Here is a 62,350-nt window from a genome sequence, read left to right on the forward strand (position 1 = left end):
CACCTACCTTAACCTCTTCAACTTACACACCTGATGTTCACCACGTAACTATATAGAGCTGGCCTGCACTTCCTGGCCTTATCTACTTGGCCTTAACCACTTGGCGTTATTCACCTTCCGGCCCAACCCACTAGGCCTTACCCATGTGGCCTTATTAAACATATGACCGTACTCACCCACCTGGCCTCACCTAGCATGACTTAATCCTCTGGCCTTGTACCCATCTGGTGTTAACCAACTACCTTGACTCAGTGAGACTTCACCTCCAAACAGTACCCTCTGTGTCCCACTCATGTATAATTAGCCTTCTGTCAATTAGCTGGCTTACCCACTTGGCCTTGATCCTCCCAGAATTTTCCCCATTGATTTGCCAGCCTGGTGTGTGTTAACCAAGTAATTTTTCATTCAGCTGGATTTAAACACTGGTTTTAACAACCTGGACTTACTCACCAGATGTTATTAACTTGATGGCCTTAATCACCTGATCTTGTCCTCATAGTATTACTAATCTGACTTTACCTGGCCTTATGAAACTCCTGGCCTTACCCAGTCTTAATTTTGTGGCCTAAAAGAACTGAGCTTACCAACCTGGCCATAACATCCTTCCATTAACAACCTGTTTATAAGCAGTTATTTAATTTGCTGGCCTCATTCTCTGGTCAGTATCCCACTGATCTTACCCATGAGGCCTTACACCCTGGCCTTACCCGCCTGATTTCACTGCACGGGGCAGACCCCATTAGCCTTCCTCACCTGGCCTTCCCCTATGAGCCTTAACCTCGTGGTCCTAACAACCTGGATTAGCCACCTAGTTTTCCTACTTAGTCTTCCCATACATGACCCACATGGCCTTTATACTTGGTTACCCAAATGTCCTTAACCTTCTGGTTTTATCTACAGGCCTTAATCCCCACACCTTACCCCACTGGATTTATCTCCCAAGGTTGATTCCTCTGGACTTATCCCCCTTCCATTATTCTCTAGATTTCCCCTCCCCAGACAGACACCTTTCTTAACCCATCTGGAGTTGCCCAACTGGCCTTAAACTCATGACTTTACCAACCTGGATTACCAGTTGATTTTACCAACCTGGCCTTCCCACCTGGCCTTATCCTTCCATTCTTACACACGTGGACATCCTCCTGGCCTCAACTGCTTAGTTTTAACCTCTTAGCACTACCCAGTTGGAGTTATCAACTCACCTTTAATCCGTAGGCTTCAACCCACTGGCCTGCTGATTAAAAGTGGGTTGATAACTCCAATTGGGTAGTGCTAATCACCTGGCCTTTTAAATTCCTTGGCTTCCTGATGTGGTCTTACATTACCTTGGTCCTAACCTAGATCTACCCACCTGCCTCATTAACCTCCTGGCCTTATTCATCCAGTATTACTCCTATGACCTTATGCACCTGACTTATACAACTGACCCTATTGGTATTAACCTCATGGTTTTACCAACCAGAATTACTGAGCTGATCTTGCTTACCCACCATTACTCTGTTGGCCTTCACAATTTGTCTCAACCTTCTGGTTTTAGTCACCTGTCCTGGCTCTACTGGCCTTAATCTAGTGGCATTATCTTCTGTCCTTGCCCCACGTCATACTTTCCTGACCTTCACCTTTTGGCCTGACCACATGACCTTATCCAACTGACTTTATGCACTTGGCCATTTAAACCTCCTGGATTTACCTGCTAGGTGTTAGCCACCTGGCCTTACTAGACTTATACCCATATTCACCTGCCTGGCCTCACCAAGCATGACTTAATTTGCTCGTGTTATACTCATCTTGTGTTAACTACCTAGCTTTATCCAGCTGGCTTTCAGCTCCTCACCTTACCCTCAGTGTCCTGCCCGTGTGGTATTAGCCTCCTGTCATAATTGAGGTAGCTTGCAGACTTGGCCTTAATCCTCCTAGGGGTTTCCTTATTGATTTACCAGCCTAGTGTTAACTTAATAAGTTTTTTTGTTCATCTGGATTTAAACAACGTGTTTTCAAAACCTGCCCTTCCTCACCAGACCATATTAACCTTACTGTCTCAATCATCCTCATGGTATTACCAATCTGGCTTAATCCATCTGGACTTATTAAAGAAACGCCTAGCCTTACTCACTCAATCTTAATTTTCTGGCCTGACATACCTGGCCTTACTCACATCATTTTACCTCCCTGGCCAGAACCTATTAGCCTTCCTCACCTGGCCTAACCCTATTTGCATTAACCGCATGGCCTTAAAAACCTGGAGTAGCCACCTAGTGTTGCCATCTGATCTTACCGACCATATGTAACCCACATGGCCTTCACAATTGGATTACACAGTGGTCCTTAACTTTCTGGTTTTATATACCTGGTCTCACCCCCTTGGCATAAGGCCCCTGGATTTACCTTTCCAGGTGTATTCCCTTTTAAACTTAGCCCTGCCCTTATTCCCTAGATTTCCCCTGCTATCCTCCTATGACTGAGACACCTTGCATTACCCATTTGGACTTACCCAACTAGTCCTAATCTCACAGCCTTACCAACCTGGATTACCAACTTAGATTTTCTACCTGGACTTGCCACCTAGTGTTAAACTTCCGTTCTTAGTCACACGGCCTTCATCCCCTTGCCTGAACTACCTAGCTTCAACTTCTTAGCATTACATAATTGGAGTTACCACCTAGCTTTATCCAGTAGGCCTTAAACTGCTGGCCTAATCCACCTGGACTTTTAAATTCCTTGGCTTCTGGACTTGGTCTTAACCTAGATTTACCCACCTGCCTTGTTAACCTCCTGGTCTTACTGACTCAGTGTTAATCCCCAGGCCTCATGCACTTGGCTTACCCATCTGGCCTTACCCTACTGGAGTTAATGTCATGGCTTTGCCTACCAGAATTAGCCAACTGGACTTACCAACCCAGCCTGACACAGTTGGTCTTCATAATTAGTCTCAACCTTCTGATATTACTCACCTGTCCTAGCCCTACGTGGTTTAACATCGTGTCATTATCTATTATCCTCTGGCTACCCCTGGCTGTACTTTCCTAGCTTTCACCTATTGGCCTTACCACATGGCCTTAACCACTTGGTCTCATTGACCTCCTTGCTTTACTCACTAGGCCTTAACCACCTGGGCTAATTAAACTTATGGCCATGCTCACCTGCCTTAGTCACCTGCCTGGCCTCACCAAGCATGACTTAATCTGCTGGCCTTGTATCCATAAGGTGTTAACAAGATAGCTGTATTAAGCTGGCCATCACTTCTTCCCTTCTCCTCACTGTGTTCTCCAACCAGAAATTAGCCTCCTGTCGTTATTTACCTGGCTTACCAACTCGGGCTTCTTCCTAAGGCCTGGGTGTTTCCCTGTTGATTTACGGGCCTAGTGTTAACCAAATGGTTTGTTATTCAGCTGGGTTTTAACACCTGGTTTTAATAACCTGGTTGTACTCACCAGACCTTATTAATCTCATTGTCTTAATCACCTTATCTTATCCTCATGGTATTATGAATCTGGCTTTATCCGTCTGGCCTTACTAAATACTCATGAACGTGCTCACCCAGTCTTAATTTCCTGACCTAAGAAACCCATCCTTACCCACCTGGCCATAACTTCCCACCCTTATCCACCTGTTCTTAACTACCTGGCTGTCCTCAATTTAATTTGCTGTCCTCAATCGCCCGTCAGTACCCACCTGATCTTACTGATGAGGCCTTACTCCCCTGTCGATATTCCCTGGCCTCACCCACCTCATTTTTCTGGAATGGCCAGACCCCAGTATTCTTAGCCTCCTGGGCTAATCCTGTTGGCCTTTTCCTTATGTACTTAACAACCTGGAGTAAGGAACTAGTTTTCCCACCTGGTCTTACTGAGCATACATGACCCACGTGGACTTCATACTTGGTTTACACAACTGTTCTTAACCTTCTGGTTATATATACCAGGACTTAACCCCCTGGATTTATCTCCCTAGGTTCACTCCCCTAGATTTATCCCCCTTTACTTACTCCTCAGATATCCCCCCCTGTGTGTAGACACCTTGCATTACCCATCTGGATTTGCCCATTTGGCCTTAACCTCATGGCCTTACCATCCAGGATTACCAACTTAGCTTACCTCCCTGGCCTTCCTACCTGGCCTTAATGTTCCATTCTCACTCACATGGCCTTAACCTTATGGTGTAAGGTGTCTAGCTTTAAACTCAGCTTTACCCACTTAAATTCAGCCACCTGGTTGTATTCAGGGAGGCCTTAACTTACTGGCCTTACCCATCTGGCCTTTTAAATAGCTTGGCTTCCTGACCCAGCCTTAACCTTACGGTTTTGCCAACTTAGATTTACCCACCTGCCTTATGAACCTCCTGGCCTCACTCACTCAGTATTAATCCCCTGGCCTTATGCACCAGGCTTACCCACCTGGCCTTACCCTTCTGGCTTTAACTCTGGTCCTTACCAACCAGAGTTACCCCAACTGATTTTACCTACTTGGCCTTAAGCAATTGGCCTTCACAATTAGTCTCAACCTTCTAGTCTTACTTAGCTGTCCCAGCCCTACTGGTCTTAACCTAGTGTCATTATCTGCTGTCCCAGCCCCTGGCTTTACTTTCCTGGTCTTCACCTATTGGTCTTCCCACATGGCTGTATTTTCTTGGCCTTACCCACTTGGTCTTGTTCAACTACTGGCCTCACCCAGTAGGCCTTCTGCAACCGACATTATCAACCTGACAGCCAGACTCACCTGCCATATTCACCTGCCTGGCCTAAGCCAGCATAACGTGACATAATCTGCTGGCCTCGTACCCATCTGGTGTTGACTACATGGTTTGATTCAGCTGGCCTTCACCTCCTCGCCTTCCCCGCACTGTCTTGCCCACCTAGTATTAGTTTCCTGTCATTATTTAGCTGGCTTGGCAACTTAGCATTAATCCTACTGGGAATTTTCCCATTGGATTTACTGGCCTGATGTTACCCGAATAATCTTTTCTTTGGCTAAATTTAAGTGCCTGGTTTTAACGATCTGGCCTTACTCACCAGACTCTATTAACCTCATTGCCTTAATTACCTTACCCTCATGGCATTATTAAACAACCTTCATCCATGCGGCCCTATGAAACTCCTGGCCTTACTGACCCAGGCTTAATTTCCTGGCCTAACTAACGGTCTTGGCCTTATCTACCCGGCCATAACTTCTCGCCATTATCCACCTGTTCTTACCCACCTGGTTTTAATTTGGTGGCTTCAGTCTGCTGTCAAGACCTACCTGGTCTTGCCCATGGTGCCTTACTACCCTTTCTTTACTCCCTGGCCTTACCCACTTCATTTTATCACCCTTGCCAGAACCCATTAGCTTTCCACACCTGGCCTAAACCTATGGGCCTTAACCTCATAGTCTCAGCAACCTGGATTACCTGCGTAGTTTTCCCACCTAGTCTTACTCATCATGGGTTTCATGCTTAGTTTACACAACTGTCCTTAACCTTCTAGTTTGATTTACCAGGGCTTAGCCCCCGGTCGTATTTTTCTAAACGTACCTCCCTAGGTTTCCTCCCCTGGACTTATTTCCCTGCCCTTATTACCAAGATTTTCCCCCAAACCCAGACTTGATACACCTTACATTTCCCATTTGGACTTCCCCATCTGGCCTTAACCTCATGGTCTCAATAGCTTACCAACCTGGCCTTCTCACCTGGCGTTAGCCTTTCATTCTTAGTCACATGGCCTCAACTTCCTCACCTAATCTGCCCAGCGTTAACTTCTCAGCCTTACCCAGTTGGAGTTATCCACCTAGCTGTACTCAATGGCCTTAATTTTACTGGCTTTACCCACCTGGCTTTTTCAATCACTTGGCTTCCTGACTCGGTGTTAACATCATGGTTTTGCCAAAATAAGTTTACCCACCTGCCTTATTAACCTCCTGAGCTTACTCATTCAGCATTAATCTGCTGGCCTTATGCACCTGGTTTCCCCACCTGGCCGTACCCTACTGGCCTTAACCTCATGTCCTTAGCAACCCGATTCACCCAACTGATTTTATCTACCCAACCTTACCCATTTGGCCTTCACAATTAGTCCCAACTTCTGGTCTTACTGACATCTCCCAGCCCTACTGGCCTTAACCTGGTGGCATTATGCCTAGTCCTGACCCTTGGCCTTACTTTTCCAGACTTCACCTATTGACCTTCCCATGTGGCCTTATTTATCTGGCCTTACCCACTAGGCCTTCCCCACCTGACCTTATTAACCTTAGGGCCATACTCACCTGCCCTCTTTTCCCTCTTGGCCTCAGCCAGTATGACTTGATCTGTTGGCCTCCTACCCTTCTGGTGTTGACCACCTGGTTTTATTCAGCTGGCCTTCACCTCCTTGCCTTCCCCGCACTGTCTTACCTACCTAGTGTTAGCCTTGGGTCATCATTTGTCTGGCTAGGAGAATTGCCCTTAATCCTACTGGGTATTTCCCTCATTGATTTCCCAGCCCAAGAAAAGTGTTTTTATTTGGCTGGTTTTAAACACCTGGTTTTAACAACCTGACTGCGCTCAGCAGAACTTATTAAGTTCATTGCCTTCATCATTTTATCTTATCCTCATGGTCTTACGAACCTGGCATTATCTGTCTTTATTAACCTCCTGGCCATACTCACCAAGTCTTAATTTCCTAGCCAAAAAGTCCTTCCCTTACCCACCTGGCCACAACTTCCCGCTCACCATCATCCACCTGTTCTTACCCACCTGGCTTTAATTTCCTGTCCTCAATCTCTGGTCAAGATCTTGCGATCTTGTGATCTTGCCCATGAGGCCATACTCAGCTGCCTTACTTACTCCCTGGCTTTATCCACCACATTTTACATCCCTGGCCAGATCCCATTAGCCTTCCTCACCTGGCCTAACCCTATGGGTCTTAATCTCATGGCCCTAATAACTTGGACTAGCCACATAGTTTTCTCACCTAGTCTTACCAACCATACGTGACCTACATGGGCTCCACACTTGGTTAACACAACTGTCCTTAGCCTTCTGGTTTTACCTACCAGGACTTAACTCCCTGGATTTACCTCCCTAGGTTTACTTCCCTGGTCTTATCATCCCCCTGCTTTGACTCCCTAGATTTACCCCCAACTGCATGACCCCATCCCCAGATTTTGACAGCTTGCATTACCCACCTGGCCTTAACCTCATGGCCTTACCAACCTGGCCTTCGTACCTTGCTTTAAGCTTTTGGTTTTACTCACATGGCCTTAACTTCCTGGCCTAATCTGCCTAGCTTCAACTTCTTAGCATTATCCAGGTGGAGTTAGCCACCTAGCTCTATTCAGGGAGGCCTTAACTTACTGGCTTTAGCCACCCAGCCTTTTCAATTGCTTAGCTTCCTAACCAATCTTAACCTCATGGTTTTGCTAACTTAGATTTTCCCACCTGCCTTATGAACCTCCTGGCCTTATGCACCTAGCATACCCACCTGACCTTACCCTACTGGCGTTAATGTCCTGTCCTGACCAACCCGAATCACCCAACTGATCTTATCTCCTCAGCCTTACCCACTTACCTAAGCCTTACCTTACCCATTAATTTGCCTTAACAATTAACCTCAATGTTCAATTCTTCCTTCTTCAACTGTCCCAGCTCTACCGGCCTTAACCTGGTGTCATATCCTCTGTCCCAACCCCTGGCTTTCCTTTCCTGGCCTTCACCCAGTGGCATTCCCACATGGCCTTATTTACCTGGCCTTACCCAGTAGGCCTTCCCCACCTGACCTTATTAACCTGAGGGCCATACTCACCTGCGCTCTTCACCTGCTTGGCCTCGGCCAGCTTGGGTTAATCTGCTGGCCTTATAACCTTCTAGTATTGACCAACTGGTTTCATTCAGCTGGCCTTCACCTCCTCACCTTCCCTGCACTGTCTTACCTACCTAGCATTAGCCTTGACTCGTCATTTGTCTGATTTGGTGACTTGCCCTTAATCCTATAGGGTGTTTCTTCTGTTGATTTCCCAGTGTGGGAATAGTCTCTTATTCAGCTGGATTTAAACACTTGGTTTTTTTTTTGTTGTTGTTGTTGTTGTTGTTGTTTGTTTTGAGATGGAGTTTCGCTCTTGTTGCCTAGGCTGGAGTGCAATGGCACGATCTCGGCTCACCACAACCTCCGCCTCCCCACAACCTCTGCCTCCCAGGTTCAAGCGATTCTCCTGCATCAGCCTCCTGAGTAGCTGGGATTTACAGGCATGTGCCACCACGCCCGGCTAACTTTGTATTTTTAGTAGAGACAGGGTTTCTTCATGTTGGTCAGGCTTGTCTCGAACTCCTGACCTCACATGATCCACCCACCTCAGCCTCCCAAAGTGCTGGGATTACAGGCGTGAGCCACCACATCTGGCCTAAACACTTGGTTTTAACAACCTGACTGCACTCAGCAGAACTTATTAAGCTCACTGGCTTCATCACGTCATCTTATCCTTATGGTATTACGAACCCTGGCATTATCTATCTGGCTTTATTAACCATCCGGCCATACTCACTGAGTCTTAATTTCATGGCCTAAAAGTTCTGCCCCTACACACCTGGCCAGAATTTCCCGCCCACCATTATCCACCTGTTCTTACCCATCTAGCTTCAATTTGCTGGCCTCAATCGCTGGTCAAGACCCACATGATCTTGCCCATGAGGCCTTACTCCACTGCCGTTACGCCCTGGCCTTGCCCACGTTATTTTACAGCCCTGGCCATGCCCCATTAGCTTTTCTCACCTGGCCTAAACCTATGGGCCTTAACCTCATGACCTTAACAACCTGGATTAGCCACCCAGCTTTCCCACCTAGTCTTACTAACCATACATGACCCACATGGCCTTCACACTTGGTTTACACAACTGTCCTTAGCCTTCTGGTTTTATTGACCAGGACTTAAACCACTGGATTTGCCTCCCTAGGTTTACTTCCCTGGACTTATCCCTCTTGCCCTTATTCCCCGGATTTACCACTGCTCCCTTACCCTCCCCCAGACTTAGACACCCCCCCATTAGCCACCTGGACTTACTCTCCTGGCATTAACTTTATGGCCTTACCCACCTAGATGACCGATATAGTTTACTAACCTGGCATTCCCACCTGGCCTTAACCTTTTGTTCTAACTCACATGGCCTTAACCTCCTGAACTAATCTGCCTAACTTTAGCCTCTTACTATTACCCAGGTGGAGCTATCTACCTACCTACATTTAGGGAGGCCTTCACTTACTGGCATTACACACCCAGGCTTTTCAATCACTTGGCTTCCTGACCCAGTCTTTACCTCATGGTTTTGCCAACTTATAGTTAACCACCTGCCTTAAAAACCTCCTGGCCTTTTGCATTCAGTATGAATCCCCTGGTCTTATGCACCTGCCTTACCCACCTGTCCATACCCCACTGGTGGTTAAGGTCATCTCTTAACCAACCAGTAGTACCCAACTGATCTTACCTTCAAAACCTTCCAGTTACCATTCATAATTCATCTCACTTTCTGGTCTTTTCTATTTTAGTGCTACTGGCCTCAAGCTGGTCTCATTATCCTCTAGATTTACCCCTGGCCTTAGTTTACTGGCTTTTACCAATTGTTCTTACCACATGGCCTTATCTACATGGCCTTAGCTACTAGTCCTTAGCCCCCTGGCCTTACTTCCTTGGCCTTACCCATCTATTCTTATACTCCTGTCTTTATGCACCTGTCCCTACTTACCTGGATTTATGAAACTGGCCTTTCCATCTTTCCGTTAATGTCCTGGATGGGACTTCCTAGCCTTCCCCAGGAAGATGTACACACCTAGTGCTAGCTACCTAGCATCACATAGCTAGCATTAGGGAACCGGGCTTGCTTCCTGCATTAACCTTTTGATGTTAATATCCTTGCATTGAACTCTGGCTTTAGCACTGGGTCTTTATGTTTCTGCCTTGACAATCTCCAGGCCTTACTCATCAGATACTGTCTTCATGGTTTTTACCACCTGGCCTTCAATATTGGTTTCATCAACCTGGCCTCACACATTACTAATGTCCTGGCCTAACCTGGTTTTATCCATCTGTCCTTAATGTAATGGTCTATCCCTGTGACTTTATTCTGCGCTAAACCCCAGGGACTCAGCTTCATGGCTGTACCTTTTTTGTTTCACCTACGTGGATATGTCCACCTGGATTTACCAACCTGGACTTACCGCCTGGACTTTACCTCCTGAGTTAGCCAACTTGCCCTTATTGATTTTATGGCCTTATCCACCTTGGTCTCAACTTCCTGGCCTTAAGTAAATGGGCTTAGCCATCTGCCCATAACCTCTTGTTCTCATGTATCAGGCCTTATGCCCCTGCCCTTGACTACATCCCTGGATCCCCTACCACCATCTTCTGCCTTACTTTCCTACTCTCTCTTTTTTTTTTTTTCTCGTGAGATGGAGTTTCACTCTTGTTGCCCAGGCTAGAGTGCAATGGCACAATCTCAGCTCACCACAACTTCCACCTCCTGGTTTCAAGTGATTCTCCTCCCTCAGCCTCCCTAGTAGCTGGGATTACAGGCATGCGCCACCACGCCCAGCTAATTTTGTATTTTTAGTAGAGATGGAGTGCGTCAGGCTGGTCCCCAACTCCCAACCTCAGGTGATCTGCCCGCCTCGGCCTGCCAAAGTGCTGGGATTACAGGCGTGAGCCACCGCACTCGGCTGACTTTCCTACTCTTTACCCCAACCCCGTACCCACCTAGCCCTAAGCTTCTGGCTTTACCCACTGAGTTCTCTATGCCTGGACTTATGAGCTCCCTCATTTTACCCGGTCTTAACCTAAAGGCCCTCCCCACCTGACATATCCACCTGAGTTAGTCACTACTTTTTATTCACCTGACCTTAATCTGCTGGCCTTAACCACCCAATCTTACCCACCTGGCCTTACCTACCTGGCCTTATCCACCTGGGCTCAGTCTTGTTGACATACGTACTGGTATTTTGTCACTGGCCTTACACTTCTAGCCTTAACCCACAGGTCTTCCCCCCTGACCTTATTTGTTTGGACCTATCCAACTGGCCTTATTAATCTTCTGGCCTCACCCACTTTGTTTACATACCTAGCTAACACACCTGGCCTCACCCACCTAGGCTTAATTTTCTGTCACTACCCACCCGTCCTTATGTCCCTGGCCTTCCCATGTGGCAGTAACCTCATGGCCTGAACCTCTGGCCATGTCTTCCTGGCCTTACCCTCATGGCCTCACCCTGACAGCATTTCTCCCTATACCTACCCTCTGCCTTATTTAACTGAACGTATGCACCTTGCCTTATTAACCTCCTGGCCATACTGACCTATTTTTAATCTACCAGCCTTCCACACATTGCTTATACCTCTGGCCTGCCCACTTGGCTTACCCACTTGAGCTCAATCTCCTAGCCTTGTGGTCCCGTCCTGACCCTTTAGCATTAGCCCCTAGGGTTACCCCTTGGACATTATTATCTGGACATGGGCTACTGGACTTAGCTTGACATTTTAACCTCCGTACCTTAACTGTCTCACCCACCTGGTATTAGCCTATTGGCTGTTGTCAGTTGACTTACCCACCTCGTCTTAATTTTCTGGCCTTATCCTGCTGGCCTTAGCCAGCTGGTGTTAATTTGTTACCTTTATGCACCTGAATTTAAATTCTGGTTTTACACACCTGGCTTACCCACATGGCCTTACATATGTGGCTTGACTACCTAATGTTACCAACCAGGCCTTATCTATGAGCCCATACTCACCTTGCTTTAATCTCATGTTCATACTCTGTAGCCTTACCCATCTTACCCATCTTGGCCTTACCCATCTTGTATTACCCAACTTACTTTACGCCCCTGGCCTTCCCTAACCCCACCAGCCCTACCTACTTGACCGGTTGCTACTGGCCTTGATATCATGTCTGTACAAATGAGGATCACCCTCCTAGATTTCCCAAGTAGTCTAACCCATCATGCCTTAGCCACCTGCCTTCATGCCTGGCCATAACATTCTAGTCTTACCCACCTGGATTCATCTCCCTGCCCATAACTACATGGCTGTAATGTCATTCGCTGCCACCCTGGCCATCCCCCGTAGCCCTTAACCCACGGTGTTTATCATTCTTGGTGTAGGCCTCTGGCATTCCCCTATCCTTACCCACCCAGCAGCCTTACTCTCCTGGCCTTAACTAACTGGCCTTACCCACCTGCCCATACCCGCTTGGTCGTACCCACTTGGCCTTAGCTCCTTTGCCTTCTCTTCTTACCCTTAACCCAACTGGCCTACCTCCAGACCTTTACAGCCTGGCCTTGGACGCCCAGCATTAATCTCATGACCTGTGCCCTTTGCCTTGGCCTCCTGGATTTGCACACCTGACCCTAACCTCTTGTCCTTACTCACCAGATGTGAATTACCTAGTGTTACTCAGCTGGTCTTAACCTCACAGCCTTAACCATCTTGTCTACCAATCTGGCTATAACTCTTTGGCCTTGTCCCCTTTCCCTACGCCCCTAGCCTCTCCCTGGCCTTACTTTCCTGGGCTAAGCCACCTGGTCTTATTGATCTCCTGGCATTACTCACCTGGTCATAATCTTATGGCCTTACCCAGTTGCCCTTAATTTTCTACCCTTATCCCTGTGGCCTCAGCCATCTAATTTTAACCCCATGGCCTTACGCCAGCCTCAGTCTAGTTGGCTTAATCCCCATGGCTTTACTCTCCCTGCATCATCTCCCTGGTTTTATCCACCTAGCCTTGTCTGTCTACTACTGCGTGCTTGCTTTTACCCAGCTGGCTTATCAGCCTTATGGCCGGGAGCAGAGACTTACACCTGTAATTCCAGCACTCTGGGAGGCCAAGGCAGGAGGATCACTTGAGGCCAGCAGTTAAAGAGCAGCCTGGGCAACATAGTGAGACCCAGTGTCTACAAAGGGTCAAATTATACAAATTAGGCAGCCATGATAGTCTTTTTTTTTTTTTTTTTTAAATCTCGGCTCACTGCAACCTCCTTCTCCTGGGCTCAGCCTCCCGAGTAGCTGGGATTACAGGCATCTGCCACTACACCCGGCTAATTTTTGTATTTTTAGTAGAGATGGGGTTTCACCATGTTGGCTAGGTGGGTCTTGAACTCCTGACCTCAGGTAATCCACCCGCCTCGGCCTCCCAAAATGCTGGGATTACAGGTGTGAGCCACCGCGCCCAGCTGCCATGGTAGTCTTAACTACTCAGAAGGCTGAGGCAGGAGAATTTCTTGAGCCCAAGAGTTTGAGGCAGCAGTGACCTGATCAGGCCACCGCACTCCAGCCTGGGGAACAGAGAGATACCTTGCCTTGAAAAACAAACAAAAGTGGCTTTCTACAGCTTAGGTTAACTTCCTGCCCATCTAATTGTACCCTGTGTCTATCCGGGTTCTCCAGAGAAACAGATCCAGTGAGAGATATGTAACATGAACGAAAGATCCATTTCAAAGAATTAGTCTGTGTGATTGGGTGGGGCTGGCAGGTCTCAAAACTTGATGCCGATGTCTTAAAGCAGAATTCCTTGTTCCGGAAACCTCAGTTTTTGTTCTTAAAACCTTCAACTGGTTAGGTGAGCCAAACTGACATTATTGAGATAATGTGACGTGTGTGTATCTATACATCTATATACACACATACAAATACATGTGAAGTTACTTATATGTAAACCAGTAAATATATGTAAAAGGATAAATATATAATCAGTGCCTAGCACATAGTGGGCAATCCAAAAAAAATCTGCTATACCCTTATGGAGCGGTTTCTGCCAATATTCCCAGTTACTTGGGATGCTGAGGAGGGAGGATTGCTTGAGCTCAGGTGTTGAAGTCCAGCCTGAGCAACATAGAGAGACCCTATCTCTCTCTTTTTTCTTTTCTTGTTTTTTTTTTTTTTTTTTTTTTTGAGATGGAGTTTCACGCTGTCTCCCACGCTGGAGTGCAGTGGTGCAGTCTTGGCTTATTGCAGCCTCTACCTTCAAGCGATTCTCTGCCTCAGCCTCCCAAGTGGCTGGGATTACAGTCATGCACCACCACGCCCAGCTAATTTTTGTATTTTTAGTAGAGACGGGGTTTCACCATGTTGATCAGGCTGGTCTTGAGCTCCTGATGTCAGGTGATCTGCCCACCTCGGCCTCCCAAAGTGCTGGGATTACAGGCGTGAGCCACTGTGCCCAGCCCTCCCATCTCTTTTTTAAAAGCCACTATTAGCTGCAAGTATTCTTGTTCTCAACATTATTCGCAAATCTTTTTTTCTTCCATGTATCTTCTGCCGAGCTTGGTTCTGGTTGTCTATAGTTATGTGGAGGGAGGGAAAGATTTGAGAATAGTGCTAATATCTTCCTTATATTTCCTCACTTAATCCTGAGCCTGAGTTGAGAATGAGGTCATATCAGCGAAACTGGGAGGTGTGGGAGTGAGGCCATGAACTTGTGCTGGGCAGCAGGATACCAGGGGTGCATCTGTGAAGTTGGCTAGGAGAAATCCCGGGTGCTTCTGGAGGTGGAGATCCTACTTACAGATTGGGGAGTAGGTTAGAGGCCCTCTCTGGGCTCTCAGGGTGGAAAGGAGGCTGGGAGTGGACCATAGGTCCTGGGGTGGTTGGGGACGGGGTAATAGAAAGGAGGAAGTAGTGCAATGGAGAAATGGCATTCCCGCTGCAGCTCTCTGCACAGTTGTTCATTGAACTTATGCATGTGAACCTTCTAGATGGGCAGGCACAGGGCTAAGACTGGTGGAGCAGAGCCAAGTCAAGGCTGGGGAGGACTCGGGTGGCACCAAATGAAATCAGTATTAAAGGCTAGGCATGGTGGCTCACGCCTGTAATCCCAGCACTTTGGGAGGCCGAGGCGGGCAGATCATCTGAGGTCAAGAGTCTGAGACCAGCCTGGCCAACATGGTGAAACCTTGTCTCTACTAAAAATACAAAAAAAATTAGCTGGGCGTGGTGGCACCTATCTGTAGTCCCAGCTACTCAGGGAGGCTGAGGCAAGAGAATCTCTTGAACCCAGGAGGTGGAGGTTGCAGTGAGCCAAGATCGGGTCACTGCACTCCAGCCTGGGTGACAGAGGGAGACTCTGTCTCATACATACATAGATACATACATACATAAATATTAAGGCCAGACTTGATTTGAGCTCAAATTCAAACAATTTAAGTCTCTTACACATTTCCAAAGAAGAACAGACTCTTTTGATGTGAAATAGGCTAGTTGTGGACTCTAGGAAAATTGATGAGGTAAAGAAATCTGGAGAGTGTGGATCTGTTTTACAAAAAACGTCTAATTTGTAAATGATCCTTTTATCCTTTTTTTCAGTGTGTGCATTTCCTGTCCTATGTTTTCATTTAGGACAGGACAGTAATTCTGAGAGCAATTCTCAAGGGGAATCTGGTCAGACACGTATGAATTTTATCGATTACAAAAATAAGAAAGGATTCTTTGCTTTTATTTTAAAGTAATACACATGTGACTGATTGTTTCAGGATATAGTAACCTGCATCAGTTTAGACAGTAGAGAAAAAGTACTTACATGGCAAATCATTTCTAGTTGGTAAAGAAAGTGGAAACAGGATGAGTTAAAGCAAGACAACAAATCTTGAGTCATTATTTCAGAACCTTCGGATCTAGTCTAGAATCTTCTGAGACAAGGGTTCTGAAGACTTTAGTCGTTACTTGCTATTTTATCGTCAATGCTGTTTTTAAAAGCTGGTTCTCCTGCAACTCCTGGTGCCCCAGACACTGCCCTGACAGGTCAGTCATCTAGACACCATATGTGGCAACGGCTGGAACTGCCTGCACCTTCTGGGCGCTAGCACTGGCATAAGGACCTTGCCAATCATGTCGAGCCGGAGTGCCTAGCTTCCCCTCAGGGGACCCTCCCAAAGGCGGCTCAGATCCGGAAGATCCAAAGCCCATCTTGTGACACATTAGGTGTGACCCCCCAAGGGACAGGGTTGTTGTCTACTTCTGAAGCTTTGCGTTTTACATGGTCCCCACCCATCTCCATAGCAAAATAATAGTTAATATCAGAGAGCTAATACCAAGTGTTTGCTGCCTGCCAGGCACAATCCCCACCTGTGATTTAATTTCCGTAACTTTGTGGAGATGATACTATTGTAATTCCCATCTACCAGAGGAGGAAAGTGAGGCACAGAGAGACTCAGTTACACACGTATTGGCACATGCTCATGCAGCCCGTGGCCAGTGCAGATTACAGGAAAAGTCACTGCTGTTCCCTTTCAGAATACATTTTAATATTATGGAAATATTATTAAATTTGTTAAATAAATAAATAAAAATATTATTAAATATTATTATATTATTACATAAATATTATTAATATTATTAAATCAGTGACCACTTGAAAAAGTGGTCACTGAGCACTTACCAGGCGCTAGGGATTCCCCTGCAGCTTGCATTCTAGTGAGGAGAGACAGGAAACAAATGCTAAAATGTGCAGGATGCCAGGAGGGGCCTCTGCTCTGAAAGCAAAGGAAGGGGGAGAGTGGCTGTGTCAGGTGAGTCTCTCTGATAGGGCAGCATCGGAGCAGAGACCAGAGGATATGAGGGAGTGAGCAACAGGGCTATTTGTGGGGCAAGACAGAAAGAGCAAAGGCCCTGAGGCAGGAGCTTGCCTTCGAGGAGAAATGGCAAGGAGTGGCTGGAGGACAGCAAGTGCAGAGAGGCTGGGAGGAGATGGAGGAAAGGACAGTGAGCGCCTAGAGGGCCCTGGCCACACTGAAAGAAGCTCCTGTGAGATGGAGATTCTCAGAATAGCTCCCTTTTAAATTCACCTGAAACCAGGTGCCTTTCTAACCTCCAAACACCTGTCTCTGAACTGCATAAGGAGCCTGGAGGGCTGATGGTAGCCGGGACTACAGGCGCGCGCAACCACACCTGGCTACTTTTTGTATTTTTTGGCAGAGACAGGGTTTCACCATGTTACCCAGGCTGGTTTGAGCTCTAGAGGCAATCCATCAGCCCCAGCTTCTGAAAGCCCTGGAATTATGAGTGTATGCCACCGCGCCCTGCCCGCTCGGGTTTAATCGGTGGGCGTGCACCTGTGCATGAGCACATGCACCCGCACAGTCCAATAAAAGCCTGTAACACTTAATTACCTTCTTTTTTTTTTTTTCTTTTTTGAGAGGGAGTCTCACTCGGTCACCCAGGCTGGAGTGCAGTGGCACGATCTTGGCTCACTGCAACCTCTGCCTCCTGGGTTCAAGCAATTCTCATGCCTGAGCCTCCTGAGTAGCTGGGCCCACAGGCGCCCAACACCACGCCCTGCTAATATTTGTATTTTCAGTACAGACAGGGTTTCACCATGTTGCCCAGGCCGGTCTTGAACTCCTGACCTCAAGCAATCCCTCCCGCTTCAGCCTCCCAAAGTGCTGGGATTGCAGGTGTGAGCCACCACGCCCAGCCAGTTATCATCTAACAGACCATGTCTGTATTCTAACAGACCATGTTGCCAACGTGATGTTCAATGTCTTCCATTTTGAAAAGTTAAAGATACCGTGGTTCACTCTGCAACCCGTCTCAACTGGGACATGAGCTTTCTCTTCTTTCTCCTCTGGGACTGGATAGTCCAGGTGAAGAAGCACTGCGCCTCCAAGCGCTCTTGATTCTCTACAACATTGTCTACCTTGAGCCATTTTTGACTCTTCACGTGTATGTAACAACCAATAACGAGTCCCTGAATGAGGTAACAGCAGTGGAAATGAATAACAAATGCTGAAGACTTTGTTGTCAAACATACCTGTTCATTGAGGTGAGTCTTGTCCTGTAAATGTTCCCCTCGTAGTAGCTAAGACTGCAAGTGGGTGCCACCACTGCAGGGGTCTAACTCGGAGCTTGCTACAGAAAGTCCCATGTGCCAAACCCTCAGATCCATGGAGCAGGGTTTTTTCTACCTGTGAAAAGAAAATAACAGATGGGGAAGAGCTATCCAGAGGTGGGGTGAATCCCGGCAAGCTGGCTTGGCCGTGGAACAGCGTGCCCCGCATTCAGCCGAGGCCACCTATTTTCTGCAGCCTTGCTACTCAGAATGCAGGGTCTGCAAACTAGGAGACCGTAACAATCAGCATCGACTGGGAGCTTGTCAAAAAGCAAAATCATAGCCCTACCCCAGACCTGCAGCATCAGAACCTACACTAGGCAGGAATCCCAAGTGACTCCTTTGCTTGTTGAAGATTTGAGAAGCAAGTGCCCTAGAATACACTGGGAAGCCATTTGAGGTGTTTGGGTCAAATACAGAGTGATTTGAGGTTTCTCCTTAGTTTAGCGCTCCTCAGGAAGACAGCCCTCCCAGGTTAACCCATTTTACACATTTAAGATGAAAGTTGTCTAGGGCTCATGGGTTCAACATTTTGGGTCTTGTCACTGTAAATATTTATGAAGCACTTCTTTTGTGCAAGGCAGTGTGGCCCAAGTGGAGATGATTTGGCTATTCCAAAATGGAACCCGTTTTCCAGAATACGGAAGAAAGTTTCACTGTTGAGCACATTTTCTAAACTTTTGTGTAAATCAGCCTAGGGGTTTTTGAAACTCCTTTTATACCTGTACCAAACATCAGTATAATCGTAATGTTTGCAGCAGTGGATGGTGAACTGAAAGAAGCAAAGCAGACAGATTCAATAGTCACTGAAAATCACACGTTCAAATTCGAAATGAATGTTTGGTTTTTAAAAAGCATTAGCTCTATAATAATTATTCTTAATTGATTATAGCTTGGTGTCAATTCTGTAACTCAAAGTACTAATGTTTCTAGCTTGTAGCATTTCTAGTGCTTTCAGATAAGTTATCATCCTTATAATTAGCAATATATGTGAAAGTTTAACAATTTTTTAAATAGTTTTTCGTTTGTTCCTAAGAAGGTAAAGCATGATTCCTGTAATCTTATTCACATAATACTTTCAGTTGGAAAATCATCTTCAACATGGTATAACAATAATCCCATTGAAGTATAATTAGCACAAATTCAGAAGAAGTGCTATTGTTTAATGCATTTTATATTTTTAAAAGTAAATTAATGAGGCCTCATACATACTTCCTGGGAACCTGAAAGAGCTGATCATATTAGCTACTGTCGAGGGAGGTTTTCCTCACCCTGCCCACGAACTGCAGGGACCGTGACATGGCAAAGGCTGGCCATCCTTCTTGGCTGATACTTTACTTTTACAACTTTCTTCTTTGATTGATTTTTTTTTTCCTATATAGGAAAATATTTCCATGGGCCTTGACTTCAGGAAACCTAAATCTCAAGTTCACCTTTACGAAGGGAGCCTGGATCAGTGGTTACATCAACTTCTTTGTAGCACTTGCACACAAGAGACAGGGTCTCCCTCTATCACCCAGGCTGGAGTGTAGTGACACAATCATAGCTCACTGCAACCTTGAAGTCTTGGGTTCAGGCGATCCTCCCACCTTAGTCTCTTTTTACCTTGATGTGACTCCATTTGTCCATTTTTTTGCTTTGACTGCATGTGCTTACTTAAGAATTCTTTGCCCAGATCAATGTCCTAGATGGGTTCCCCAGTGTTTTCTTGTGGTTGTTTCATAGTTTGATGTCTTAGATTTAAGTCTGTAATACATTTAGAAAATTATCTTAGTTGATCACTTATTTGGAATTAAGCTGTGTCTTTGGGAATAGCAAATGTATAGTATAGAATGTGTTGCTTGGTTATTTATAAGCTTGGGTTCAGAGAGTTACGCAAATAAAACAACAAGCAAAGTGCTGCCATCCTCTTCGTAATGACCATGTGTGCAGCTGGGTCAGAGGAAGGGTTGGAAGCCCCACTCCAGTGCTGGCTAGCTTTCTGACTGTAAGCGAACTCTTATCACAACTTGAAGCCTCTGTGTTCCTATCTGCCAAATGAATGCAAAACTCCCTGTGTCTTGGGCTGTAATGAGAATGAAAGGAGACAGGGTAGGTGGTCAGTAAGGGGTCCATCATGTCACTCTGGTACTTGAGACGGGGCTGGTAGCATTGAGCCTTCTGGGCCTTCCGTGGCACTGAAGCAGGGGTCATGGGGGCCACTGGGTGGCGCCAGCAATGCTCCACCGGCAAAGAAGGGAAAGGAGAAAGCAGAGCCCAGGGAGGGCTGGAGGGAGTGGTTCTGATCTGGAGCCAGAAAACCACAGGGGGATGGGCCACCGATGGGCCACCGATGGGCCCAGGAAATAGAGGTGGCTACCAAGAGCAAAAACAGACTGGGCGCAGGCGCAGGTGCTCAACCTGTAATCCCAGCACTTTGAGAGACTAAGGCTGGAGGATCCTTTGAACCCAGGAGTTTGGGACCAGCCTGGGCAACAGAGTGAGACCCATCTCTACAAAAAAAAAAAAAAAAAAAAAAAAAAGAGCAACAGCCCCTATCAAAGGGTCACGTGAGCTGCCCTGCGACATACTAGGAAGGGAACAGCCCTGGGGTACGGTTCTGAGGCTGCTAGGGTTCAAGCTGGGACTACACATTTTTGTTGGTTTTGTTTTGTTTTTTGAGACGGAGTCTCACTCTGTCGCCAGGCTGGAGTGCAGTGGCGTGATCTTGGCTCACTGCAACCTCCGTCCCCCGGGTTCAAGCGATTCTCCTGTCTCGGTCTCCCGAGTAGCTGGGACTATAGGCACATACCACCATGCCCGGCTAATTTTTATATTTTTAGTAGAGACAGGGTTTCACCATGTTGGCCAGGATGGTCTCGATCTCTTGACCTGGTGATCCACCCGCCTCGACCTCCCAAAGTGCTGGTATTACAGGCGTGAGCCACCGCGCCCGGCCATTTTTGTTTGTTGTTTACTGAGGCCCATTGTCTATCTTCTCTCTTACACATATTTTTCTCTCTCCTTGTTTTTCTGTCTGTTTCTTTATTTAAAATCCTGGTGAGGCCTATTATACACAATTGACCATCGAGCAACATAGGTTTGAACTGCTTGGGTCCACTTATACTCAAACTCTTTTCAGTAAGTCTCTCTTGCCTCCCTTTTCATCCCCTCCATCTCTTCCACCTCCACCACCCCGAGACAGCAAGACCAACTCCTCCTCCTCCACCTCCTCCTCCTCGTCCTCTTCCCCCTTCTCCTCAGCTACTCAATGTGAGGACGAGGAGGATGAAGATCTTTAGGATGATCCACTTCCACTTAAATAATAGGAAATGCATTTTCTTCTTACGATGTTCTTAGTAACATTTTCTCTAATTTACTGTAAGAATACAGGATGCGATACATATAACATACAAAATATGTGACAATTGGCTGTTTATGTTATTGGTAAGGCTTCCAGTCAACAGCAGGCTATCATCCATAGGGAAATTTTGGGGGAGTTGAAAGTCACATGTGGATTTTCAAGTGCATGAGGGGAGGATGCCCGCAACCCCGGCATTGTTCCAGAGTCAACTGTGTACCTATGTGTAGATGAATAGTATTATCTGATGTTTATGTTATTTTTCTCCTTACGTTTTTCTTTATCTTTTTTCACAGTTCAAACAAATAATTAAGCTTTGTTTTTCTGTCTCAAGAAAAGTCGGCAGCGGGGCGGCAAGCCAGAAATTGCCGGCAAAGTGTTTCCTTCTCAGGTTTTTGTTTTCAATGATTTAAACCCAAGGAACAGTAGGATTCGCAGGATGAGGCAGAGGGAGCAGGAGGGCATGAAACCTCCCCAATCCAGTAAGGAAGTTCTTCGGGGCAGGGAGAGAGCAAAACCCCGGGGGGTGCAATCTTGCAAATAGTCACTGAGTCACAAACATAGCACAGAAGCTATAGCCTCCATAGCTTGGCACGGAGAACCCTGGAATCCGAAGGTGCTGCTGGGGATGGGCAAGAAGGACAGCTCCGCGGCCTCTCACCTGTCCTTGTGACTAATGACCGGGGGAAGCCCCTGGCCTCCATACTGGTCCTGGGGCAGTGTCCCCAACCATGACAGAAGCTAAGGCTGGGGTTGATGATATTTCACCAGGCCATGCTCCTTCCTTACATTTGGAACTGATTAGGAAATAGACATAAGAGGCAGGTGGATGGAAATACAAGTAACTTTATTCCCAATAAACTTGGGCTTCAGGCTGTGCCTGGCCGGGCGGGCTTGTCTCTCCTTCTCATGCCAGTTCTAGATGTTGGCAGGAGCAACAGAAAAGCCTGCATATCCCACAGGCATTGAGCCTGGAAGTGGGATTACTTTTTAGTCTAAGTTTGGGATATTTATATTTGTCCCAAGTACAGTCACATATTGATTACTAATGGGGATATATTCTGAGAAATGCATTGCTAGGTGATTTCGTGGTAGTGGGAACATCAGAGCATACTTACACACACCTAGATGCTGTGGCCTGTTGCACACCCCAGCTACATGGTACAGCCCATTGTTCGTAGGCTACAATCCTGCACAGTCCCTACAATCCTAGGGACTGTCCTGAGGACTGTAGGCAACTGTAACACAAAAGTAACTGTGTATCTAAACATAACTCAACATAGAAAAGGTACAGTGAAAATACGGTATAAAGGATGAAAAATGGTCTCCTATATAGAGCATTTAGCATGAATGGAGCTTGCAGGACTGGAAGTTGCTCTGGGTGTCAGTGAGTGAATGGTGAGTGACTGTGAAGGCCTAGGACGCTACTGTGCACTATAGGAGACTTTATAGACACTGTACGCTTAGACTATGCTAAATTTATTTAAAAATTTTTTCTTCAAAAATAAATTCATCTTAGCTTACTGTAACTGTTTTACTTTATAAACCTTTTAATATTTCAAAAGTTTCTGAAGGTTGGGCACAGTGGCACATGCCTGTAATCCTAGCACTTTGGCAGGCTGAGGTGGGAGGATTGCTTGAGCCCAGGAATTCGAGACCAGCCTGGGCAACACGGTAAGACCCCATCTCTACAAAAATTTTTTAAAAATTAGCTGGGCATGGTGGGTTGTACAGCACAATTCTATATCCCTAATCATATTTTGACTGCTTGTTCTAACAATTACTGAAAAGGAGTATTAAAAAGTCCCATTATTCTTATGAATTCATCTGTTTCTTTTAGAGTTCTGTAAATTTTTAGTTAACATATATTTTGTTTGTTTTACAGATGGGGATCTCACTGTGTTGCCCAGGCTGGCCTCAAACTCCTGGGCTCAAGCAATCCTCACACTTAAGCCTCCCAAGTCGCTGGGACTACAGGTGTGTGCTGCCATGCCAGCTGATTTGCATATTTCCAAGTTACGCTTTTTGCCTTAACTTCCATCTTTATTGGATATCATTATGGCTATACTAGCTTTCTTTTTTTTTTTTTTTTTTTTTTTTTGAGACGGAGTCTCGCTCTGTCGCCCAAGCTGGAGTGCAGTGGCCGGATCTCAGCTCACTGCAAGCTCCGCCGCCCGAGTTTACGCTATTCTCCTGCCTCAGCCTCCCGAGTAGCTGGGACTACAGGCGCCTGCCACCTCGCCCGGCTAGTTTTTTTTTTTTGTATTTTTTTAGTAGAGACGGGGTTTCACCGTGTAAGCCAGGATGGTCTTGATCTCCTGACCTCGTGATCCGCCCGTCTCGGCCTCCCTAAGTGCTGGGATTACAGGCTTGAGCCACCGTGCCCGGCCTTATACTAGCTTTCTTTTGATTGGTGTTTGCATAGTATATCTTTTCCCATTTGTAAACTTTTATTATTTATATAGCTTTATGTTCAAGATGTTATGCTCATAAGCAACATATGACTGTTATTTTTGTCGTTATCCAGTTCAAAAACCTGTATATTTCATTTAGGGATCTTGATCCATTTATATTTAACATAATTAATGATATGTTCAGGTTTAAATTTTCCATCTTATTATTTACTTTCATTTGTTCTACCCCTTCTATGTTTAGTTTTGTCTCATTTCTTTTTCTTTTTCTTTTTTTTTTTGACACGGAGTTTCTCTCTTTCGCCCAGGCTGGAGTGCAGTGGTGCAATCTTGGCTCACTGCGATCTCCACCTTCCAGTTTCAAGCGATTCTCCTGCCTCAGCCTCCTGAGTAGCTGGGATTACAGGCGTGCCACCAAGCCTGGTTAATTTTTGTATTTTTTAGTAGAGACAGGGTTTCAACATGTTGGCCAGGCTAGTCTGGAACTCCTGACCTTGTGATCCACCCGCCTCGGCCTCCCAAAGTGTTGGGATTACAGGCGTCAGCCACCACGCCCAGCCTGTCTCATTTCATTTTTACTTTGGGATTGACTGGATAATTTTTACTGTTTCATTTTCCCCATCTATTAACTGATTAAACATTTTTAACAGTTTTATTAAGATATAATTTATATACTTACAATTACCTGTATTTTATTTTTTTATTTTTTGTCTTTTTAATAATTTCAACTTTTATTTTAGATTAATGGGGTCCATGTGCAGGTTTGTTACCTGAGTATATTGCATGATGCTGAGGTCTGGGGTATGGTTGATCTCGTCACCCAGATAGTAAGTGTAGCACCCAATAGCTAGTTTTTCAATGCTTGGCTCCTTCCATCCTTCCCCTTCTAGTAGTCCCTGGTGTCTATTGCTGCCATCTTTCTGTCCATGAGTACCCAGTGTTTAGCTCCCACTTATAAGTGAGAACATACAGTATTTGATTTTCTCTTCCTACATTAATTTGCTTAGGATAATGGCTTACAGCTGCATCCATGTTGCTGCAAATAACATGATTTCATCCTTTTTTAATGGCTGCAACCTGTTTAAAGTATATAATCAACAGGTTTTGTTATTTTACCCTATTAATACTGTTTGTTTGTTTGTTTGTTTTTTTGAGATGGAGTCTCGCTCAGTCGCCCAGGCTGGAGTGCAGTGGCACCATCTCGGCTCACTGCAAGGTCTGCCTCCCGGGTTCACGCCATTCTCCTGCCTCAGCCTCCCAAGTAGCTGGGACTACAGGCGCCCGCCAACATGTCCGGCTAATTTTTGGTATTTTTAGTAGAGACGGGGTTTCACCGTGTTAGCCAGGATGGTCTCGATCTCCTGACCTCGTGATCCGCCCGCCTCGGCCTCCCAAAGTGCTAGGATTACGGGTATGAGCCACCGTGCTCAGCCCAATTTTTTTAGATTGTGGTAAAATATACTTAACAAAATTTTCCATTTTACACATTTTTAAATTGAGTGACATTAATTACATTCACAATGTTGTACAACCATCACCATTATCTGCTTCCAAAACTTTTTCATCATCCCAATAGAAACTGTAACAATTAAACAATAACTTCCCATCCAACTAACTTCCCCCATTGCCTGCTAACTTTTTTTTTTTTTTTTTTTTTTAATTGAGACAGAGTCTCACTCTGTTGCCCTGGCTGGAGTGCAGTAGCGAAATCTCGGCTCACTGCAAGCTCTGCCTCCTGGGTTCATGCCATTCTCCTGCCTCAGCCTCCAGAGTAGCTAGGACTACAGGTGCCCGCCACCACGCCTGGCTAATTTTTTTTTGTATTTTTAGTAGACACATGGTTTCACCATGTTAGCCAGGATGATCTCGATCTCCTGACCTCGTGATCCGCCCGCCTTGGCCTCCCAAAGTGCTGGGATTACAGGTGTGAGCCACTGCGCCCTGCCATCCCCTGCTAACTTTTAATCTACTTTCAGTCTATATGGATTTGCCTATTCTAGAAATTTCATGTAAGTGGAATCATACAATATTTGTTGTCCTTTTGTGTTTGGTTTACTTCTTTTTTTTTTTTTTTTTTTTTTTGAGATGGGGTCTCACTCTGTTGCCCTGGCTGGAATGCAGTGTTGCTTACCGCAACCTCTGCCTCCCAAGGTTCAAGTGATTCTCCTGCCTCGGCCTCCAAAGTAGCTGGGATTACCGGTGCCTGCCCCCACACCCGGCTAATTTTTTTGTATTTTCAGTAGAGACAGAGTTTCACTATGTTGGTCAGGCTGGTCTAGAACTCCTGACCTCAAGTGATCCTCCTGCCTCGGCCTCCCAAAGTGCTGGGATTACAGGTGTGAGCCACTGCACCTGGCCTGGTTTACTTCTATTAGCATTATGTTTTTAATGTTTACCCATGTTTTATTGTATGTCTTGTTATGGTTGAATAATATTCCATCGTATGTACAAACCACATTTTGTTTCTCCGTTCATCTGTTGATGGACACTTAAGTTGTTTCTACCTTTTGGATATTACAGATAATGGTGCGTGAACACTGCTATAGCTGTAGTTAAACATTAAAAACCAACAAACAAAAAAACTCTGGCTGCGAGTGGTGTCTTATGCCTGTAATCCCAGTAGTTTGAGAGGTGGAGATGGGCAGATCACTTGAGTTCAAGACCAGCCCAGACAACATGGTGAAACCCCGTCCCTACTAAAAATACAAAAATTTGCCAGGAAGGTGGCGCATGCCTGTAATCCCAGCTACTCGGGAGGCTGAGGCAGGAGAATTGCTTGAACCCCTGAGGTGGAGGTTGCAGTGAACCAAGATGGCACCACTGCACTCCAACCCGTGCGACAGAGTGAGACTTCATTTCAAATGAACAAACAAACAAACATCCTGTTAGTAGTTCCCCTAGAGATTACAATGTGATCCTTGACTTACTAAAGTTGAGTGTAAATAAGTAGTTTACCTCTTCCCAGACAATGCAAGAACTTAAATCACTTGAATTTTATGTACTTCTCTCCTGACTTGTATGTTTTTGTTTTTATTATTTTCTTTTTTAAACCTAACTTAATTTTTAAAGGCAGCATCTCATTTTGTCACCCAGGCTGGACTGCAGTGGTGAGGTAGACCACCAGAGGCAATAGCAATCCCAAATTCCCTTAATATAATTAGGGTGTGAGATGGGCAAAGCTTGACTTCTAGCCTCTTGATGTCCTGTTTATTTCTGGTTTATCTTTATTCATCAGGTATAGACTTTTAGGGTTCTACCCCAAAGCCTAGATGGAATTTTGCCAGGGTCACCCTTTCTTGCTACACTCTGAAGTCTAATTTTTATCTCTCCAGCTTAAAGTATGTGTTGACAGCCTGTTTCAACTTCTCAGCCATTCCTTGTTGAGGCAGGAGAATAGGTTTTGGAGGCAGAGAAACTAAGGCCAATTCATGCTGACTTCCTAGAACTGAATTGAAAGGAAAACCCCAACCTTCTGTGCCTGAGTAACAAAAGGACCAGAGGCTACTCCCTTTGCAAGCCTCTACCCTCACCTTCCTGCCTGGCAGATGGAAAATTAAAGTACCTCTGATTGATTGCTTTCTGTAGCCAATCAGACTTTTGCATAGTGTAACCTTTGTAACTTCACTTCAGCCTCTGATTGATTGCTTTCTGCAGCCAATCAGACTGATTGTGAGCCACTACTTCATTTGCAGGGGGTGCCTACCAAATGGCCAATGGGAAACCTCTGGGGGGTATTTGGACCCCAGAAGATTCTGTAACCCAGGCCCTTGAGCTGCTGCTTGGGCAGCTCTCACCCTGTGGAGTGTACTTTTATTTTCAATAAATCTGTGCTTTTGTTGCTTCTTTCTTTCCTTGCTTTACTGTGCGTTTTGTCCAATTCTTTGTTTGAAACACCGAGAACCTGGACAACTTGGAGTCAAGATCCTCCACCAGTAGCATTGTGAAGTTGGCAGGTGGCCCTAGGAAATAAACACCATCTGAGGCTGGGCTCATCTCACTGGGTTTCTTTCTTCTGGATTTTGATCCCATAATTTTTTACTCTCTTCTTAGCTCTCTACAATGCCTTAATGAGCACATACACTAAAAAAGTATTTGAGACAGGTCTCCGTCGATTTAGAACTTTATTTTGCCAAAGGTAAGGACATGCCCAGAAGAAAGCAACATGGAACCACAGAAACAGTCTGTGGTTTATACCTTTCTCCAAAGATGATTAGAGGAAAAGTGGGCTGGAGGGGAACAAGGGAGGATATGGTCACTTTACTGAGTTTATGTGTTGCAAGAGAAAAGGAGCAGGTAGGGCAGTATTCATTTGCGATCCGTAAATCAGCACTTTACATAAGTAAAGTGCTCTACCTGTGGAGATATTTAACCTTTTAGCTGTTAGCTATCTGCTTAGGAACAAAAGGAAAGGCAGCTTCTTGCATGACTCAGATTTCAGCTTAATTTTTTTTTTCCTTTTGGCAGAGTGAACTGGGGTGCTGAGATTTTATTTTCCTTTCACAGTGCCAATACCAATTCTCTGACATCAACTGGGTGTCCTACAATCCAATTCAATTCTGACATTAACTACAGAGTTAACACAGACTGTTATAGTAGATAGTTAGGCATGAGCTGAGCAGGAGAGAGACCCTGGACCAGGAATGTTTGGCGACCATCAGGTGATGGTCACGCGGTTAACTGTCTCGCTAAAATAATAATTGGTTGCAGTTGGCTGCAGTTGGCCCCAGGAACGGGTGTCTCCCACTAGACACAAACAGCTGAAACTGGTGATCAGAAGCTTCCCGATAAGATCTCAGGGGTAGGGTGAGTTGGCTCAAGCGTGCACCCGAAAAGGCAAAATGGCAGAGTTTAACTGGTGTATGACCTTCTAGGGGCATCCCACTGGTAAGGGAAGAATGTCTCAAGTGAGCATGTGAACAGCCCCAGTGAACACACTGCGCATGCTCACCTCCCCAGCGCTAGAGGCCACTGCGCATGCGGGCAGCCCACTCCAAGGGAAGAATCAGGCGAGAAGGGACGCAAGCCCCGGGAAGCATGCCAATGGGTAAAACCCCAAGGCAAAAGGTCAAACCGTGCTCTTGATCTCTCAAGTCGCATGCTTGGCCCTCTTCCAAGCGTACTTTACTTCCTTTCATTCCTGCTCTAAAGCATTTTAATAAACTTTCACTCCTGCTCTAAAACTGGCCTCAGTCTCTCCTCCTGCCTTATGTCCCTTAGTCAACTTCTTTTTGTCTGAGGAGGCAAGAATTGCGGTTGCTGCAGACCCATATGGATTTGCCATGGGGAACAAGACCCCACAAGACTGCCCCTACTTCAAATGCAGGTCACAAGTCCTCGGGTGTCCCAAAGCCACGCACAGTTTTACCCACCAGGGTATAAATTTGGGGCTTCCCATGACACTCCCTCTCCAAGGTCTGATAATTTCCTAGAATGACTCACAGAACACAGGAAAGTGCTATATTTATAGCTACAGCTTTTATTGTAAAAGATACAACTCAGGAACAGCCAGATGGAGCATGCATAGGGTAAGATCTGGAGGGGAGTTGGGGAAACAGGAGACTGTCCCTGTGGAGTCTGGAGTCCAGGTGTGCCATCCTCCCAGTACATCAATATGTTCATCAACCAGGAAGCAACCCAATCCTCGATGTACAGTTCTTGTTGAGGTTTCATTACATAGGCATGCTTGATTAAATCATTAGGCAAGTAATTGAATTCAACCTCCAGTTTCTCCACCTCTTCTGGGGTGGTGGAGGGAAGCGGGGCAGGAAATTAACATTCCAGTTCCATGTTCATATGGTCAATTTTCTGGTGACCAGCCCTAATCCTGAAGATATCTAAGGACCCAAATAGGAGTCACCGTATTAGCATAACAAAAACATCTCATCATTCAGGAAATGCCAAGGTTCGTTGAAGTTCTATGCCAGAAACCAGGAACTCAGACCAGATATATATATTTTTAACTCTACTGCAGCCTTCAGACATATTCTTTGCATATATAACGTGTAAAGTAGTTCTAATTGTTCTCAGGGAAGGGTTGGTCAGAAATGCCTTCCATAATTGGAAGCGAAATTCTCCTGCTAATCAATAAATCATATTAAATGAAAAAAGAAAGAGCAAGAGAAAGCGAATAAGAGAATGAAAGACTGGAACTAAAAAAGTGAATGAAACTGTAAGTAAAAAGAAAATAAACCATGAAGTGAGAGAAATGATTCTTTTAAAAGGAGAGAAAATGACAGTGGCGGAACGGTACACTTGAGGCAAAGGTAAAACGTTTAACATTTTTCATGATTACAGTTCTGCACCTTGCACACTTCACTTTCCTCCTCCTTGAAGGCCCATCTTGCTTCCCATCCCCTAGATAAGCCATCCAGTGAAATGTTCTAAATCTGTGCTGTACAGTATGGTACTAGCCACAGGTAGCTACTGGGCACTTGACATGGGACTAGTGTAACTGAGGAGCTGCATTTAAACTTTTCATTTAATTGATAATGAACTTAAAATTTTAAAATCTCACATGGCTTCCGTATTGACAGTGCAGTCTTAAAGGTTTCATCTCATGACGCAAGTTAGGAGCCTCTGAAGAAAGAACAGAGTCACCACCACACCCAAATTCCCATAGTACCCTTCACAGCTTAACCCCGCTGTAGCAAGGGCTGGAACTCTAGAATTGCAGAAATGTGGCTAACATTTCCTTTGATATAGCTCAGGGTCTCTGCCTAAGTGTTACAGCTCACAATTATGAATGAAAATGTGATTTCTTTTTTCCAAAAGAGAAGCCGGGGGAAAAAGGGTTTTATATAATAACTAGAACAGACATACAGAAGAGCGGTAACACCATCACTATTTGGAGAGATGAAAATGTCCTATATAGTGACGGGGTGTTTTTACATGGAAGAGATCCCTTTTTCAAAATTGGAGAGCTAAGATTTGTTCATTTTAATGTGTGTAAATTTATGTTCCAACAAATTGCAAAAAGTAACCCAGTGGGGATGGGGTGGAGGGTTGTTAGGTATAGCTGAAACAACAATGACAGAATACTGATAATTGTTGAAGCTCGGTAATGAGTATATAGGGATTTATTATATTATTCTGTTCCTTTGTGTATGTTGAAATTTAAAAAAATAAAAAATCTTTAAAAATATGTATTCTCTGAATTAACACATACATATAGAAAAAAAGTGCCAGAAAGACATATTACAAAATGGAAAGAGTAAATCTTATTTTTAAGACACCACGTGTATTTATTTCATGTTTTTAAAAGGTGATATATTCAAGCGTTTTCTAAATGAAAATTCATATTTTTCCATCCCTCTCCCCATCTACTCAGCTTTACCCGCTGATACTTGTTCAGAATTTGTATGTAAATATAAGCAAATATTACTTACAATCTTATTTTCTCCTTTTCTACTCCTAAAGTAGCATACTATACCATTGTTGCACACCTTGCTTGCCATTTAACAATATATTTTAGAGATCTTGCCACATCAGTGCATACAGGGCACATTCATTTTTAAGCTGCATAGTATTACATTGTATGCATGCACCAGAGTTTATTAAATAAATCTCCTATGGATACACCTTTGGGTAATTTCCCATCTTTTGCTATGACAAAAAGTGCTGCACAAAGTCTGTGAGCCTACTTTGGCTCAGGAGGCTTCCCAATTAAAACAATTTATTTAATTAAAAAGAAGAAAAAGTGTTGCAATAAAACATCTGTTCATAAATCATATACATTCGTTTAATGAACACATTTCATTTATGAAGCTCACAAATGTATTTGCAGGATAAATTCCCAGAAGTGGACTGCTGGGTCAAATAACTTCTACAGTTTTGTACATTTTGTAACTTGAATGAATATTACCAATTGCCATCCACAAGAGGTGTCCCAGTTTACAGAATTCAAAATTACAAAATTTTGAATTACAAAATTCCCACCAGCAATGAGAATATGTATGCAGATAACTTTAAGAGACTTGCCAAGACTGGCTTGGCTTGTATGACTTTGTTTAATGTGTTTAGCAAGGTAAACTAATAGATTTGAAACTAAGTCAACTTATTAGGTCAACTGATCGAATACAACATGAGGAAAAAACATGCTCTTTTCCTGCGGCTTTCCTGTGTCAATGTCACTCACACTCAGTTTTTAGGAATTTCACCCACCTATTGCAAGAGCTAAGTTATACCTATCTTAATGCCCAGTGAAGTTTCTGCATGTTTGAGAATCTATGTAGTATTCCCAATTGCACAGAATTCAATGATGTACTGACTGGTATTAATGGAAATAATTTGGTTTTAATTCTCTCATAAACTTCAATTTGCTACTTTTTTAAAAAAGGAAAACCACAAATAATACTCTCTAAAATATGGTAATACAGTACCTGTACTTTTAACAGGGTACCTAAAATTGTGGATTGATATGCCCTTGAAATAAAGATCAGTCTATACTAGTGAGGTGTCAACATTATAATACTAAAATCCAATAATATAATTCAGTGCCTAACAATACTAGCCTTAGAGGAAGGCTGTCTGAGTTCAGATGTTGCTTAGTACCCGTTTAGGGGACCCTCTGCAAGCCGGATTGCTTGCAATTTATTTACATTCACAAAACATCAACTCCTTGGTAGGGTTGACATGAAGATTAAATAAAATCTGATAAAGATGCACCACATTGCTAGGAGCATCATTATCATTGATAAATGATCCCTGCAGTGAAGGCTCACAGATTCTTTGTCATAGTTTTTCATGACAAAGATTCTGATTCTTACTCATTGAGAACATCAAGAAAATGTTGTCTTCAGAATATTTACTTAGAAGCACTGATATGAAACACGGTGCTTACACATAATTGTTTAGTTAAAGATGGAGTGAAAAGAACATGGGCTTTGGAGATGAACAGGGTCGTGGTCTTGAATACTGGCTCTGCCACTCAGCAGCAAGACACCTGGCCAAATAGCAATCCCTCTGAGTCTCTTTCCTTATCTTTATATTTATTTATTTATAGATAAGAGTCTCACTCTGTCGCCCAGGCTGGAGTGCAGTGGTGAGATCTTGTCTCACTGCAACCTTGTCTCTTAGGTTCGAGTGATTCTCATGCCCCAGCCTTCTGAGTAGCTGGGATTACAGGCACTGACCACCTTACCCGGCTAATTTTTGTATTTTTAGTAGAGATGGGGTTGAACTCTAACCTCAAGTGATCTGCCCGCCTTGGCCTCCGTGAGTGCCGGGATTACAGGCGTAAGCCACCATGCCTGGCCTCTTTCCTTATCTTTAAATGGCATAGCAACACCTATTTTCCATGGTTAGTGTGAGGATTAAATGAGATAATGTGTGTAAAGTGTCTGGTGCAAGCTAAGCACCAATAAATGAGAACTGTCATTAGTTATTAAAGCAATATATCTAATAGTATTAATTCAATTAGCAATTATCAATTGTCTGTGCTATGCCCAACACTGCTCTAGGGAAGCTGATGGGAATACAAAAATTGCAAATATTCTCTGTGTGTGTATAACACATTTCTCAATAAATACAGAATACACGTGACATACAAAAACGTCTTCCACATCCCATACAAGCTCTGATATAGTCTGAAATGGGGATGAGATTCAATAGAGTTTCTGTTTATCTCTTTTTGGGAAGAACTTACACTGTCCCTAAGCTTAGAGTGGCTAATTATGATTTGAAGTGATACAAGCCACCTGTACTACACTGTATTTTTTCATTCTCATTGTTTAGGAATCAAAATAAATGGGAATGTGTCCTACCAGTTCAGCATTATTATTATGCTCCACATACCTTTAAAACAAGTCTTTTTGTGAATAAAAGCCTGACAAAGGTAGTGTACACACAACCACAGACCAATATAGATAATGAATATCAATGCAAAAATCCTAATGAAATATTCATTGGAATTGGGATATATATATATATATATATATATTTTTTTTTTTTTTTGAGACGGAGTCTCGCTCTGTCGCCCAGGCTGGAGTGCAGTGGCCGGATCTCAGCTCACTGCAAGCTCCGCCTCCCAGGTTCACACCATTCTCCTGCCTCAGCCTCCCGAGTAGCTGGGACTACAGGTGCCCGCCATCTCGCCCGGCTAGTTTTTTGTATTTTTTTAGTAGAGACGGGGTTTCACCGGGTTAGCCAGGATGGTCTCGATCTCCTGACCTCATGATCCGCCCGTCTCGGCCTCTCAAAGTGCTGGGATTACAGGCTTGAGCCACCGCGCCCGGCCGGAATTGGGCAATATATTAATAATATATTACAACCAAACAAAACTGACTCATAGAGTGTAAATGTGATTCAGTGTTAAAACTGTTTTAAACACCACATTAATATGATTGAAGAGAAAAATAATGATTTGCTCAGTAAGCGCTGAGAGTCACTTGACAACTCAATATGCATTCCTGAACTAAAAAGATCAAACCCACAAATCTCAGTTAGCTGGAACAGTAGACTTTTTCCTTTACATGATGATCAAAAGCCAGCATCATGTTTCAAGGCAAAATAGGAAAAATGTTCCCATGAATACTGAGCAAAAAAAATTATATAACATAGCTTTGGATGTTTATCTTAACACAGACTACTAAGAGAACTATATAAGATGTATGAAAAGTGAAAAGAGGTAAAATAATCTTTATTTGCAATTGATATAATTGTATACTTGAAAACACCAAAGGAACAACCAGAAAACTATTAAAATTGATAAAATAATTAGATAAGGCACTGGTTACAATATTTGTAATTAAAATCAGGATTTTCTATGTACAATCAGAAAACATAATGGAGGTAAACATTCCATTCACAAAAGCGTTAACAGATGACATGCTTTGGAATAAAGACCAAGAAAGAGACCTACCTGAAGAAAATTTGAAAATGCCACTGAAATACAAAACAGTTGCATATACATGGATAGGAAGACTCAAAATTATAAAGATGTCCATTCTCCCTAAATTAATCTAGAGACTCAATATAATTTCAATCCAAATGTCAATTCTTTGGGGGCTGATATGAAATTGTCATACAACTTGAATAATAAACATGAGAATACAGTTGGCCCTTCGGTAAAAGATTATCATAAAATCATTCAAAATACAACTTGAATAATAAATATGTGAGAATATAGTCAGCCCTTCATATCCATGGGTTCTGCATCCACGGATTCAACAAAGCAGGAATAAAAAATACTTTAAAAAAAAACTGTGTCTGTACTGAATATGTAGAGACTTTTAAAAATGTCATTATTCCCTAAACAATACAGTATAACTATTTACATAGCATTTACATAGTATTCGATAGTCTCATCTAAGTAATCTAGAGATGATTTAAAACATACAGGAGGATGTGCATAGGTTATGTGCAAATAATATACCATTTTCTACCAGGGACTTGAGCATCTGTGGATTTTGGTATATGAGGGAGGTCCTACAACCAGTTCCCCACAGACCAAAGGGACGAGTGTGTTTGGGAAAAACTTGAGACAGAAGAATGAGACCAGCCCTACCAGTTATTAAATTTCAAAACTACAGTTAACCAAAATAGCTTGTTACTGAACAGAAATAGAAGTATCAGTGGCATTTCAAATCAGTGGGTAAAAAGGACAATTCAAAATTGTTGTGAAAATTTGCTAATTGTTTGTGGGAAAATTGCATTCTGACATCATCACTTACATTTTTTTTTTTTGAGAGGGAGTCTCGCTCTCTCGCCCAGGCTGGCATGCAATGGCACGATCTCGGCTCATTGCAACCTTCGCCTCAACCTCCCAAGTAGCTGGGAATAGGGCACCTGCCATCATGCCTGGCTAATTTCTGTACTTTTGTAGAGATGGGGTTTCACCATGCTGGCCAGCCTGGCCTCAGGTGATCTGCCTGCCTCCATCTCCCAAAGTGCTGGGATTACTGGCGTAAGCCACCGTGCCTGGCCATCACCACTTACTTTAAAATGAATAATAGATGAAGCAAACTTCAAATATTAAAATATAACAAATTACTAGAAGAAAAACATATTTTTAGAATCTGAGTGTGGATAAGGCCTTCCCAAGTCTAACCCAAAACATAGAAGTCATAAAGAAAAAACCCCACATATATCTGGCGTTGTAACAGGTTAAAATTTACCATACTATGAAAATAAATACATGGCTATACAAACAAATGACAAACTAAGAAAAACTACAGCAGTACACATGAAGGGTTAATTTCCTAAATATACAATAAACTCCCACAAAATCACAATACACAGGTAATCTAAGAGAAAAGTGGCAAAATATATAAACAGGAAGCTTAACAGAAAAAGTTGCTCAACCTCACTCATAATTACATACAAAACTAGAAGCTGGGCATGGTGGCTGATGCCTAGAATGCTAGCACTTTGGGAGGCCGAAGTGGGAAGATTGCTTGAGCCCAGGAGTTCAAGACCAACCTCGGCAACAAAGTGAACACCCCACCCCCCAACCTCTGTCCTGTCTCTATAGAAAAATTTAAAAATTAGCCAGGCAGGAGGATCCCTTGGGCAAGGCCAGGGAGGCTGAGGCTGCAGTGAGCCACGATAGCACCATTGCACTCCAGCCTGGGCAACACAGAGACACCCTGGCTCAAAAAACCAACCAACAAACAAAAATGAGAACAACCTAGAAGCTATTTTTTCACAGAGAAGATTAGTAACAATGAGTATTATTACTAATAAGATGACTCTTTTTTTTTGAGACAAGGTCTCACTCTGTCCCCCAGGCTAGAGTGCAGTGGTGCTATCATGGCTCGCTACAGCCTCAACCTCCTGGGCTCAGGCAATCCTCCTGCCTCAGCCTCCCAAGTAGCTGGGACTTACAGGTGTATGCCACCACTCCCAGCTAATTTTTCTATTTTTTGTAAAGACGGGGGTCTACCTATGCTGCTCAGGCTGGTCTCGAACTCCTGGGCTTAAGCGATCCGCTCTCAGCCTGCCAAAGTGCTGGGATTACAGACTTCAGCCCCTGTGCCCAGCCAAGACTACTCTTATTAAACAATGAATGAATACAGGTTTATGAGCATTCATGTAAACAGGTATTTTCCTATACTGTTGGAGAGAGCTTAAGATGATTTAACGCTCCTGATGAGCAACTGGTAATGCTTAAATTTAAAATGTAGTTTGGCAGAGTAATTTTTAAAAATACATCCCATAGGTATATTCACGTAAGCAAATATGAGGATGTGCACAGGTTTTCAGAATTTTTTTTTTTTTTGTAATCACCAAAACTTGAAGCCAACCAAGTAATTGGAAAATGCAAAATTATGATATATTCATTCACTGTGGTTACTACCCAATCGCAGAAGAAAAACCCAGTGAGGTACAGCTAGAGGTACTGATGTGAGATGTCTTAAAAACACCGAATTGCTAAGTGACTAAAATCAAGATACAGAACTGTATGCAGAGTATGATCTAATTTCTGGAAAAATATGTATATGAAATTCTTACTAGTGGTTACCTCTGGTGAGTGGGATTGTTGGGGTATGAGGACTTTGACTTTTTACTTTAATTCTTCTGCTCATTGCATATGGATTGAAGTTTCCTTTGTAGGCAAGTGTGGATTATTTACGCTTTTCCAAACTCTGCAATCTATCCAGGAAGGTCTCTTCATATGACACCCACATTCCCACTTCTGTGCCTTGGGCTCAGGTCCTCCTCTTCCTTTTTCTTTGCACATTTAATCTTGTCCATTCTTCAAGGACCAGCTCAAATGCCAACAATTCCATGAGAACTTTCTGAACTCCTTAAAAGTACACTGCTCTCTTCCTTCTTGGTATTCCCACTGTACACAGCTGTGCATTTTTCTCTCACTTACATTTGTTGACTTTTTCCAATTTCTAAGCATCTTAAGAGGACAAAGTATGTTTAAAATTATTTTGTCTTCTGCACTCCCACATTACAGTCAATATGAAGCATAGCATTCGATACTTTTAAATATGAGATAATTTCCTCAGTATATACATATTACTTTCAAAAGGGCGAGCCTGGCCAGGCATGGTGGCTCACGCCTGTAATCTCAGCACTTTGGGAGGCCGAGGCCGGTGGGTCACCTGAGGTCAGGAGTTCGAGACCAGCCTGGCCAACATGGTGAAACCCTATCTCTACTAAAAATACAAAAATTAGCCGGGAATGGTGGTGGGCACCTGTAATCTCAGCTACTCAGGAGGCTGAGACAGGAGAATGGCTTGAACCCTGGAGGCAGACATAGTGAGCAGAGATTGCACCACTGCACTCCAGCTTGGGCGACATGGGAAGACTCCGTCTCAAAAAAAAAAAAAAAAAAAAAAGCTGAGCCTTGTCATTTAGTTCCTAGGTCTTGTGGCCTACATTTTATTTTATTTATTTAGAAATGTGCAGATGGTATAAAATCTACTTTTTTAGAATAAATTCACATTTTGTACCTCTGAAATTTTCCATTCAAGGAAATCTTAAAAAATTGAGATCTGATTTATTCACAATTCTGATGGTAAGCAGAACACTTACTTAATTTAGCAAACTGCTTCCTAACTATCCTCCCCACATAAATAAAACAAAAAACTAAGGTCTTCAAAGAATATTTCAGTAACAAGAATATAAAAATATTGAATACTAAAGAAGAGCAATAGATATAATATTGTAATATCACTTTTATCCAGTGTAAGACAATGTTTAAGCTTTATTTTTATGAAACATTTCAGATTCCCTCATATCACAGCACATCAATAAGCAATATGTACATAGACTGACTTTTATAGTACATGTCATGTCCCAAATTCCCAATCCTAGGTAAGATATCAAGTTACAAAATACAAGTGCTGATAATTAAACTATAGGTAGTATATTAAACAAAAGTGAGTTTTTAGCAATTATGTGAAATGAGGCTTTAATCAAAACGAGACTTAATGCCACAAGGTGCCTTTTTTCCCAAGAGTAATTAATTCAATCAAGCCCATGATTCCAAGCTCAAGTGACAAGTTTTATATTCTTGAAGTAAACAAGAAAAGTCAATCAATGCTTAAGTGGTATATTTTAGTATATGTTATATTTCTGGACAATCTCTCATTGCATTCAATTTTTAGAACTTGTCTTTGAGTTTAATAAAACAAAATAATTAGAGAAGAAAGCCCACTCCACTTAGAGGAATGTAACATAATTGTTCTGTCTGGGTACAACACTGGGGGTCTTTTGTCAACTTACCACACTAATTGACTTACCAAAAGCATACTTCCTTCAGCTACAACTGTAATTGGAACACACAGATTTTACCTGAAGAAAATCCTGTACTTCCAGTTTCAAAAAGCAGACAATTCTATGAAGAAGCAACCATTTAAATATCTAACTATACACATTTAAGTTTTTACAACTTCATGCCTTATGAGGAATTTTGATTTCAGAAGTATCATTTCACAGACCCAGCATCATATATTTATACATATTTCATACAGTATAGTATTAGAAACTGTAAATGGCACAGAATAATCATAATTACCACAAAATTTTAACAATTTCCAGTGATCTTAAAAAGACAAATTATAACTGCCTTTGCTCAGCTAAGATATCCAGTTATGGTTATAACTTTCGAAAATCCTAAAGTTATGTGAAAAAAATTAGTCAAAAGAAAATCTGTAAATCTGATACTTTCCAATATTTTAAATATGCATAGCTAAAGCGAAAATAAAGGGGTTGATCTGGCACATGAATAATTAAGTCAATGAATTTTACAACCCTGAGCCATTTTGGCAACTATTTTAGGTTTCACATAATTTTCACAGTCTTAGTACCACCATTTTCATTTAGATAAAAGAAATGACCTTTTGAAATCATGGGCATCAAATTTGGTGCTTATGGACACCAATAGAAGCAACTAGAAGCTAGAGACAAAATGGATCACAGCAAGCATAGTTTCTCTCAAAGTATAAGGAATGTTATAGAACATACAATAGAAGCGAGTTTAGAAACCTTGGGAAGCTCACATTTCTGATTTTGTTTTACTAAACAATTTGAAGCATTATATTCATGTTTAAAACCAAGAAAAATGCAGCATGGAACATTTTAGAAGTCACAGAAGGTTCTCGTCTTCCCTTTGTTTTGGGCACATTGTCTCACCTGTTTTCACTTTGGTACAAAAAGAAACAAAACCGAATCTCTGCTCAGAGTAGTCATAGTGAGAACACTGAGATTTGCATATGTTTTTCTAATTTCCCATCCATCTAGACCCTGAAATCTAAATAAATATTTCAGTTAAAACTCTTTTTCCATTTGCATGACATCTAGGCCACTATATATCCTACCCTGAATGGGGGAGGATGGGACAGCTGTATCTTAAACTGAAGCGGTGGCAGCTAAAACCTGGTAACTGCTGCCAGAGTCCCCAGTGTGTCCTGCCTATTATTATTTTTTAAAATGTGACAAAGGCAAAAGCTACAGTTGGAAACTCACGCAATTTAGAAATATGTTGAAAAATTTTATTATAGTCCTTAGGATTTCCAAGTAAACGCTCCTGAATCAAGTATTACAAAGCTGCTAATTAGCAACTGAAAATTAGCCATTCAAATAATATTAGAAATAGTTGCTGAATTGTTTTTATGAAAGCTTCCTCTTGGATTCTGTAAGGATCAGAGTATCTGAATCCACACACCAGCTAGTTTCAAGAAAGAATTCTTTTGACTAAAACTTACCCTAAAACCAATTTTCCCAACGCTTTTCTTTTTCCCAAATAGTCCAATGTTTTGAGGAGAAATAAATGAGGCAGGGTGTTTTATACTGCACTGTACCCTTTAGGAAACCTTTTAGTGAACTGGGAAAATTTTCACAACATAAACTCTATGTTTATAGATATTATTACTCTGCTGTATAATATATACTGTGCGGAAAAAAAAAAGAAGAAAGAAAACACTAGCCCGGGCAACATGGTAAAACCCCATCTCTACAAAAAATACAAAAATTAGCTGGGTATGGTGGTGCCATCCTGTGGTTCCAGCTACATGGGAGGCTGAGGTGAGAGGATTGCATGGGCCTGGGAGGTCAAGGCTGCAGTTAGTTGTGACGTTGCCACTGTACTCCAGCCTGGGCAACAGGGTGAGACCCTATCTCAAAAAAAAAAAAAAACCAAAAAGTGTTTTATCAAAGGATAAAACTGAAATTCTATAGTGTATAGTGTGACCATAATTTCAGAAGAGAATCAGCATAATTTAAAAGGATAGCTAGCATACTATATGTTTTAATAATTCCAGTATTTTTGTTATTTGGGCTTAATTTAACTTTTCCTCTTTTTGATTTTTGTATTCTAAGAGGGCACTTTTAATTTTCAAGTTGTGTTTGAAACTATAAAGAGTATGCTAATACAACTTAATATAAATATAAATAATATATAAGCTCTCTCTCTCTCTCTATACATACATATAAACAGACCCAAGCATTAGACCACTGATGTTGTACTTTCAGGATTCACACGAATAAGTCTAGATGCATTCCTCAGATCTTGGAGCTGCTTGGCAGGTTTCCCCACACCTTCTTCAAACCTTTTCTCCACCACAGGGAGGACTGTTTCATATAAAAACGATGCATTCTGTCTGATAAAAGCTTTCTTCTCTGGATCCTGCTCACATCGAAGACTATAATCCACATGCTGAACAGCAACCAAAATGATTTCCACCAGGCTCTCCAAAAGCACCATGTGCAGCTCTGGGAAATACAGCTTCAGGGCCTCTTCCAAGAAGCCCATGGTCTGTTTGGTGAAAGCAACCACTGTGTAACTTAGGTTCACCCAGCAGTCATCCCCTGTGTACTGCTCAAAGTTACTTACCCCACAACTTTTCATCTCTTCTTTGAGCTTACCCAGGGCTTCTGGCGTCATCAAGTTCATCCTTCTCCACATCTCTTCAGAGTTGCGATGTTTAGTGGCTTCAATGATGATTTCTTTGTAACTGTGCAAGGCCCCTTGGATGTCTTTCACCAGAAGGGCATGGATGATGAAGGTGAGGTCCAGTCCGATATCACCCAGTTGCTGGCAATGCTCCTTAGCCACTTTTACACACTCAGCTGCTGTTGAGAGGCTCTCCTTACTATCAAACACCTGCTTGCTGAAAGCATCCACGAACATGCCCATGGCTGATCTTGCCCAGACCACAAAGGCGGAGTAGCAGCCGCTGTCAGTGCCTGCAAAATCAATCTCAAATTCTCTTGCAGTCTCAAGAAGGCTGGTAAAGAAGACATGGCACAGCTTATGAATATAGAGTAAAGTGGCGCCTTCAATGCGAAGCTGACGAATTGCTGTATGAACAGCGGCTGCCCTGTTTCTCAAAAATAGCTCACAGGCCTTCGTGCACTGGCCCAGCCGGATCAGTTGCGAAACTGCTCTGCGAGTAGCCTTGGGACCACCTCTCAGGGAACGATCTGGGGAGAGTTCGAAAACCAGCACCTCAGTGAGCTGTCGAACTCGCTCCTCCACTTTGGCCCTTAGTTCTTTTACAGGAGGTGGGCTAGGCTTATCTTCCAGGTAATGGTTCAATTTATCCAGCAGGTCAACAGCCCCTTCAAAGTCCCTCTGCGCAATGCAGACATCCAGGTCTTCAGGTAACTCCTGGATCCATTCCATGGAGAGGTCCACGTTCTCTTCCTCTACCTCAGGAACAGCTGGCTCTTCTTCTTCGTCATCCTCAAATGGGTTAGTGGCCTTGGAAGTCACTTGGGGTGGCCCTCGAGGGGCCGCTGCCTCCTCCTGCTCCCTTCGCCTTTTCTCACTGAGGGCCCTCTTGGTCTCCTCCAACACTTCCAGCCACTCTCGTTTGATTTTAGCATTTTCGGCCTGGAAAATACGGCTCTCGGGGAACATAAGCAGCTTGAACATGTCCTTCATGGGCGGGTTGTCCTTGACATTGACTACGGCCAAACCATCTAGGGAATAGAGAGCGTTGTAGCGATACATCCCCCGCCGCTGCGGCAGCCAGGTAGCCACCAACAAACAATCGTTCATGAGAAAGCCGTGCACCCGCTGCAGTTGGGCCATGTGGTCGGCATCGTATTCCACTAGGTCCCCGTTGTACACCAGGTACTGTCCTGGCGTCTCCAGCAAATGCCTGCAGCCTTCCACCTTCTCAAGCAGGGTAGTGAGAGTGCGCTGCTTTCCTTCCTCGCCTGGACCGGAGCCGTCGCGGGAGGCGCCCCCGGGGGTGGAGAAAAAACCGGCCTGGCCTCGGAGGTGGTCTCGGCCCCCCGCCCCACCGACTCCCTCCTCCCCGCCAGAGGCGGCAGCGGCTCCGGCGGCAGCTGCGGCAGGCAGCAACGTAAGCGGGATGCTCTCCAGGCTGCTCTTCTGCTCCGTCAGCAGGTGGCTGAGCTGGTACATCTCGCTCTCCAGGTAGGAGATCTCACGGGCCGTCTCTATGAACTGCCGGTAGTTCTGGTAGACGTTGCGCTTCAGGTTCTGCGCCGTCTCCTCCGCCAGCGCCTGGATGCGCTGCCGGTGCTCCTGGAGGTCCCGGTCCCCATCCGACTGCTGCGAGAGCTGCTTCACGTACAGCCGCGCCTCAAAACCCCCTGACTCCAGCTGCCGACGCAGGCGGCTCGCCCCACTGTCCGACATCGCCATCGCCATTTCCGCCCGGGTCTCACGCACTCACTGTCACTATCGGCGCCGCAGCCGCCGCGGCTGTCTACACCCACCCAAGACCCGCCGAGCTCCTGGGCTGAGGAAGCAGGAATTGGAACGAGACGAGTGCGCCTGCGCCGGGTCTGAGCGTCAGACACTGCGCCTGCGCAAGGGGCCGAGCGCAGACATTGCGCCTGCGCAGGAATGCCATCAGTTAAAGCGCATGCGCCGGAGGAGCTAGTGCGGAAGTGAGGGGAGAGGCGGAGAGCAATTTGGGTACTGCGCATGAACCGAGCGTGACGTTGAGGTTTGAAATAACCGGCAAAGAGTAAAGGCTGGAACTAGCTTCCTGAAAGCTTCGTAGGGCCGGTGCCCTGTGAGCCCAGGTTCTGCGCCCACTAGGAGGTGTCGTGCTGACTGCTTGTTTTAAAGCCCTAGAATCTTGGCTTCGGCGTTTGGGGTAAGCGCCGTTCTCGTTCACGTTCTCTTTCTCAAGCGAGTTTCCGCGAACTCTCGCGGGATTGACTGGCCGTCTCGAGAGCCGGTATCTCCTAGGAGCTAGTCCTGGTCCTCCGCTAGGCGGCTTGGGGTCGCAGCCCAACTCGGAGCCAGCCTGACACCGGCGGATCCCGCCTGTGATCCTGGCAACGATGGACGATGACCTGATGTTGGCCCTGCGGCTTCAGGAGGAGTGGAACTTGCAGGAGGCGGAGCGCGATCAGGCCCAGGAGTCCCTGTCGCTAGTGGACGCGTCGTGGGAGTTGGTGGACCCCACACCGGACTTGCAGGCCCTGTTTGTTCAGTTTAACGACCAGTTCTTCTGGGGCCAGCTGGAGGCCGTCGAGGTGAAGTGGAGCGTGCGAATGACCCTGTGAGTTCCGAGCCCCGCTGGGGAAAGAGGCGGGACTGGCAGTTCTCCTGCAGCCCCCGGTCCTGGTCTTCTCTCCTTTCTCTGGTCCGACGGTCCCAGGGGGCGTTAAATGAGGGGGGAGTCTGGTTTTGGATCTGGCAATTCCTGCCTTGGCGTATTTCTCTTTTTCTTACCTTTTCTCCCACTCGAACAATAAGAAAGCTGTGTAGACCCCACCGCCACGGTTGGACTCAGGGCCATAACGAGAAAAGAGATTTGTGTTTGAATCTCACTAAACTTGAAAATAACAAGTTCCTGATTTGCCTTATGATAGTGCTGTAGGACCCTGAAGGGAAAAGCAACCAAATCTGCCGCTAAGAAAGTGCTGAGGACGCAGAGTAACCTCCAAAGGATGTGCGTTCCTCTCCTCTCTTTCCCGTTAGGAACGCACTTTAGTGAGCTCGTGTGTTGCAGTGGGGATCTTCAGTGATGCTTTTAAAACGATTCTTTTTCTACATGCTAAATTTGAGAAATCCTTATTTGAAATAATAATCTACTCCTGCACGTGAATGGGGTGAAGTTTAAGATACAGTTGTATACCACCAGCATGCTTGTTTTTGAGTTGACAGAAAACAACCTACAAACAAATTAAGATATCGTATTAAATTGTGTTTAAAGTACCAATCTCCTTTATACAGGCGTCTGTTATCATTTTGGAGATACACTATTGGAGATACCTGCTTGTTAATAACACCAAACTGTGATTTGTCGTAAGGAGACTGGGAGTAGCAGAATGGGATTGCCTTCGAGCTGTTGCAGCCTAGCTAGGGCAAGGGAAGCTGCAGTTGGGCCATGTGGTCCGCATCGTATTCCACTAGGTCCCCGTTGTACACCAGGTACTGTCCTGGCGTCTCTATCAGGTGCCTGCAGCCTTCCACCTTCTCAAGCAGGGTGGTGAGAGTGCGCTGCTTTCCTTCCTCGCCTGGCCGGGGAGCCGTCGCGGGAGGCGCCCCCGGGGGCTGTAACTAATTAATTGGGTGAAATGCAAGTATCTGCTAACCAAGGGGGTATACTCTCAAGAAAGCCATCTGCCAAATGAGTTCTCTTAGTGTGCACTGCCCAAGAATGTGTAAGGACTTGGGCGTATTTGGTCAATGTAACACATTTTTATGGTGATTGTTTTCTAGGTGTGCTGGGATATGCAGCTATGAAGGGAAGGGTGGAATGTGTTCCATCCGTCTCAGCGAACCCCTTTTAAAGTTGAGACCAAGAAAGGATCTTGTAGAGGTATTTTTCATGTAAACTTGCTTCCTAGCTCAGTAATTTACAAATGCTTGTCATTGATTTAGACTGCTGTGAATTCACCTGTATGTATCTTTTAAAAAGTCTCTTTGCCCTCAGTGCAAACTTGAATTATGGGGCAAATAATAATGAACACCTTATGTTTCTTATAGTGCTTCATAGTGGGAAAAAAAAGGCTTCTAGAGGCCGGGTGCGGTGGCTCACGCTTGTAATCCCAGCACTTTGGGAGGCCGATGTGGGTGGATCACGAGGTCAGAAGATCGAGAACATCCTGACCAACACGGTGAAACCCCGTCTCTACTAAAAAAAAAAAAAAAAAAAAAAAAAAAGCCGAGCGTGGTGGCGGGCGCCTGTAGTCCCAGCTACTCGGGAGGCTGAGCCAGGAGAATGGTGTGAACCTGGGAGGCGGAGCTTGCAGTGAGCCGAGATTGCACCACTGCACTCCAGCCTGGGCTACAGAGCCAGACTCCATCTTAAAAAAAAAAAAAAAAAAAAAGGCTTCTAGGTATATTATCTGCTTTGATTGTACAACAGCCCTGTTTATGTTCATGTGTTGCTATTTTCATTTTTATGAGTAAATAAGTTTCAGAGAGGTGAAGTAACTGGCTTAAGTTACGTATTTAGAAGCAGAGAAAACAGGATCCACATCTTCCTGTTGAGAAACACAAATTTTCATTCTCCTCAGTTGGGCTGCCACACTGCTGTGTGCTCAGGACACCTAGCCGAGCTGGCAGCAGAAACCAGTGTGAGTGCACGCTTCACATTTAGAGCTGGTACTTCTGCTAGCAGAATGGAGCAGTGGGAGCCGAGGCAGGAGGATCTCTTGAACCCAGGAGGTGGAGGTTGCAGTGAGCTGAGACTGCGCGATTGCACTCCAGCCTGGGCAATAAGAGCGAAATTCCGTCTCAAAAAAACCCAAAAAAACAAAAAATCTGTACAAAAGAGCAGGGTGGTAGTTTCTCAGCATGGGGTGGGAAACATGTTAAAATATGCTTGGAGATGAGAGATGCTGTTTTTAAGGATAATAAAAGGCAGTGGATTACATGACAATGTGAATATACTCAACACTGAACTGTACACATAAAAATGGGTACGATGGGGAATTTTGTTAATTTTTTTTTACCACAATTTGTTTAAAAAATAGCTACTAAATGGAAAATGGTACAGTAGAAATACTTGACGAATGAAAAAGAACAAAGCTCAGATGATACAAAGAGAAAGGTAGGTGTAAACAAAGTATCAATAATTAAATGTCAGTGGACTACAAACTCCATTAAATACATGGAGTGGCATGCTTACAGTAAAGACACACTTATTTTAAGTTTAAAAGGATGAGGAAAAGTAATCATCCAAACACTTAACAGCAGAAAACTATTGTGGCTATAAGGTTGAGTACTCATTATCCAAAGTGTTTGGGACCAGAAGTGTTTCAGATTTCAGATTTTTTTTTTTTTAATTTGGAATATTTGCACTATACTTACTGGTTGAGCTTTCCTAATCCAAAAGTCCCAAATCTGAAATGGCTTTAGTGTGTGTTTCCTTAGAACATAGCCTTTAAGCATCTTGTAAGTGCTCAAAAAGTTTTGGATTTTGGAGCATTTCAGATTTTGGATTGTCAAATTAGGGATGTTCAACCAGTATTAGTATCAGACTGAAGACTTCAAGGGAAGGAGTTTTACTAGAGGAAAAGTGGGATATTTTATAATAATAAAACAATCTATTAAACAGCAATACATAATGTCCCTAAAAGTAATAACGTAGCTTTAAATTTTATGAGGCATAAGTTAGCAGAAGCAAAAAGAATCTACAATCAGGCTGGGCGCAGTGGCTCATGCTTGTAATCCCAGCACTTTGGGAAGCTGAGACAGGTGGATCACTTGAGGCCAGGAGTTTGAGACCAGCCTGACCAACATGATGAAATCCTATCTCTACTTTTGTATTTTTTGTAAAAATACAAAAAATTAGCTGGGTGTGGTGACACACACCTGTAGTCCCAGCTACTCAGGAGGCTGACGCACAAGAGTTGCTTGAACCTGGGAGGCGGAGGTTACAGTGAGCTGAGATCACACCACGGCAGTACAGTCTAGGTGACAGAGCAAGACCCTGTCTCACTACAGCCTCAACCTCCCAGGCCCAAGCAATCCTCCTGCCTCAGCCTCCCAAAGTGGTGGGATTCAGGTGTGAGCCACGACGCCCAGCCTCATACTTGCAGAATGTTAACACAACCTTCTTAGTAACCCAATGAATAAGCAGAAAAAAGTAATACACATTTTAAAAAGTTGGACAGCATAATTAACCAAATCAGGCTTACAAGGAGCCCTAACTGGAAGAGTTGCTTAATGAATATGTATTGGGTAAATGATTACATAAACACATGAAAAAAAATGGTTTTAAGTAGTGGGTGGGAAGAGAATGGGGAATGTATAATGGTATCAAGTGAGCGTTTCCTATTGGCAGAAAGTTACAAAATGACATTTTAGTCAATGATGGACCCCATGTATAACAGTGGTCCCATAAGATTATAAGACCATATATTTATTTATTTAGTTAGTTTTATTTTTGTTTTTTGAGATGGAGTTTTGGTCTTGTTGCCCAGGCTGGAGTGCAATGACATGATCTCGGCTCCCTGCAGCCTCTGCCTCCCTGGTTCAAGAGATCCTTCTACCTCAGCCTCCCAAGTAGCTGGGATTACAGGTGTGTGCCACCACACCCGGCTCCTTTTTGTATTTTTAGTAGAGGTGGGGTTTCACCATGTTGGCCAGGCTGGTCTTGAACTCCTGACCCTAGGTGATCCTCCTGCCGCAGCCTCCCAAAGTGCTGGGATTACAGGTGTGAGTCACTGTGCCCAGCCAAGACCATATATATATATATATATATTTTTTTTTTTTAGAGACGGCGTCTCCCTCTGTTGCCCGGGCTGGAGTGCAGTGGCGTATCTTGGCTCACTGCAAGCTCTGCCTCCCGGGTTCACGCCATTCTCCTGCCTCAGCCTCCCGAGTAGCTGGGACTACAGGCGCCTGCCACCACGCTCGGCTAATTTTTTGTATTTTTTTTAGTAGAGACGAGGTTTCACCATGTTAGCCAGGATGGTCTCGATCTCCTGACCTTATGATCCGTCCGCCTCGGCCTCCCAAAGTGCTGGGATTACAGGCATGAGCCACTGCGCCTGGCCAAGACCATATTTTTATTGTACCGTTTATCTTCTTTATATTTAGTTGCACAAATACTTACCATTGTGTTGCACTTGCCTACAGCATTCAGTACAGTAACATCCTGTACAGGTTTGTTTCCTAGGAGCAGCAGGCTGTACTCTATAGCCTAGGTGTTTATAGGCTATACCATCTAGGTTTGTGTAAGTGCACCCTTAAGATGTTTGCACAATGACAAAATCTCCTAACAATGGATTTTCCAGAACATATCCCTGTCAAGTGAGGCACAACTGTAGTTAACTAAGTCATAGTGAAGGGAGTTCAGAAAAGGAACAGACTATCTGGTTGAGGAGGTCAAGAAACGCTTTATAACTGTACATTTTATTACTGCCATCACCACTCCTACTGCTCGCTATTGAGCACTTATTGTGTGTCAGACTTTGACCTGAACATAGCGTTTACCACAGCCATGCAAAATGAGGATACCCCATTTCAGGGATGAGGAGCCATTTGGAACCTGTCCCAGGTCTCATGCATGTGATCGTGGGTTTAGGTTCCAGTATCCCTGACTCCAAGGCTCTTGTTCTGTCCCCTTTACCATTCAGCTCGTCACTCCTGCTGATTAAAACGTGGAGAGGTGAGCATTAGAGGACGAATTATACTTTTGACAAGCAGAGATAGGACAGGAGGCTACTCTTGGCAGAAAGAGTGGGAATAATGTGAACAAAAATGAGTTCAGACAACTGGGGGCATATTTAGGACTAGAGGTGGTTCATTTTGATTGGATAGAACAGTCATGGAAAACAGAGGTATTTTGGGACTGTGTTGTATAGATCCTTGAATTAAAACTAAATGTGGAAAATGATAGATACAAAAAAAAGTTCAGTACCATTTTCAAGATGTTTTTAATGTTTAATTAAATTGAACCCAAAATCAGGAACCTAAATTTGTTTCTCCTTTGTGAGAATAGTTCTTTATCATTACTCTAATTTAGAATGTTGAGAAACTTTTGCAGTACCTTTCTTGAATTTAAATCTTCTTCGTTGAGTGGCATTTACTTGAAAAATAAAGTTCTGGCTGGGCACAGTGGCTCATGCGTGTAATCCCAGGCCAAGACAGATGGATTGCTTGAGCCCAGGAGTTGGAAACCTGTCTGGGCAAGATGGTGAGACCTTGTCACCATCTTGAAAAAAATTAGCCGGGTGTGGTGGCATGCGCCTGTAATCCCAGCTACTCAGGAGGCTGAGACAGAAGGATCACTTGATGCCAGGAATTTGAGGCTGCAGTGAAATATAACCATGCCACTGCACTCCAGTCTGTGTGAAAAAGTGAGACCCCGTCTCTGAGAAATAATAAAATGAATAAATAAAGTTCCTTTTAAGAGATTAAACAGTTGATAATTTTTAGAGGGGTATATGAATGACCAAGTTAAAATGTTTGATTCTCTCATTTTTCTGTTCAGCATAATTTTGTAAGACTAAAATTCATTAATGACAATCTAGTTCTTCTGATGGAAATTCTTTTTTTAAAAAGTTATGGAGGATCATGAAAAAGGTATGTCTTTGAAGATCTTTATGATTTTTGCTTAAAAAAATTATTTGTATTTTTTAGAGCAAAAACCCCAGCAACCTTAAATGCTTTTGTTAATTTTGCACAGAAACTTGTGTTTGGTGTGGAATGAGCAGTAGGTTTTAGTGTTTGTTTTAAAGTTTTCATGATTTCTGAATCAAAACCCAAAAACTGTAGAAAGCTATATACAGAGATGTCTTGTTCAATGTCCTCCTTTATCTTGAACTCCTTACTTGCTGTAGGAACCGTTAGTTTCTTTTTACTCTTTCATTTTTCTGTTTTGCAAATATTTCTATCCATTTTTATTCCTCCTCACCACCACACGAAATTTTTCTTACACAAAATACTATGTACAGTCTTCTGTACTTTGTCTTTTTCTTTTTTTTCTTTTTTTTACTTTTTTGAGACGAAGTTTCACTCTTACTGCCCAGACTGGAATGCAGTGTCGTGATCTCGGCTCACCACAACCTCTGCCTTCCAGGTTCAGGCGATTCTCCTGCCTCTGCCTCAGCCTCCCGAGTAGCTGGGATTACAGGCGCCTGTCACCATGCCTGGATAATTTTTGTGTATTTAGTAGAGATGGGGTTTTACCATGTTGACCAGGCTGGTCTTGATCTCCTGACCTCAGGTGATCCACCTGCCTTGGCCTCCCAAAGTGCTGGGATTGCAGGCATGAGCCACTGTGCCCGGCCCCCTGTCTTTTTAATTAATTTAATTAATACACTCTATAGCTTTCTCCAAACCATTTCACATAGATCCTTCTCATTCTTTTTTATGGCTGCATAGAATTCCATTATATGGATGTACAAAACACTGGAGTTATTTCTAATCTTTCGCTATTATAAGCAGTGTCACAGTGAATACACCTTGTACGTATGACCGTGCATGCTAGTCTAGGTATTGCTCTCTGAGAAAACAAATGCATTTGTAATTTTGTTAGATGCTACCAAATTTTCCATAGGAGAATTGCACTCCCACCAGCAATATATAGGAATGTTTATTTTCCCTTGGCTTTACTAATGGTGTCAAACTTTAGGAGTTTTGCCAATCTTGATAAGCAATAAATAATATCCTAGTGTAGTGTTGGGTTTTTGGGGGTTTTTTGGTTTTTTGAGACAGGGTCTTGCTGGGTTGTCTAGGCTGGAGGTAATCATACGTCACTGCAACCTTGAATTCCTGGCCTCAAGCGATCCCCCCATCTCAGCCTCCCGAGTAGCTAGAACTACAGGTGCACAGCTAATTGTTTTATTTTAATATTTTTGTAGAGACAAGGTCTCACTATAATTTTTTTGTAGAGACAAGGTCTCACTATGTTGACCAGGCTGGTTTTGAACTCTTGGCCTCAAGCAATCATCCCACCTCAGCCTCCCAAAGTGCTGGGATTATAGGCATGAGCCACCACGCCTGACCATCCTAGTGTAGTGTTAATTCGCATTTCTCTTTTTATAAATAAAGTTGGGCATTTTTTCTTTTCTTTTCTTTCTTTTTTTTTTTTTTTTTGGAGATGGAGTCTCACTGTCACCCAGGCTGGAGTGCAGTGGTGCGATCTCGGCTCACTGCAACCTCCGCCTCCCGGGTTTAAGCGATTCCCCTGCCTCAGCCTCCCGAGCAGCTCAGACTACAGGCTGGCGCAAGTACACCCAGCTAATTTTTTTTTGTATTTTTTTTTTGTATTTTAGTAGAGACAGGGTTTCACCATGTTGAGCAGGACGGTTTCAATCTCCTGACCTCGTAAGCCAGAAGCTGGGCATTTTTTCGTTTGTGTCTGGGTTGTTTATGCTACTTCTGTGAGCTCCATGGTCTTTGCCCATTTTGAAATTGGGTTGTCATTTTCCTGTTGACATTAGGAGTTCCTTGTCTATTAGGAATAGCCTGTGGTAAGAGTTATACATATATTTTTCTGAGTTTATCTTTTTACTTGGTGTTTTTTTCCTATAGAATTTTAAAGTTTTGTCTGGGTGCAGTGGCTGCCCCCTATAATCCCAGCACTTTGGGAGGCTGAGGCGGGCAGATTGCTTGAGGTCAGGAGTTTAAGACCAGCTTGGCCAACATGGCCAAACCCTGTCTCTGCTAAAATACAAAAATAGCCAGGCATGGTGGGGGGCGCCTGTAGTGCCAGCTACTCAGGAGGCTGAGGCACGAGAATCACTTGGACCTGGGAGGCAGAAGTTGCAGTGAGCAGAGATTGAGCCACTGCACTCTAGCCTGGGTGACAGAGTAAGACCCTGTTCAAAAAAAAAAAAAAAAGAATTTTAAAGTTTTTAGGTAGTTGAATTCATTGATTTTTCTGGATTTTGATTTATAGTTAAAAAGGTCTCCCTAGAACAGGGAGTTCTTAACCTGTGATTTTCAGAGCTTCAGATATTACACAAATTTGAGTACCCCTTCTCCAAAATGCTTGGGACTAGAAGTGTCTTGGATTTCATATTTATTTTGGATTTTGGAATATTTGTGTTATTCTTACAGGTGGAGCATCCCAAATCTGAAAATCTGCAATGCTTCAATGAGCATTTCCTTTTGAGTGTCATGTTGGTGCTCAAAAGTTTCTGATTTTGGAGCATTTTGGATTTTCAGAGTTGGGATCCCCAACTCGTATGTGATGTTTTGTGAATGTGTGCTTATATAATTTTTATAGAATGAGGTGGGTTTTTTGTTGTTGTTCTGTTTTTGTGAGACAGTGTCTCATTCTGTCACCCTGGCTGGAGTGTAGTGGCACAGTCACAGCTCACTGCAGCCTCAACCTCCCCAGGCTCAGAGGATCTTCCCACCTCAGCCTCCTGAGTGTAGCGGGGACTACAGGCACGCACCACCACACCTGACTAATTTTTGTATTTTTTTTGTAGAGACAGGGTTTCGCCATGTTGCCCAGGCTGGTCTCGAACCACTGGGATCCAGCGATCCTCCCACCTTTGCCTCCCAAAGTGTTGGGATTACAGGTGTGAGCCACTGCACCCGGCCTAGAATGAGTTTTATCAGTTCTGAAGGAAGCCTGTGATACAGAAAAGACTCCAGATAGAATAAGAAAATGTATATTTTCCGAAGTGGCATACAAACTCTGAAAATAATTTGATTATTTTATGTTCCAGACCCTCCTGCATGAAATGATACATGCCTATTTATTTGTCACTAATAATGACAAAGACCGAGAAGGGCATGGTCCAGAATTTTGTAAACATATGCATCGCATCAACGGCCTGACTGGAGCCAATATAACGGTACAGAAAGCCATATATATTTATGATATTTAGTAGTTTATTCAGTAACTCCTGAGATTTAATTGAAAGTAGAGAACTAGGTAGAAACGAATATCTTTGAGGATTTTCCACAGCGAACGAGAGGCCTAGAGAAGCGAATTGGCTTGTCTGGGACCACATGGTAGAATGGCAGCAGAGCCAGTGATATCCCCGAGGCCTCTGACCTCCTCGGGGTCAACATTTTACACATAGGTAACTCAGGCCTGCAGTACCTCTCTTCTGGAATCGTAATGATCTCTTGACTTTGTTTCCTTATTACTGTCTTCTTTAGTCCATGCTATATCCTGCTACCATTGCAGATGTTATTCCCTCATCAGAATTCTTCGATTCATATCTCTGTATGGCATTGTAGGAGATGGCAAAGCCTAAGGTTCAAAGAGCTGGAGGCGTCAGGCTGCTTGGATTCAAATCCTGGCTCCTCCAATTACTAACTTTTCTATGCCTCATTTTATAGCCATGGCAAATGAGAGTAATAACAATACCTGCCTGTTGGATCCTTGTGAGGAGAAAGGATTAAAGGAGAAAGCGCGTCAAAACGTTTTAGCCAATCTGACACTAATTAAATATTAGTTTAATTGTATTCGTTTTATTAAATAACCTTGTTCCTTGTTTACTGCCTCCAGCTCTGCTGCCTGTGTCCTCTTTCTTTAACTGCGCTTTTGACCTCCCTGCGCAGCTTCCCTAAGGCGTGGCCCTGCTCTGTTTTGTGTCCGAATGCTTTTCATCATTCCAGTGGCATCTCGTTTCTCCCTCTTTTGAATCCTCAACAGACATTTAAGCGATTACAATTTTTTATGCTACTTTCATACTTTTGAACACGGGGTAGGCCTTGCCCATCTTTATAATACATCTGTATAAGGTGTATAAGGTACTGTCCTTACATGGACTTGACAAATACTGAATTGAATATTAATAGGATAGATTAAATTCTTTCTTATGTTTGGGTATTTCCTTCCTTTAAAAGGCAACAAAATCCAGTGTGATAGAAAATGAACAGTGCTCAACCGCCATGTTTTGTTTGTTTATTTATTTATTTATTTTTAAGATAGGGTCTTGCTCTGTTGCCTAGGCTGGATGCAGTGGGGCATTCATAGCCCACTGCAGACTCAACCTCCTGGGCTTAAGTGATCCTCCCACCTCAGCCTCCTGAGTAGCTGGGGCTACAGATGTGTGCCACAATGTCAAGCTAATTAAAAAAAAATTTTTTTTTTTTTTAGAGACAGGGTCTCACCATGTTGCCCAGGCTGATCGTGAACTCATGGGTTCAAATGATTCTCCCATCTCAGCCTCCCAAAGTGGTGGGATTATATACATGAGGTACCATGCCTGGCCTCTCCATGTATTACTGTTTTCTAGCTATCAGTTTTAATTTTCTAAAGACCTCATTTAATTCTTAGTTACTTCAACATTAGGAAAGTGTCTTGCAGTTTTTAAAAAATCAGACATAAAATCCAGGTTAGCAAGAGAATTATAGAGTTGCTTGTATAAAATACATTTAGTTTCTTAACCAGAACTTACACTATAAGCAAAGCCCTTGTATACATCCCATTGTTCAGTTGGAAGAGTATCTGTTCTTTTATCTTAGATATCTGTGTGTTTTTATTTAGGAGACGTTTTAAGGAGTGAACACTCCTTGCTTTTAGAGGTTACATCCTGTTATAAGGAACTCCACAGGATACCTACATTGTAGAGTAATTTCATTTTAGTGACTACATTGTTAAAAGTCACATTCCCATGCTTTAGGAGTTACAGGAATTGGAAGCAAAACAGATCCAGGCTGGGTGTGGTGGCTCACGCCTGTAATCCCAGCACTTTGGGAGGCCGAAGTGGGAGGATCACTTGAGCCCAGGAGTTTGAGATCAGCCTGGGCAATATAGTGAGACTTGTTTCCACAAAAAAATAAAAAAATTAGCCAGGCGTGGTAGCTCATGCCTGTAGTCGCGGCTACTCGGGAGACAGAGATAGAAGGATCACTTGAGCCTGGGAGGCGGAGGTTGCAGTGAGCCAAGATCATGCCACCTCACTCCAGCCTGGGCAAACAGAGCGAGTCCATGTCACAAGACAAACAAACAAAACAGATCCATTTCCCTGTCTTTTTTGGTAATGAATTAAGTCAAGAGTTCTGAACATAATAGAGTGCGGGGTTTCCCATGCTTCTTTGCCTTAAAACCTATGTCCTTCAGTCCCTTCTGCATTTAATATAATGTGCATTCTTTGCATGCTTGAGTAGTAAAAATTTTTTGCTTAGGATGGAGCAATAGTGAGTTTAAAACTATAGAGTTATAGAAAGCTTAGCATTCTTTCCCACAAGGGGAATTTATTAGAAAGCTAAATGTCTTTGGTAAAAAACCAAAATCTTATATACAGATGCTTCTTACTCTTACACAGAGTTCCACTGAGAAGGCAGAAGAATAAAGTACCCATAGTCATTTAGGAGTCATTTCAAATGGTGCTCTGTAGTCCTCTGTGCTACCGTGCTGGGAGGGCTGACCCCCTTTTCAGTCAGATCTTTTCCCTTACCTGTTTTCTGCTTGGATTCTAAATAGGATTTTTGTCTAGAGGGTGAAAAAAGAAGGCATCCTACTTAAGGCCTGAAAAGCACACTTCAGAGAATTTTATTTGATTCAATGAACGCTGCTTTTCTGACTGAGCACCTTCCTGGTGCAAAAAGCACTATATTAGCCATTAGGGACACAAAAAATTAAAACATTCAGATCCTGGAGAACTTTTCAGTCTGGTAAGAGAAATGTTTATAAACAGATAGAATGGTACCCCATAAGGCTTATTACAGAGACATAAGCAAAGAACTTTGAGAATGTGGAGAGTGAGGTTAGCAGAAGCTTCTCTGGGTAAGATACTTGTGTTGTTAGGGTCAGGCATTTATAGGGAGTAGTTTAGTCTTTTAGAACCCTTTTCCTATTGTTACTTATAGGGAAAATTTCAATTTAGCAGTGGGAATGATTCTTATTTTAGTACGGTATTATATAAAATCTTTATCCTAATTTTTGATCATTTACAAATTTGATTTCTGAAACTGTTAGCATTCATGAAGATTTTCTGTGGTTTTTAAAAGATTTTTTGTCGTCTGATCCCGCATGCATCTATCTTTACACAGTTTATGAAGTATTAACTGCTGCCATTTCCCATTAAAATCAACTTTTGAACAGAAACTAAATATAGTTGCTTTCTTTCCCAAAATAGAACTCTTCAGAAAGCTCTGGGAAACAAAGTTTCAAAAATTTAAAAAAAAAAAAAAAAAAAAAAAGACTGCTTATGTACATCGTTTTCTTGCAGTTGTTAACTTGCTTATTGAATACAAAAAATTCTCTCTCCCCTCAGGTCTACCATACTTTTCACGATGAGGTGGATGAATATCGGCGACACTGGTGGCGCTGCGATGGGCCGTGCCAGTACAGGCCGCCCTATTACGGCTATGTCAAACGAGCTACTAACAGGGAACCCTCTGCTCATGACTATTGGTGGGCTGAGCATCAGAAAACCTGTGGAGGCACTTACATGAAAATCAAGGAACCAGAGAATTACTCAAAAAAAGGCAAAGGAAAGACAAAACTAGGAAAGCAACCAGTATCAGCTGCAGAGAATAAAGGTACCTTCGTGTGCATTCCTTCTGACTTTTATGTGACCATAGCTATGATGTAAAGACAATACTGTCCTTCAGAGAACTGGTATTAAGATAAGCTTAAGGATTGTTTCTGGTGTAGACTAAGTCTTCAAGTGTAGACTTAAGGAAAAAATCCCATCGTCCATGAAATGATGGTAGGAAAATAGACTTTGTACAGAAGTAAGTAAAAGTAGGAATAGTTTCCACTGATATTTCAATTTTTATTTTTATTTTAACTTTTTTCAGTTTCTTTTTATTCAAAGAAACAAAACTCAATCTCTGATAATATTTGAGGTAAAGTTCCTTTCCCTATCTTGACTCACTGAGTTATTAGGAAACAGAAGGCAAAAAGATTGTCAAAATAAAAACAATAATTCAAGGAACAATGCCCGGAATATACGTCCTAACTACACCCCTTCCTATCAGTTGGATTCTATCCAAGTGACTTCTATTGATGTATGTATGTTCATTCAAAGAATGGGAAAAGGATATGACATATATTTGCGAGTACTTCATCTTCAAGATTTACCCTTTTCCTGTGAAGTTCAGAGTTACTGAAGATGCTTCTTCCCTTCGGAAGTTGTTGAATTGATGTGGTAGAACCCAAGAACATAGGCTATATTTTCCAAATCTTTAATTATTGAGTGAAGGAGCTATAGATGAAGTGATGTGGAAAGACCGTATCTTCATTTTCATGAGTAGAAGGAAAGGTAAGAATGAGGCAGCAGATTTTCCCTCCTGGAATTACACATAAAGGACTAAGTCATTTTCAAGGTAAATGTTGCCTTGTTACTGGTCTTTGGCATAAGAATCTTTATTTAAATATGAGAGAATTTTTTTTTTAATTGTTTATATTCTCTCAATATCAGAACTCTGAATTTTGAAGATTGTCCTTCTCTCATTAATAGGATTATATGGATGTAAGATAGAATAAAATATTATTTCTTCATTTTGAGAAAACTGTACATTAGTTTAATGTTTGTTACTGTATTTCTTTTGAGTTGAGGCACTTACATAAAAATCTTCTTTGCTTTTTTTGCAGATAAACCCAACAGAGGTGAGGCCCAGCTAGTAATCCCTTTTAGTGGGAAAGGATATGTTCTAGGAGAAGCAAGCAATTTACCTTCACCTGGGAAATTGATCACTTCACATGCCATTAATAAAACGCAAGATCTTTTAAATCAAAACCATTCAGCAAATGCTGTAAGACCTAATTCTAAAATCAAGGTGAAATTTGAACAGAATGGTTCAAGTAAAAATTCTCATCTGGTCTCCCCTGCTGTTAATAACAGTCACCAAAATGTTCTAAGCAATTACTTTCCTAGAGTATCAGTTGCCAACCAAAAGGCTTTCAGAGGTGTGAATGGATCTCCAAGGAAAAGTGAAACAGTTGGCAACATCCCTAAAAACTCAGTAACTTCTAGTTCTCAAAGAAGGGTTTCATCTTCTAAGATATCCTTAAGAAATTCTTCAAAAGTAATGGAATCAACATCTGTGACGCCATCCCGGGATGTGAGTGGGTCTGAAGATACATTCCCAAATAAACGACCTCGGCTAGAAGATAAGACTGTTTTTGACAATTTTTTTATCAAGAAAGAACAAATAGAAAGCAGTGGTAATGATCCAAAGTACAGTTCATATCCTACAACTACAACTCAGAATTCCAGCAGTTCATCCAGCCAGAGCAAAATGGTTAATTGCCCAGTTTGTCAGAATGAAGTTTTGGAGTCTCAGATTAATGAACACTTGGACTGGTGCCTAGAAGGTGACAGCATCAAAGTCAAAAGCTGAAGAAAGTCTTTGAAAAAGGTTTCAAAATCTCAAATACCACCTGTATTACCTCACTAATGTGCTATGTCAGCCAGTCAGGAAGTTCTGGTTAATACTGAGATTTGTAGGTTATAATCCAGTTCATATAACCAATACAAAATGTCCTATTTTATATATCCACATATAAGATTGTAATTTGAAAATGTTTTATGTCTCAGGGTGCTACATTCACTCTTGCCTTAGGTATACTGTAACCCAGGTTCTGCCTGTCATGTATAATTTTTAGATACTTTTGTTCTTTCTTGCTCTTAAGGGTTTTAAAAATCTGTTTATCTTTTCATTTGTATACTTTCCTAGAAACACTCATATGGGGAATCCTGGCAGGTATTTGGTTATATTGACTATTTCTTTATTAATAGTATTAGAACTCATTCCCTGAACTGATGTAAATCTTCATAGTGTCAGACATACTGACCAAAACCACAATCTAGACTACAAAGTACATTGTTTTAGAGTACTCAAATTGTATTATTTATTTATTTTTTTGTTTGCAGAATCTTAACAGGAACTGTGTTTTCTAGATTTTAAAGAATTTTATTTGTCCCACTTTTACTAAACGGTGGCAGCAGATTTTAAGTTAAAGAATATGGAACATAGGGAAATAAGTAAATTTATTTTGGAATATTTTTAGTAACAAATAGCCACTATAATTCTGTAGGCCAGATTTTATATTGAGTTTAGCTGTTTTCTCAAAATTTAGCAGAGTGGTTAAAATTCTGTGCTGATAAGTAACTGATGCATATAACATAAACAAAACAAGGTTGCCTAGTTTATGTAACAGTGGAAAGTTATCTGGAAATAGTATTTTGAACTTTCAGCCAAGTTTAAACCATTATAATAAAAGGAATACCATTTGTGCATTTAAAGTAATCTTTTTTTTAAAAAAAATATCTTTTCCATGTTATAGGGAAAGGACAAAGATACTTTTATCAGTTTACTTTTTGTCTTGTGGCTGTACATGCTGTTGGCATAGCCCTAACAGTTGTTCACAAGTTTTCTTTTATTGCAATTTTCCTTCACTTCATTGTAATACAGGTGCACAAATCTTAAGTGCACAGCTGGGTAAACTTCTACAGTGTTCACCTGTGTAACTACTACCCAGCTGAAGTTAGAGAACACTTCCATTACCACAGGTTTCCTATAGGTGTCTGTTCCCAGTTGATACCCATGACCCTCACCACCTCCAGAGGTCCCCACTGTTTTCACCCCATCATCGCAGATTATTTTTGAACTTTATAAAGTAATATCTTTGTTCTTATGTGTAGCAGGAGTTCATTTTCATTGCTCTTGCGTTTGTATGAATATACCAGAATTTCTTCATCCATTCTAATGTTAATGGACATTTGAATTTTTTCCAGTTTGGGGCTGGTAAGCATAATGCTGCTGAGAACATTCTTTTCTGTTGGGAATATATTCAGGAGTGGAATTGCTGAGTCACGGGTATATTTCTGTTTTGCTTTAGTAAATTCTGCCAGTTTACACTCCTACCAGCAATATATGAGAGTTTTAGTTGTTCACCATTCATAACACTTATCAGCCCTTTTCATTTTAGACTGGTTGGATGTTCACAAGTTTTGATACTTCTTAAAGCATTAAGTTAAAAATTTTTAATAAATATTTATAAATAGCTATTAAAATGTGTATTGTTTATATAGTTATATTTTCATAGAGGATCATTTTCTCTAAATGAGTATAACAAATTATATGTAATTAAATGCTTCCTGAGTCAAAACCACACAAGGTTCTGGGGCTGTGAAGTAGCTAAGATGGTCCATGCCCTCAAGCTTTTCAGCCTAGTTGGGGAGTAAGACAAATGCACATTAATCTCTGTAGAGTTTGCTAAATGCTATGACAAGGGTTTTTGCTGGGTGCTGTGGGTAAACTGTAGGAAAGACAATTAGCTCAGCCCAGGACTCCGGGGATATTTCTTGGAGGAGACAACATCCAAAGTTGAATCGTGTAGTGAGTCGAGTTAGCTCGCTTAAAGAAGGGTGGGGAAGAACCTTTCAAAGGGAAGAAGGAACACAAAGGCATGTTCCGAGGGAACTGTATGCTATTCCAAGTGAATAGAGTAAAATGTGAAGGGCAAAATGGCCGAAGGAGAGATAGCCAAGTAGTACAAGTTTGAGGCCAGGGACCTTATGTTCCTCACTTGTGTCTGGTTTGTGTGATACCTGCTGATAAGCATCTCTTAATTCAGGTGGGACTTGGAAAGGCTTATAAGCCAGTCGAGGACATGGTGAGAAGTGTTTCCGATGGATTTTTCTGGGGACAGCATAGATAAGGGGGGAAGGGTAGTGGCACGGATGGAGAGGAAGAGACAATTGTTTGAGAAACAGGTAGTCAAGTCAGGAGTTGGTGTCAGGTTCTAGGGAATGATGGAAATCCATCAGTTGAGAAAATGGAACTCAATTTGAAATTAAGCCTTACTACATCTGTTAAACACTTGAGAAAATTTGCACCCTAAGAATTCTGATATTCCCCCAAATCTGTCATTCATAATAGAGCCATAGTTTTCTTTCTGTTTCGATTTTTCCTGTTAGTCAACTTCCCACCTTAAAAGCAGAGCTGGTAATTCTGGCTCAGTCCTTAAATGCCATCCCCCTACTGTGGGGACATGGGGTCTAGATTCTGTTTTTATAAAATGGTGGGTTTTGGGTTTTTGTTTTGTTTATTGAGATGGACCCCAGCTCTGTTGCCCAGGCTGGAGTGCAGTGGCGCAATCTCGGCTCACTGCAACCTCAGCCTCCCGGGTTCAAGCAACTCTCCTGCCTCAGCCTCCCAAGTAGCTAGGATTAAAGGCAAGCGCCACCAAACGTGGCTAATTTTTGTACTTTTAGTAGAGACGGGGTTTCACCTTGTTGGTCAGACTGGTCTCAAACTCCTAACCTCAAGTGATCTGCCCGCCTTGGCCTCCTAAAGTGCTGGGATTACAGGCGTGAGCCACTGTGCCCTGCCGAAACAGTGTTTCTTAAAATCAGTGTCATATGTTACCTAGCCAAAATAATTTTTACTTTAGAAAATTTCGCTGGGTGGCCGGGTGCAGTGGCTCACGCCTGTAATCCCAGCACTCTGGAAGGCTGAGGCAGGCGGATCACCAGGTCAAGAGATTGAGGCCATCCTGGCCAACATGCTGAAATCCCGTCTCTATTAAAAATACAAAAAATTAGCTGGGCGTGGTGGCAGGTACCTGTAATCCCAGCTACTTGGGAGACTGAGGAGAATCGCTTGAACCTAGGAGGCGGAGGTTGCGGTGAGCTGAGATCACGCCATTTCTCTCCAGCCTGGGCAAAAAGGGTGAATGAAACTGTCTCAAAAAAAAAAAAAAAGAAAAGAAAAGAAAAAGAAAATGAAAATTGTGCTGGGCATGGTGGCTCACGCTTGTAATCCCAGTACTTTGGGAGGCTGAGGTGGGTGGATCACCTGAGATCAGGAGTTCGAGACCAGCATGGCCAACATGATGAAACCCCGTCTTTACTAAAAGTACAAAAATTAGCCAGGTGTGGTGGTGTGCACCTCTAATCCCAGCTACTCAGGAGGCTGACGCAGGAGAATCACTTGAACCTGGGGGGTGGACGTTGCAGTGAGCTGAGATTGCACCACTGCACTCCAACCTAGGTGACAGAGTGAGACTCTGTCTCAAAAAAA

General features: G+C 43.1%; 2 protein-coding genes across 3 annotated transcripts; one reads left to right on the plus strand and one right to left on the minus strand.

Annotated features, from left to right (window-relative positions):
- Positions 1 to 38,165: 38,165 nt before the first annotated feature.
- EXOC8 (exocyst complex component 8) lies at positions 38,166 to 43,253 on the minus strand. Its single transcript, XM_025383219.1, has one exon. The coding sequence runs from the start codon at positions 43,130 to 43,132 to the stop codon at positions 40,955 to 40,957; it is 2,178 nt and encodes a 725-aa protein (XP_025239004.1). The 5' UTR covers positions 43,133 to 43,253; the 3' UTR covers positions 38,166 to 40,954.
- A 63-nt stretch (positions 43,254 to 43,316) lies between these two features.
- On the plus strand, positions 43,317 to 60,339 carry SPRTN (SprT-like N-terminal domain). 2 transcript variants are annotated; one of them, XM_025383233.1, is made up of 5 exons: positions 43,317 to 43,997; positions 45,164 to 45,263; positions 53,083 to 53,211; positions 56,590 to 56,857; positions 57,915 to 60,339. In XM_025383233.1, the coding sequence occupies exons 1-5, from the start codon at positions 43,777 to 43,779 to the stop codon at positions 58,661 to 58,663; spliced, it is 1,467 nt and encodes a 488-aa protein (XP_025239018.1). In that variant the 5' UTR covers positions 43,317 to 43,776; the 3' UTR covers positions 58,664 to 60,339. The 2 variants fall into 2 exon arrangements, with proteins under 2 accessions (XP_025239018.1, XP_025239025.1); XM_025383240.1 differs by lacking the exon at positions 53,083 to 53,211 and having other exon boundaries at positions 56,590 to 60,339.
- The last annotated feature ends 2,011 nt before the right edge of the window (positions 60,340 to 62,350 follow it).

The sequence above is a fragment of the Theropithecus gelada genome, chromosome 1, assembly GCF_003255815.1.
Source record: "Theropithecus gelada isolate Dixy chromosome 1, Tgel_1.0, whole genome shotgun sequence".
Classification (NCBI taxonomy): domain Eukaryota; kingdom Metazoa; phylum Chordata; class Mammalia; order Primates; family Cercopithecidae; genus Theropithecus; species Theropithecus gelada.

Excerpts from the sequence above, each read along its gene's own strand:
- EXOC8 (XM_025383219.1), bottom strand. The coding sequence starts at position 43,132 with ATGGCGATGGCGATGTCGGACAGTGGGGCGAGCCGCCTGCGTCGGCAG.
- SPRTN (XM_025383233.1), top strand. The coding sequence starts at position 43,777 with ATGGACGATGACCTGATGTTGGCCCTGCGGCTTCAGGAGGAGTGGAAC. Across the intron at positions 45,264-53,082 it reads CAAGAAAGGATCTTGTAGAG|ACCCTCCTGCATGAAATGAT; the intron begins GTATTTTTCATG and ends TTTATGTTCCAG. Across the intron at positions 56,858-57,914 it reads ATCAGCTGCAGAGAATAAAG|ATAAACCCAACAGAGGTGAG; the intron begins GTACCTTCGTGT and ends CTTTTTTTGCAG.